This window comes from Peromyscus eremicus, chromosome 4, assembly GCF_949786415.1.
Source record: "Peromyscus eremicus chromosome 4, PerEre_H2_v1, whole genome shotgun sequence".
NCBI classification, from domain to species: Eukaryota; Metazoa; Chordata; class Mammalia; order Rodentia; family Cricetidae; genus Peromyscus; species Peromyscus eremicus.
This window is the reverse complement of record NC_081419.1, coordinates 82,556,684-82,628,772: the sequence shown is the minus strand read 5'-3', so window position 1 is coordinate 82,628,772 and position 72,089 is coordinate 82,556,684.

Sequence of the window (72,089 nt, the reverse complement as noted above, 5' to 3'; positions counted from 1 at the left end):
TCCAATCCCTCCCCACACCTCTCTCTGTTCCCACCCCCCAATCTACTCTTCCTCCATTCCTGTTGCAGTAAGACTAAGAACCTCCCGTGACCCAGCATGACGAGTAGGCTTCCAAAAGCCAGTAAAAGAGTCAGAGACAGCCTCTGTTACCACTATTAGGAGTCCTACAAGAGGTCCAGGCTACACAACTGTAACTTATACACAGAGTGCCTAGGTCAGTCCCACGCATGCTCTCTGATTGTCGGTTCAGTCTCTGTGAGCCCCCATCAGCCCAGGTTTGCTGATTCTGTGAGTTTTCTTGTGGTGGCCTTGATCCCTTTGGCTCCTGCAATCCTTTCTCCTCCTCTTCTGCAGGATCCCCTTAACTCTGCCTACCGTTTGGCTATGGGTCTGCATTTGTTTCCATCGGGTGCTGGATGAAGCCTCTCTGATGACAGTTTGGCTAGGCAACAATCTGATCACAAGAGATGGCCAGTTCAGGCTATGTATCTGCTATTGCTAGGAGTCTTAGCTGGGATCATCCTTATAGATTCTTGGGATATTCCCATGCACCAGGTTTTTACCTGATCCCCAAATGCTCCCCTCACCCCCACCAACTTTCTAGTAGTCTCTTTCAGTAGTCACTTTCACTTCTTAGTGTATTGCTACAAGCAAAGATTTTTGTGGTCTTGGCAAATTAAAAGCAGATGATAATACAATTATGTATTGATATAGCTTGTGCCTTTAAGTACATCTTTTCATTTCAGTTATTGATACTAGTAGCATAATTAAAAAGCAATCAAAGGTGTATTCTATAGCACATTTGAACTGGATATTGTGTTTTAAACCATTCACTTTCTCTGTCCTTGATTTTTCAATACTTATGCCACTGTAGCTCTGAAGTCACGAGTACATCATGCTGGAATCTAGATCCACTTTCAGCAGAAGGTGTTGCAGCAATGATCAGAAGTATAGCAATGAGTTCTCAACAAATGAGTGAGCAAAATGACTTGATTGAACAATGACTTGATGACCATGAAGAGAAGTACACAACTGACTGTGCCATCATTTGTCACAGGACTTTAATAAGTCCATAGAGGACTATTAACATGCTCTTGTGTTTAAGCGTTTCTTCCTATGGGGGTCAGTGTTTGATGAATAGTGTATTTCAGAACTGGCCTTGATTGTTGATATTATTGGACATTTCTTAAATGCATCTTAAAGTTTTTTTCTTTTCCCAGTAAATATTTATGCAGCCATCTACTTTTATTAAAACTCAGAAAACTTAAGAATTTTTAAATAGTCTTTAGTACAAACTTTATCATTTATTTTTGGTGCACTTGCTGTTTGTGTTGTTCTGCTAACTACACTACATCAGGACATGCTGAAACACACACAAACACACACACACACACACACACACACACACACACACACACACACAGTATTTCTTCTAGAAGTTTAAATTCAACAATTCTCACATTTTTTACCGAGTAGAAGTAAGAACTAAAAGGTGCTGAGAGATGTCTTTCTGTACACCGTGAATATATGTTGCTCCTATTGGTTAATAAATGAGCTGATTTGGCCTATGGCAAGGCAGCTTAGAGGCAAGAAGGAAATCCTAGGAGAGATACAGGAAAGAGAAAGGCAGAGTGAGGGAGATGCCAGACTGCCATCCTAGTTATGGGATGCAGGTAAAGCCATGGAATACTTGTTGATACATAGATTAATAGCTACAGGTTGAGTTAAAATATAAAAGTTAGCTAGCAAAAGGCCTGCCATAGGCCATCCAGTTCACAATCAATATAAGCCTCTGAGTGATTATTTTATAAGAGGCTGCAGGACTATGGGGCCAGGCAGGGCCAGGCAGGACCAGACAAAGCTTCCAGCTACAAAAAGAAACTATAAAGTAGAATTTGTTTGCTTTTAAGATGGCTACTTTGCATGACTTAAGCTACTTGAAGAGTAAATGAAAAAAAAATTATCTTTCTTATGGAAAATTACTCTAGCCAAGCCTATTATTATCTTATCTGACTTTATTTTTCAGCATCATTATCTAAATGAGAAAATTTACATATATAGATGGAGGTGAAATTAATAAGTATGAGTCAGATAACCAAAACCCAGACACACAAACATCACATGTTCTCTTTCATATGTGGATGCTAGCTTTGAATGTTTAAACATGTGTGCTTTAATTAGAGTACCAGTAGACAATCAAGAAACTAGTTAGGGGACAATGAGAATGAAATTTTAAAGGAAGAAGAATAAAATACAAGTGGTATGAAGGACAAAAGAGGAAGAATGAAACATGAAGTGTTAAATAGGGCATGGAATAGAAAGGCTGAGTAGAGAAGGGCATATGGGGATAGATAATATTAGAGACCTTTGAAAACAGTATATGAAAATCTATTGTGGAAGCTTCCTAAAATATATACATGTACATAGAAAAAGGTGTTGTATGATATTTTGTTTGTGTTCTGACAAATAAAGCTTGCCTGGAGATCAGAGGCCAAGTTAGCCACTAGTTAACCATAAAGGCCAGGCAGTGGTGACACACAACTTTAATCCCAGCACTTGGGAGGAGGAAGCAGGAAGATCAGTAATGAGTTCAAGGCCACCCTGGACTACTGATAGGAATTCCAGCCACACCCCCATGGTCATGCATGCCCTGGCAGGATGCTTAGTCATTTCCACCTAGTCATTTCCAGGTCATACTTCCTACATAACCCATGTGCTGCGTGGTCACATAATTGTGCGAGTTATGACCACGTGATCTATGCTCCCATATGGAGTAGCCACGTGGGTCTGTTGAGTATGTTCGAGGTGGCCCCTAAAATGGCAGGCCCCATTGCCCCCAAACCCCTCCCACCCGCTTCTCCCACATGTGTCCTTTCAGCAGGCCTGATCACATCTATCTCTTTCTCCTTGTCTTAATAAAACTCTTGTTAGTGGATTCTGTCATGTTTCATGACTTTCCCTCACAGAGTAAGAGTGCTGCTAAAAACCATCAACTACACTATATGATCCAGTCTAAAAGAAAAACAGAGCTGGGCAGTGGTGGTGCACAATTTTGATCCCAACACATAGGAGGCTCAAACCTTTAATCCCAACACATGAGAGGTGGAGACAGGAATATAAGGGGGGTGGACACAGACTCCTCCCCCCCCCATTTAGTCTGAGGATTCATAGAGACAGGATCCCCCCGTTAGGTCTGAAATTTTTTAGAGGTAAGAAGTCTCTGGTGGTTGGGTGCTCTGCTTCTCTAATCCTTCAGCTTTGACCCTGTTTCTGACTCCAGGTTTTTATTTGTTAAGACTAATTATGGTTGCTCTTCAAAAAGGAAATTAAATAATGCAGGTGTCAATGCCTTTCCCATACACCATATGGTATTAAATAAACAATACAGTGTCAGGTATAGGTCACTTCTTTCTGCATTGTTGATCAGTGGAGTTCCCCCAAACTCTGTCAACATTACAGGCTATTTTCATTTGTTTATTCTTCAGAACATGATAGTAAAAACCTATCCCTGAAGATACTACACACTTGAGTCATTGGATATAGAGAAGTCAAGCTGATACTCATCAGAAGTTTTATCTCTATTGGCTAGCTTTCATAGTACTAGAAACTTTCACACACGCACTAAGAGAGAAAAGTTATCAATGAGAGTCAGTTTTCTTCAGAGATGCCGTTGCTGAGAGGTTCATGCTCGTGTAGATAGCCCTTCGCTCATGCACACACAGGCAGCAGTAAATCACAGCACAGGACATTATGATGGGAAAGTGATGGGAGGACAGGAGGGGAAACAACGAAAGTTTGAGTAAATCACATTATACATGTGTACAAACTTCTCAAAACAATACAGGAAATTAAAATAAAAACCAGACCTCCCAACACTGACTGATTGGACAGGACGTCCTCAGTGGTGAAATAATGGCACTTTTATCTTGGAGGTCCCCAACAGCTGTCAGACTGGACCTAAAGCCCATACAATAGGAGGATTTCCATGCCTGATATCCCAATCTAGCCAGCTAGCCATGGCATGAGACATCTTAGATCTTAGATAATCTAATACTATTTTTCCCTGAGCCAATATAATTTCAAATTGTATTTTAAATAGTTACCTTTATACCTACAGATAAATGTAGTTCTTACCCCTCATCAAAGAAGCTTCTTTTTGCCACAGATGGAGACCATTACAGAAAAACATAACCCATGAAAATGCCTTTACCTGTTGAGCAATCTTGCTGGCCCTACAAATACTATCTCTTTAACACAGATTTTTGTGTGCTTGCAAAATTTGGTCCAAGATGTTAAAAAGTTTTAGAATCCCTAACATACATTCAAGTATCTTTTCTTATATGATCATGGTTTATAAATTACCTCATTCCTAAGTGTTACCAATGGAAAAGTTAGTGTTGAGTCATTCATTAAGAATATCTCAGCTCTTGCCGGGCAGTAGTGGCGCACGCCTTTAATCCCAGCACTCGGGAGGCAGAGCCAGGTGGATCTCTGTGAGTTCGAGGCCAGCCTGGGCTACCAAGTGAGTTCCAGGAAAAGGTGCAAAGCTACACAGAGAAACCCTGTCTCGTAAAACCAAAAAAAAAAAAAAAGAGGATATCTCAGCTCTTGCTGAAAATACAACTAATTTTAGTCATAACATGTCACACAAAACACCAAAACTTTTTATTTTTTTTTTAATAAAGAGCTCATTTCAGTCTTCCTGCTATATAAGTCTTTGGCTAGCAAAAATTTATAATAATATAAGCTTTAAAGTTAGAAGGTTTGGAGATAAGCTTTGAAATTTTGCGAACACAAATTTTGAGCATGTTTTAAACACAAATAAAGCAAGCATAATGTAAACCATCAATGGCCTTGATAGCATGGCATCTGTCTTATTACTCATTGTAAATTGAATGACTGTCAACCTTGAAGACTTTCCATGAGTCCATAGAAAACAAGGTTAATCACATTTATAATTAACTCTTGGCTTTGAGCAAACCAATTCCTACTCTCTGACTCATTGAATTACACATGCCAACATTGTGTTTGTCCTTACCTCCATCCATGCACTGGTATTCATATTCAAAATTAGTCTCTGGTGTATTTAACATTACTAAATGTGTTTTAGTCCTATCTTTTATCTTCTTTCTTTCTCCTGATTTTTACTAAAAATTCAAAATAATATGTACTTAAAAGATAAAGTGGCATGTATGTATAGATTTAAAACATCTCAGATAAAGTTGCCAGCAGAATTGGAAGGAACACGAATGGATGTTTTAAAAATACGTAATATGAGCCTGTCAAAACAGTCTAAAACAGATTTCCCATAGAACTGTGCATTTTGAATGAGTACTAAATCTGTTCATTTATAAAAGGGAATCTTTATAATCATCTTAATCACCACCTTCATTATCTTATATATGACTTTATTGAATCATACTACAACTATAACCCTGAAGCATTACCATGTACCAGGAAATGCTCTGAGTACTTCACTATTAGTTTCTTGGGGGATGAATAAAAGTTTAATCGTGAACCTTCTGATCAAAAGCATTAGGAATTGACTATCTGATCTTGGTTCTATAAAGTATCAGCAGTGTTACATTCCTTCCCAAGAACATGGAGAGGATTCCTTGTTTTGCCTTTTCTTGCTGGTAATCGGCAGCATCTTAAGGATTATTGTTAACCTTGTCATTTCTGTCTATGTTTCTTTGTGTCTCAGAATAATTGCCATTGAGTTCGAGACTCATCTGAATAGTTTAAGTTCATATCTCTACAAGATTCTTAATTACGTCTGCAAAAACGTATTTCTCTAAGAAAGAAGATATTGACAAGTAATTGAGATTAGGACATGAACACATGGTTTTGAAGGCCACCATATAACACTGACATTATCAACAATTGCCAAAAATATGGAGTTAAAGTGAGAATAAGAGAGATCAGGAATTTTCCTATGTCTACACAGATCATGAGCAGTAAGACTAGTGTCTTAAACACAAGAACTCTTCATTGATTTTACTTTTTTTTTTCTTAAGGGTAGTTTTGGAAATTAAACCTGGGACAGTGCTAGGCAAGAGTTTAAATCAAGATCTAGTTACCTAGATCATATCATTGAGTTTAAGTATTCATTTATCATCTGTATTGTACTTGTTATTGTCAACTTGGAAGCTTATTTTAATTCTATGACATGCTGTAGTGTCATATTTTAACATTTGACTCAGTCTAGACACACCAAATATTTACATGTTGAATAAAAAATTTATGAAGTTTTACCAACAAATCATATACTATACTTTGCCATGGCTAAAATATATGTCAACTTTTTATTGCTATTGTGCATATGTTTTGCATAAAGTCCATTAAAATTCAGTTGCAACTATTCATTATTCTAGAACAATTTTGAATAAAAATACAATACTTGTTCAATAAATAAGTTTAAAGCTATAACTAATGAAATAAGAATTTGCTATTTCCTAATTCCTTTCTCTCCAGTTAGAGGTGAGTCAGGAGAGAAAATATATATAAATTAGTATCCTATTTTGTCTTGAAGCAGAGCTATTGCCACATATTTGATAATGTGTGATTTGTACTGAGAACTGGGATGAGATTCATTGCCTAGTTATTGTTAGTGCTCTAAGGTAGTTTCCTCTATTCAGTTACAGAAAAATTGGTTGATAATTGAGGATGGCCAAACACTGCATAAGAACTTCTCATTCACCTCCACGTCAACTACATTGTAAATGAACAATTCAGCTCTTCTTTCTCTACTTGTGGAAACTTACATCACTGTGGTCAAAGTTAACTAAATGTGTGTTAATATGTTTAATTCTAAAACTGAGGATTATGTGGTAATCCAAGGGATTACTAATGAATAAAAAATTTCTTAATGAAAAACTGTGAATAAAAGAAATGCAGGGATACCAAGAAAGAGCAATCATACATCAGTAGAAAAAAGTAGGTAAAAAACTCCTGGATGTGAGGATGCTTTTGTTTGAACAAGCAGAATTCAAGGACATTGCAGTAGTTAAAATGTAATCAACTCAAAGTATAACGTTGATGAGACCATAAGAGATGTACATTAACCCACAAGATATAGGCCTTCTAGTCAGGCTGATGTTTCCTTCCTTGATTTACAAAGTGGGTATTTTTAAGATAATTTTTTGATATTTACATATATAGCAGTTATGTATATTGTAGAAAAGTTAAACAGTACAGAAAGAGATGAAGATTGGAACAAAATGAAGGCTGAGCATGGTAGCACACTCCTTTAATTCCAGCATTCAGGAGGCAGAGGCAGGCAAATCTCTTTGAGTTTGAGGCCAGCCTGGGCTAAACAATGAGTTCCAGGACATCCAGGGCTATACAAAGAAACCCTGTCTTTGGGTAAAATAAATTTAACTGTTTACTGATTCTTTGTCAGTTTTACATAATGCATCTGGATCCCATTCTTCTCCCCATTCCTTCTCATCTGCCCTCAGTCCCTGAAATCTTTCCCTCAAAACAAAATAAAATTTAAAAGAAAAGAATCTCCTGGTGGAAGTCACGGTATGGCACAGTGATTCACACAGTTTCCTTTAGTCCATACTTCTTTACTTGCAAGTGTTCACTGCAATGAGTCATTGGTCTGGTTCCAGGTCTCTGCCTTCTGTTGGGCCTCACTGGGATTCCTCTTGGGCATCCTGCTGTTACCCTGTGTTATGGAGATTCTGCAGCCTTGGATATGCAGGACCAGCCCCTTCACATGCTCCAGTAGATCTGTAGATGGGGTGGATGTTAGGGTGGGCCAAGTCATAGTCCTGGTTCTGGGCCTGGGTAGTAGTTCAGTTTGTCAGCCTGCCAGCTCTCTCTCATTCTCATCATCAAGGAGAGCTCCCCAGCACTGCCCAAGCTAGCTCACCTTATGCAACAATCAGCAGGGGGCTGAGCTTGTTGTGTTGTGCTCACTCCCTTGGGAGCTTGCACCTACACTACCAGAATCAGCTCTCCTGAGCTGCCCAGGCAAGGTGCATGGCCCACTCTGAGTGCTGCAGCCAGTGAGGTGCAGAACCAGTGCTCCAGTTGGTGAGGTGCAAGGCCTACTCTCCCAAGTGTTGCATGCAGCCAGTGACCTGCAGAACCAATTCTCACTACTGCTGCATGCAGCCAGCAAGGGGCAGGGCCAAATGTGTGGAGCTGTATTTTCTCAGCCTTCAGTGGTAGCAGGGGCCACAGATATCAACACAGATCCAGACATGTCCCTTGGTAGCAGCCCAGGTCCGGATATCACCATGGCCCTGGGTGGCAAGCAGGCAAATCAACTCAGTTCCCTCCCCACAACCTTCACCTCTTCAGATCTGTCTCTCTCCTCAGAACATGAGCAATTTTACCTCTCTCTCACACACACATACCTTATCATATATTTGCTCATCAGAATGGTTCCTATCCACTCAGTGGCAGGGAAGGCCTGTGGATGTCTTCAGCCAGCCTGGCCCAAGAGGACCCATGCTTTCTCCTCCCCACCAGGAGCAAGCCACCCCAGGTGGGCTTGTGGGTTTTCTTCTCCTTCTCAGTTCTTATGGCACTGAGAAGGCGCCTACAAAGTGGACATTAAGCACATTTCAGCCAAGACTCATATAAAGCTTAAATGAGTAATATCATTTGAACATCTGACATAAGGCCTATTATATGCTCAAATATTGTGTAAAAGAAATTGAGGTGAGGTACACAATTGGGGAAAGACTTTATTTTGATGGCAATCTTATGATATAATTATTAACTGAAGACATGTGAACTGTCCAATTCCCAGTGCTTACCCTCTAGCATACAAATTAGCAAACTAAACTCTAAGGATACGTTTCTTATGGAAAATTTGCATTAAACAAATGTATAACACTGAAGTAGAAAATTAGAGTTCCAACTCTCAATTTTTGTGCCCGAAACATAATTGTTAATCAGCTTTCAGATGTGAGACTTCGTCATTTTATCTCTTGAAAGACCACATCATCATTCAAATGCTGTATAGAGCTGAACAAGAAAAGGAAGAGAGTAGAATTTCAATTACCATTGTGTTCATTTAGCTTAACAATATGTATAGTGTTGTTGAGAATGTTGAGATATCTACATTCCACTGTCTGACTTGCTTTTCTCAGAATAGTGGTTAGAAAGATATCTCATTTGGTTTCTGTTATCACTAAAGATCTATAAGCACTCTCCCAGTGTATTTATCTCTTCTGCTTGATCTTCTTTCCCTTTACTTTGTTTTTTAAGAACAATTACCATGCCCATTTCCTTCAGCAAATTTGATACTGATATTGGAGCAGTCAGTTCTTGGTATGGGGAATTTAGCCCAGTGTAAGTCCCCATATTTTGTCCTAACAACTTGAAATAATATCCCATAAAACCAAAACAAAATAAAAAACCACAAGGGAACTGACATTTGAAAACTTACAAATTTTCAAAATAAGAAAACTTATAAGTTTTCTTACATGACATTCTCATCTCTTACAAGATATTCTGATCTCTTAGCTCTCAATCACTGTGTTAATTTTACTGTATACATGTCAAAAGATAAATTCATTTTACTATTTCCACAATCCCTGGAGTTACTTTGACATGTCTGTGACCAACAGGGACATTTAACAGGGGAAATACTTACTCGGGGTCATAGTTTCAGGAGATTTTAAGTCTTTGTGGCAAGGAAGTCCCAGAAGTGGGAACCAGTGGTGGAGTCTGCTCACATGTAGCACAGCAGACTATGTGGGTTGGGAGGTGGGCCTTGATACAAACTTTAACACCCATCTGTGGTGGCCTACTTCCTCCAGATAGGCCCCATTTCCCTAAGGTTTACCAGTCTCCTGAGTAGCACTGTCAGCTGAGCATTCTTAGAACAGGAACCTATGAGGTATACTTTGGATTTAACCATAGCCACCTCCCACAGAAAATGGTAGTTGACCTTGAACCTCAGATTCATCATTTAAAAATGGAAGTGTTAACAGTGTCTTTTTAATATGATATTTTAAAAACTTAATAATATTTTTCAGCACCTTTGCTGACTAACTGCATAAGACATATGCCCAGTTAACAATTTCAATAGCTGTAATTTCCCAACATTTAGTACTGTTTTGCTACAATGATTAAAAGAGAACTCTAGCCCAGAAGAATTTTATAATAAATGTAACCAATTCTTTATATCTAATAAGACACCAACTATCCAGTGTATGACAAAAATTATCTTTCATATGGCCAGCACTAGAGAATGAGTAGAAATGTCTGTCCTGTAGTTTGAAAGGGTACCTGAAATTGAAACATTAGATCTGTATTTTGAAGAGGAGTCTGGCTGATTGTGATAAAAATTGTGTGAGCTGTCAACTTGACAGCATCCAGAATAACCTTGGGCACAAATTCTGGGTCATGTCTCTGAGGAATTTTCTAGATCAGGTTAATTTATGTATGAAGACAAACTCTAAATGTGGGGAGTATCATTCCAGAGGTTGGGGCCGTGGACTGCATTAAAAGGAGAAAGCAAGCAGGTGAGCAAGGACGTTCATCACTCTTTGCTTCCTCACTGTGAGTATAACCAGCAGGTCTCCCACTCCTGCTGCTGTGCCATCATGTCTTCCCTGTTGTATGAACCATATCCCCGTCAACCATTAGCCAAAGTCAACCTTCCCTCCATTAACTCACCTCTTGTCAGTTATTGTGTTTCAATGAAAAAAAAAGATAAACATACCAAATATGACAATGTTTATAAATGATACTTTAAGATATAGAATCCACTGTTTAAAAATAAGACAATTGTCTTTTGTTTAGGGGGAATATAATAACTTTCTAGAAAACATTGGTTCTGAAAAAGTCACAGGGAGGTTTTTATTGCTTGTGAAGGGATAAATTCCACAGACTTGCATGTAGTTTTTCAGAGGAAAAAGTTCTGAGTGATTATTTGCTTCTCTAACAATGAAATTATCATAAGGCAATCTAACAACAACACAAGACAGAGTGCTCCAGTTGGTAATGCCTCAGGTGACATCTCTTGACAAAAGACCTCCCTACAGAGATGAGAAAATGGCACTGTTCTTGCCTCACTATTTTCATATGCAGCAATAAGAAACTGCAGATTAATGAATCAACAAGTCACTTGCATAGTTGCCTTTCAATAGGATTGCTTTAAATTATCTCTTACTTGAATTATTCAATAATTCCATTAGATTCAAAGCAAGAATTATTAGGCAATCATTCTTACATCAAGCATGGTTGGAAGCCTTAATATTTTGGAACTTGAAATTATTTCTTAGTTACATAAATGCTTATGATGTATGCTGTGCTCATGGCATGCTTCATGAAGTAAGGAGATGCTGAAAAAAGATTTGAGTTAAAAACAAGAAGCTATTGATTATGAGAAGTAAGTAGCTATGGCTTTGTCAAGTAAATAGCAACCATGGGGCAGTTAGTAATATACATACACAGCAGAATATGAAGCATGTGTGGGAAATCATAGAAAGCCATGTACCTCCACTCATGTCTCTGCAGAGTTTCAAGGCGTAATACTGACCAGTTGTTTCTGGCTGCTTCTCATCGTGTTGGTGACATCAGTGATGCTGCTACCTGGGATGAAGGGTTTACTGCTGCTTGTTCAGAGAACAATTGCCAGGACCATTGTGTTACAAGAAAGCATTGGCAAATGTCAGTTTGGAGAAGCTTGGCAAAGCAAATGGTGGGGAAAAGAGGTTACTGTGAAGATATATTCTCTTCTAGGAAGAACATTTGTGGTTCTGAGAGGCACACATTTATCAGACTGTGATTGCTCCAAACCTCAGAGGAGGAAAAAAAAAAGTCTGCAGGGAACCATGACCACGCCTAACAGCAGCTTTGAAATCTACAAAAGGATGATGGGACCCCACAACAATTGACAATTCCACATGGACTACGATAATACCATTAAGCTGATTAACACCACCCAAAGATCAGCTTTGAACTACAAACTACTCAGGACAATTTTGAGATGGTTAGCTGAGATGATCCAGCTTCACAGACTACTCGAGCAAGGATTTAGATAAACCCTGCATTTTCCCATTATGCATGGAGGGGTGGCCAGAGGTCCTGAGGTTGCTAGATGCATTGTTTGGAGAGGGTGTGTGTGTGTGTGTGTGTGTGTGTGTGTGTGTGTGTGTGTGTGTGTGTGTGTGTGTGTGTGCATACAAGTACTAGGCTGCCAAGTCCTTTCCTTCAAGAGAGGGTATGAACATAACTTAAAACCAAGTGGAAGAAACCCGAGTTCCCAAACTATGTCTTAGGTTTTCCTGCCTCAGTATCATTGACAAGATTGCCTTCATCTAGACCTCCATCTTAAATTATACTGATTACCAACTACTTAATGTTGCTGATAGTATCAGGTTGGGCCACAGCATGTGTTAGTTACTTCTTCAAAGAGTAAGGTCTTCATTTTTCTCTGCTTTACAGCTGTCTTTGTTTTCTCTGAATCATCTGGAGAACTGATCTTTTTTATAATGGAGTGACATTCCTCTACTCCATTCAGATGCAATATGTCATGGCCAGAGAGTACAAGCAGGCAATTTTCACCTGATTTGGGGTTAAAAAGGTGAAAGAACAGGCAAAACATAACAGTGCTTAGCAGACAATTGTGTCCAAGATAAAAAAAAAAAAGTGACTTTTTCTTAAGAATATACATTTTTTTAATGTAGAGAATATTTCTAAGAAAATATTTACTAACCATCATAAAGAGAAACACTAGCAGACATCTATGAAATAACCTCCAAAGCTGCTTAAGCATCCTACATTGCTGTCAGGGCTCAGTTAGCTCTCTAAGTATGGATACATTAAATGACACAGTTGTGGTGGTATTATGTTCCCCAAAATATTGTGCACCCTAATAAACTTATCTGGGGTCAGAGACAGAACAGCCACTAGATACAAAGGCTAGAAAATGGTGGCACTCACACCTTTAATCCTAGCACTCCAGAGGTAGAAATCCCTCTGGATTTCTGTGAGTTCAAGGCCACATTGGAAACGGCCAGGCATGGTGACACATTCCTTTAATTCCAGAAAGCGAACCTTTAAATCCAGGGAGTGGTGGTAGAAAGCAGAAAGGTATAAGGCATGAGGACCAGAAACTAGAAGCATTTGGTTGGTTAAGCTTTTAGCTGGTTAAGCTCCAGGCTTTTGAGCAGCAGTTCAGCTGAGAGCCATTGAGATGAGGACACAGAAGCTTCCAGTCTGAGGAAACAAGACCAGCTGAGGATCCGACGAGGTGAGCTGTGGCTTGTTCTGGTTCTCTGATTTTCCAGTTTACCCCAATACCTGGCTCAGGTTTGATTTTATTAATAAGAACTTTTAAGATTCCTGCTACACACAGTGACACATTATTTGGCTCCTTTCAACATGCATCACGTAGTCTGTGGGTTTTCAACCTTATTTATGATAAAAGCAAAATGAATTAGAAAGTGAATGTTCTTTCTAATTTGTCAGATTACAAACATTTCAAAATTATGTCTAAATGTTGGTGATAATGAAAAATGTTCTCCTCATGAGTGTTAATGACTAGGATACAGTAGCTTAAATATATATATGAGTATATAAATTATACAGACATATGATTATACTATATATATAACTTACTTGTATACATGAAATGTATATATATAATATACATATTATATATATAATGTCTATGCTTTTCTTTTTATTTTCATTGTTTTGAGGAACAAGGGTTTGAGATAGAATCTTACTATACAGTCATGATTGGTCCAGAACTTAGACCAGGCTGACCTCAAGCTCTGAGAAATGTCCCTGCTTCTGCCTGGGGAGTTCTTATAGGCACATGCCACCACATCTGGCTTGCATATTTTTTTGGTCAATAAATTACAATACTTAAAATTAATTTAATACATATCCATCCATCTCCTTGCTATATTTCCTACAATGTCAAAATAGAAATCTGTTTCCTCAAAATAAATTTATTCCTGCCATGTGTCTGTCTGTCTGTCTGTCTCCAAATTAAGTGAATCTTTTCAATAGAATCAGTGGAAAAATCTGACTGTCTCAGGAGGTACAGGTTCCCCATTTCCTAACTTGAAATATGAGTTAGCTTTGTGTAATTGGTTGTTGAACACATTTTCATCTTTTTTACTACTGTTCTGTTGTTTATAAATTGTAATAAAATTGTACTTACATAAAATGGCTGTTAAAGATTAAAATTATTTGAGATATAGAAATGATTTCCCAAGTTTGTTACTGTTCTATGCACCCATTAAAGCAATGAATCTCATGTTGTTATTTTGGTTTGGAAACATTGTTAAAATATATTAAGAAAAATAAGCTGCTTAGAAAAGGAAAATTAGCTTTTACCAGGGATGGGCCTCCTTATTGGTTGTCCAATAAGTAATTCAAATGTTCAGCCTAGAAATAATATACACAGCACCAACAAAAATGGAATCAGCTGGATACATATTTATATATCCTATCAACTTGAAAGAGGGGGGCATAGGATGAGTTTGAAGGAGGACAGCTGGGAGGGGTGAGAAGAAGGAAAGAGAGGGGGAAAGAGACTATTTAATGACTCATATAATGTATATATACAGATATATTAATCTCAATTAATTAAAAAGTATATAATTTTGGTTAGTAGTAATGATTTCTGAAAAATGTACCAGAAAGAGGGAAGCTGCCCTTAGTGGAATCATCTCTAAGAAATGCTAGTGGAAGTCTGATGAAAGAGAGAAAGAATTTAATGTATATGTAGTCACCAAACTTCAAGATCCAGCTCTCGACATTGAGCTCCTGTACTGGCACAGGCTTGTGAATTACCCTAGAACCTCTATTGCAAGTAACATCCTAAACTTTGAGGCAAAGCTCCAGTCCCTCAGCCCCTGAATTGGCCAGGCCTGGTGAGAACCCTACAAGACTTTGCCAGTCCACACCATCTCCACACTCCTACTACTAGCTCTATTCACATAATTGCTGCACTTGCTCAGCACAAGGCAAGCTAGAATCTTACAGCAGACATGAAACCAATGAAAGAAGTGTACATTCCAGATCACATGGCCAAAATAAAAATAATATAATGAGCCAAGACAATATGTTCCCCAAATCCCTGTTTTATGAAAGTGTTCTCTAAATGAGAGAATGTCCTAGATGTACCCCAAACATAGGATTAAAAATATTATCCATAAAGCTGATAAAATGACTCAAGAATTTTAAAGAAGGCATGTAGCCATAACTTTCTCCAGGGCTACCTGGCTAGCAGTCCCACGTTTCTCCATTCACCCAGCCTGTGGTCCCACAGCCACTTATAAAATAATCACTGAGAGGCTTAATATTAACTGCAAATTACATGGCCTATTGCTGTGGATGTCTTTCTGTATGCTGTGAATGTGTTTCTCTGATTGATTAATAAATAAAACGCATATTGGTCAGTAACCAGGCAGGAAGTATAGTATAGGCAGGATAAGCAGAGAGAAGAATTCTGGGAGGAGGAAGGCTGAGTCAGGAAACACTGCCAGCCGCTACCACCATGAGAAGCAAGATGTAAGGATACCAGTAAGCCATGAGCCACATGGCAAAGTACAGATTTATAGAAATGGGTTAATTTAAGATATAAGAACTAGATAGCAAGAAGCCTGCCATGGCCATACAGTTTAAAGTAATATAAGTCTCTGTGTGTTTATGTGGGTCTGAGCGGCTGCAGGAGCCGAGTGGACTCAGAAAAACTCCAGCTACAGCCTATGGTTCAAGCTTCTCACTAGCTAGTTCTTATAACTTAACTCAACCCATAGCTGTTAATCTATGTATCGTCACATGTTCCATGGCTTTACCTGTGGACCATTACATATTGCTCCTTGGACAGCAGTTTGGTGTACTCTTCACTCTCCTTTCTTTTCCCTTCTCTTGAATTCAAATGTCCTGCCTAATCTTATTCTGCCTCACCATTGGCCAAACAGCTTTATTTATCTACCAATTAGAGCAACACAATTAACTGTGTACAGAAAGACATCCCACAGCAAAGGCGCAAATGAAAACCTTAATGAAGTTAAAGGGTATAAGAATAAATTCTTGAATGAAGTCCAAGAAAATATAAGGCTTAATGGAATGATAGACAATTCAGGAATTGAAAAGCTTAATTTAGTAAAGAGATAAAAGTACCGAAGAAAACTCCAACTGAAAAGAAGATGTAACTGAAACACTCAATAATCCCATGAGAAAACTCAGTGGAAGCTTTACCAGTAGAATGAATCAGATAGAACATAGAACATCAAGACTTGAAGACAGCATAGAGGAACTGAACCATTCAGTCAATGAAAATGAAAGCATTCCAAAAAACCCCACACAAAATGGACATGCAAGAATTTTGGGATAACATAGAAAGACCAAATGCATAAACTATTAGCAACAAGGAGAAGAACCTCAGGCCAATGGAATAGACCAGTTCTTCAACAAGATTGTAGGAAAAAAACTTTCCTAAATTAAGCATAGACATATATCCATACAGCAGTACACAGAACTCAAATAGACAGGACCAGAAAAGAAACTTCCCAAGGCTTACTATTGTTACAATACTAAACATACAGAACAAAGAGTATTCAAAGATAAAAGAGGCAAACCACTACTCACATAAAAAGGAAAACCTATCACAATCACATCTGACTTCTCAATAGAAACATTAAAACCCTTGAGATCCAGGAGCAAATTAGTCAAAGTTCTACAAGACCATAGATAATTATCCAGACTGCTATACCCAATAAAACTATCTGTCATAGTTGAAAGAGAAAGAAAATCCTTCCATAATATGAACAGGCTAAAATAATGCATTTCCACCTAATAAGCCCTACATGGAATCCTGAAAGCAATACATTACATTTAAAAGAATGGTCATCACAAACATGAAGCTGTAGACAGAAAACATAGAAGCTGTAATTCCTGAAATATAAAGGACAAAGAAAACAAACAGCAAAAAAGAGAGAGACAACAATCAACACACATAATTCAATAATAACTTTAAATATTAATGTCCTCCATTCCCCTATCAAGAGACAGATTAGTTGAATGGAGTAAGAAATAAAATCCACCCTCTCGTTGCCTACAAGAAACTTACCTTACCTTTAAGGATAGGTATTGTCTTAAGGGGAAAGTTGGAAAATTATTCAATAAAATGGGAACAGGAAAGGAGCAGATGTTACATTATGAATATATATAATAAAAACAGACTTCAAACTAAAATTATTCAGGAGGCAAAGAGGACACTTCATTCTGATCAAGGAAATAATTAACCAAGAAGACATTGTGGTCATAAACATAAATGCACCAAACTCTGTTGCTCCCAATTTCTTAAAAGTGTGCTTCTGGGTTTCAAGATACAGATTAACTCCCCATTTATTTATCTAAATAAAGGTTACTACTTTAAAATGCTTATTTTTTGTTAGCTTACAAATAGTAGAGTTTTACAAGGCTTCTTTATGCATCTTTTGTCTTGATTAAACCTTCCTTGGCCCACATCTCCACCCTGCTTAAACATTTATCTCTCAGCATTCTCCCCTTTCTTTTTATTAATACATACATGTTAATTAATATATTTTATTTAATATGTATCTTAATTATACATACACATATATGTATATGTGTATGTATATGATATATACATATCATATAGTTGTTGTTTACTTTGGATAGAGGCCAGGGTCCTGGAGCAAGCTTCCTGGAATGTATAGGCAGGTGTAAGCCCTAGAAGCCAGAGTCCCTACTTGGTGCCAAGACCTTATGTGTTGGCCTTCTGAAACAACATTCCTGGAAGCCATAGGATGACTTGTGGAGTAGGTCATCACTGCCTGGTGCCTGGGGAAAGGTTCCCAGAGGGTGTGATTGGACTTAAGCAGAGGAAGCCAGAATCCTCTACTTGGTGTAGAAGCTACACATTTTAGTTCTATTTGTTTAACATGAAATACTTGTGGAAGCTAGGAATCAGAATCAAGGAGTCACGGGGTTGCCTTAAATAAGAGAAAATAGTAGAGTATGGGTAAAATTAAATGAAAGAGGACTATTGAATGGAAAAGTTTAAGCATGGAGGGAAGCAGGAGTATTAGGGAGATGAGGGTACAAGATTAACTGGGATGAAGGAAATAAAAAGAAGTCATATTGAAGCCTGCTGTCTTGTAACCCAAACACACATAAAGGATACATCTGGGGGTGGGGGTGGGGTTAAATGACATGACTAAATGCTGTTGTCCATAGAAACAGCAGAGCATTGAACATGGCTCCCAGGTATGAGAGTCTCCACAAGAGTGTGTCAAGGAGACCCCAGAAGGATCCGAAGAAACACGAGTTCTTTTCAGTCCTCTAGGTTATCCACTAGAACAACAGAATAAGATCATGTTATAGAAGATACGTTTGAAGCTATAGAGAAAAAACAGGCTGAACATAAGCCAGAATCCCTTACCTCCACCCCCCCCACACACACACCTCTTGAGGACTGTCATTCAAACCACTGGAGGGTACTGGGCAGGTTGCTGTGGAAGAAAAGGCATAAAAAAGATTGCCCTACTGTCAACCCCATGAACTAGAAGTTCAACCTACCAGGAAAGTTATGCCATTTATACGGTAATTGATTGATTGTTGGAGTGACCAATTGCTCTCTAATTGAATTTGGGGCAGGGATCTGTGCGTGGAATGGCAAGCCCAGCCAACAGCCTATGTCACAGGCTTGAGTAGGGAATTACTACTGTTGTTTAACTAAATTGGAACAGCAACAAATTGCCTTCTAAATAGCTATACTTAAACTCATAGACAAAAAACCCTCCCAGTCTTAATCATAAAAGCTTCTTTTCATCATGAATGGCAGTGATTTCAGAAACGTGTGGTTTCCTAAGAGGCAGAGAATAAACAACAGTGATAGGCCCATCTCTATACACTTAAGACCTGTTTTCTTTTATTGTTTGAGAATATAATTGCATCACTTCACCTTACTTTTTCTCCCTGCAAATCCTACAATATACTCCTCCCTTTTCTCTTTCAAATCATGGCCTCTTTTTGTTGTAGTCATTTCAAGAAGTCCCCAGAGATCACCAAGCAGCCAGTTTCCAATGCCAGCACATAAGGGTCTTTTTATTGTGAAGTTCAAAACCACCAGGCAGACAGAGGGAAATGTGGTGGTCGGTCCGGGGGTAGAGAGTTTTCATAGGGGAAAAACTACAAGCTGGGAATCATGCCCTGTAAACAAAGGATTGGGTAGAAGGGATATGGGACATGGTGATTTTTTGAAACCATTGGTCAAGTCTTTCAGCGCAAAACAATATTTGAAACTATTGGGTTGGACTGTTGGGCGGGGAACCATAGCTTGTTGAGCAGGACTATCTGGGCTGCTCAGCAGGATCATCAAGATATCTTCAAGGGCCATAGACTGCAGACAGAATGTCTGTAGGAGCATACTGCCCTGTATCTGTTTGAGTTGTCACAGCACATTCCTGAAGTCTCTCCTGGAACTGAGCACAGCAGGTGGCCCTTCTCTAAGATGGAGTCTTCATTGCCTTCACATTTTATCTTTAGCTGTTGTTACATACACACATGTATATGTATACATATTCCCTTTCATAGACAACAACTGATGCATCTACAAATAACTCCTGCACCTAAGGCTCAGGGTTCATTATAGAAAAAGAAAATGTGGAAAGACTGTTAAGAGCCAGATTAGGTAATTTCCTATGAGGTTGTGTCTCCAGGGAACATCAGAAGCTCCACCTATAAAGTCTCACTAACATGGCTGCCTAAACATAAGCTGAACAAAACAACATCAACATACATGCTAATGTAGAGTGGAGGAAGATCAGGAGGTCTCAACAATATGTAAAGAACTACAGGCAACTAAGGAATGTTGAGAGTGGGAAGAATAGTTTTCCCTAGGGAGGAGCACACCAAATTGCTTTCCAATATCAAATGGTTGGCTTAAAAACAGATACATTTACCACTCTCTCTAAGGCTCTGGAAACACTGCAGAAGAGAGATCAAAAAAGACACTAGTCCCCAATCCCCTCTCCAAAAAATTAGAGTAAAAGGCAGTGAAATGTCATCCTCCAGAGTCTATACAACTACTGCAAACATGAACTCACAATTGTGTTTACCTTTCTGGACCCACATGACACTGGCCCTTTCCACAGAAAGTCTAGGAAGGAGGAGGGTCTCCTGTTTGGATGTTTCAGTACCGTATGGGGTTGGCTTTAATATAATTCTTTCTCTCTTGGTGTAACATTCACTATTTGTCATCTGTGATTCTCAGAACTGAAACTTTTAATTCAACAGGAAATGAATCACTGGTTAGCTCCTATTTTCTGTGTAACTACAAGTATTACAATATATTTCCCAATGATAGCATTTTGTAGCTAGAGTTTTCCTGCCTGGCCCACAGTCAGGACAAATCTCTCTCACCCGCCAGTCCCACAGCCACTCAGACTCAACCAAGTAAACACAGAGACTTATATACCAAGCTGACTTTGGAGATGTGTAAAGGTTAAAACCTTCCTTTTTAAGAAAAGAAAAGGGGAAGTGCTGTGGGATGGTCTATATGTCAAATGTGTTGCTGATTGGTCAATAAATAAATCACTGATTGGCCAGTGGCCAGGCAGGAAGTATAGGCGGGACTAACAGAGAGGAGAATTGAGAGAACAGGAAGCTGGGTGAGGGAGACACTGCCAGCCGCCACCATGACAAGCCACATGTGAAGATCCTGGTAAGCCATGAGCCACGTGGCAAGGTATAGATTTATAGAAATGGATTAATTTAAGATATAAGAACAGTTAGCAAGAAGCCTGCCATGGCCATACAGTTTGTAACCAATATAAGTCTCTGTGTTTACTTGGTTGAGTCTGAGCGGCTGTGGGACTGGCAGGTGACAAAGATTTGTTCTGACTGTGGGCAAGGCAGAAAAACTCTAGTTACAGCATTTCTTTTTAGAAAAGTTATGATTTAGTAGATAGAATCAAAGCTTGAATTTGGGTACACTACAATGAGTTTCAGTGATAGCAATTATATTATGGCACTTTGGTAAAAATTAAATTTGGATAAAGGAAAATCGAAAAGCATTTATAGTTTGGAGCACAAGCTATCAGTAAGTTCTGTCTTGATGTCTTTGTGATGCTGAATTTTGCTTAATTTAGTTGTGTGTCTTAATCTCAAATTCATTTAATCCTCTCTTAAAAGTTATCTTCAGGTAATAGTCATGAGACAACAAACCACAGAATCTAAGCACACTGTTGCATTCTCATTCCCATCATCCACACTGGTGAATTTCATCGAGAGCTAAGAACATTGCAACGTCTTGGTCATCAAATTTTCAGTTACTAAAGGGTCTCAGAAAACATACATAAGCTATATATTGATGATTGCTCCTCTATCAACATACTAAATCATTTTAACATGGTCCTTTTCCCTCTTTCTTCCATCTTCATAGGTAGGATTTCAAATCAATCAGACACCAGTTCACTGTAAATTACTGGCCATAACTTGTTTTACACAGTGAATTTTCTAATTGAATAGGATGCAGTTCTGTGGTAATATGATTAAAGCTGACCTTTAGTGCAATGTAGCTATTATGAACTAGAAAATAAGAAACTGAGATTGCTGCTCTGTTTTATTATAAACTATGTATGCAGTAAGCACGCTTTATTAAATTCTGTAGAATGTTTGTCTGTCTGTCTTTCTATCAGAAAAGAGACTAAAAAGTTATTCTTAGTGACCCCTGTTAGCTTCCTGCTGCTCTCAGAACCAAAAGGAGCTTCCTGCATTTGATTTAACTTATTTTTCAGATATTAATTTTCCTTCAGTGTGTATACCTTTTCCAATGTGAGATAATGGGCTTCAGTAACCATCTAAAATTTATTCTTGCCACACGACAACCATTCTAAGAATAATAGCTCTCTGAGGAGCAGGGGCATAGCCAGGACTAACACAGTAAAGACATCTAGAAAAGGAATATGTAAATTATCTTAATACTGTGAATTTAAAATCTTGGTTACGTACTGAAGAAGACACAAATTTTCTCTGAGGAACTATTTACACATAAGCAATGCTTGAAAAAACCTAAAAAATTAATTTTATTTTTATCAGTACAATACTTTGTTTTAAAGTTCATATTTGTAATTTAATACTTGGGTCTATTTTAAATCTAAAATAAAGTATAACTTTTAAAATGTATTTCATTCATCCTATATGAAAATAAAAGGAGAAACATACTTATGAGTAAAGAGTTCAAGATGAAAGTAAAGAGATCCACAATCAGCAGGTGAAGAAAAACAGAAAATCCTGGTGTAGCTCAGCACAGAAACATAAGCTTCATAAGTATTAATTCACAGAGAATAGTGAAATTTAGACAAAAATTGAATTCCATTGACCTTTGAAGTGTCAATTTTCAACTATCTACAGTTCATCAGCCAAATTAATCCTTAAACTTTGGGGGAGGGGGGTCTTTGCTTAGAAAGTACAATCCAAGAAAAAAAAACTTTCTTCTGGATAGAATACAGCCAGAAAATTTCAATTGTGTTAACACATATTTCAAAGCATGAAATCTATTTTATGTTCATGCATATGAATATGTGCTATGCATAAATATGACAAACTTATGGTATCAGGAAAGATTAACAAATATCTTCCAAGGAAGGTCTCAAGTATGCAGGAGGCAACACTATAGAGGGTTGGGCTAACCTGTGTCCTTGAGTAAAGATGATTCCATCAGAATCTCTAGACGCTGGACAATTAACTGTAAGATTTATGTTTGCCCTCCTGAGTTTTAATCTTTAGTTGGATCTCTCCTTGTTATGCCCCTATTCTCTTTTGGAGTTGGGATGTTTGTTCTGTAATTTTAAACTGCAAATATGTAACTTTTAAATAACATGTTACAGTCAAGAGGTTGTATTTTCTCAGGTAATATTTGGACTATGGACTTTCAAACAGTATTGAAATTTCTAAAGACTATGCATACTTTTTAAGGAAAACTAATTGTACTATGAATTATGAGGTGTCTGTGAGCCTTTGGCAACAAGGGATGTTAGGCTATGGCTTGAAAGTGATGTATTTCAGTGTCAAATGATTATTAGGTAGACAGATGGATGAGATGATACAAAGATGGATGGATAGATGATAGATAGATTGATAGATGATAGATAGATAGTTTGATGGTATGTTGATGGTAGATGGTAGATAGTTGTTGGTAAATGAATATACATTCATATATATAGTGTATATATATATATATGAATAATTATATATATTTAATTGATTGATGCAGGAAGTATCATTCCTGTGGTTTAACATCTACATATGTGTGTATAAACAAATTGTTCACAAAACATAACTCTAACTGTTGACAAGTGTTTTAAATGAAATAAAGTGTTCCAAGGATAAAAGAGGTGAACACAGAAAAACTCTGTCAATAAAATGAAAAGAAGTTCTTACGTACCTTAACATTTAACAAGGTAGGTTTCAAACAAAAATGACATTGAACAGTATCAAATGTACACTTCCTAATAGCAAGGCTACATTTTACTGTGAAAGTATAAATAACAGAGTTTTTAATATTTATCTACCAAGTAAAACAGTAGTAACTTCAAAAAGAAAAATATATCGAGCAGAAAGGAATATTAGAAATACACCGACTTAAATAAATTTTAGCATATCCTTTTAGTTTAAATTAATCAACAAAAGAATAAGGATGTAAAAGACTTAACATCATATAGAAAAATTAAAATGGATACGTATTTAAGGGCTTGCCAAAAGACACAGATGTAAACAATGGTTTGCTCCTATGTTTGGAAGCTGAGGAAGAGATTGCTAGAATGTATAATAGTGATTAGGAGTCTGGGAAGACTAAGGAGAGAGGAGGGTAAAGGAAGGATGGATAAGAAGTTCTGAATCATAGATACCATATGAGTGGGATGATGTCAGTTAACAACCTATCACAAGTTACACAGTGTTCCAGAAGATGAACTTGGTGAGTTCCAGCATATAATGATAAGCAGAAGAAAATGCTAATGAACCCGATTTGATCTGTCAGGTTCTATGCATATATCAAAATATTAACACAGAAGCATTAGTATGCACAATTATTACATGCTACTCTGAAAATTAGACTTAATTTTAAAAGTGTACTCTCAATAAACAGAAAATATGTCACTTTCAAAGTCACAGCATCTCTACTTTTAAATTTTAGAGACAGAATCTTACTATGTATTGCTCCAGCTTCCTGAAATCTTTGAATCCTCCTGCCTCAGACTCCAGACTGATTGGAATTGAATTACAGGGGTGCTAAATCACCATGCTTGTTTTAATAAATACTTACAGTAGATAATCAGGGCCAGGCTTTGATCTCCATCTCTATAAAATATACCATGTAATATAACAAAGAAAATAGCATTAATTTCTACAAAGAAAAAAATATAGGTCTAGGAAGATTACACAGTGGTTAAATCACTTGCCTCACAAGAATAAGGATCTTTGTTCTAATATCCAGCACTCTGACAGTAGCCAGGTCAGCTTGCACTTGCAGCACTCCTACTGAGAGACAGGCGGTCCAGACAAGAGAATATGCTGAAGCCAGATAGTCTCTCATACACATTGACAGCAGCAAAGATACCCTGTCTCAAACAAGCTGGGAGCTGAGGCCTGTCAGCAGAGGTTGCCTCTGAGCTCCACACAGACAATGACTTGCAAACCACCCACAAACACTTGTGCAAAAGCAAACATTGTAAGGGCTAATTACAAAATAGCAATTGACAAGCTTACGAAAAACCTCAATGAAACACATGAATAACCGAAGAAAGGTCAGTTCTGGGGGAATAACCAACAATCAACAAAGAGAATAGCAATATTGATATACATATTTTTTTTTCCAGTCTAATAGGTAGTTGTCACACTAATTTCTTTCAGCCAAAAAACAAAGTAATGGCTTCCCCACCTTTCAGGAGAACATGCATTTCATGAAGACTGTAAAGCTTTCTTATCAGAAGTATAATAACTAATTAATTATGTATGGTAGATTTTTTTAACATCAATTTTATATTAAATACTGTGTCGGGCAAAAAAGCAATCAGTAGACCCTAAAAAAAAGGCAAAAATTTATATACACAGTATCATTGTATACTTCTAAATATCACTACTCAGTTTATTTGACAATGCTAAGAGGAATTTTTCATTTTTTGTAGTGGACAAATTTGGGCCTTAACCATAAACAAATAATCTAATGTAATATGAGTAATAGTAAAATTACTTCACAATCTGACTCACTTTACATGATGTGATCTAACACTTCTCTAAAGCATTACTTACAAATTTGATATTCTTTCTTATTTAAAGTATCAGAGCTTAGAAATTTTAATAATATTCTGGTATCTTTCTTATTAACTGAAGCCTTAAAATGTAACATTATATCTAATTTGTTCTTCTGATCAAACACTGCAGAAAAGAGGGGGCTCCTTTTGCCTGGAGAGACTTACTGTTTTTCATAAGTAAGAATATAAGCAAATATTACTGGAAAATTTATAAGTATTTCAAAAACTCTAAACGGAATTAGTACAAATTAAAATCCTTAATGGTCTCATCTGTTAAAGAGTCCAGGGTTCACTGAATAGTCACACCACTAATCCTGTAGCAATAAAAATTTTTAAATGAATCAATTTCCAGTCTCAGACAAAATTAAAATTTTGAAACCCTTTCCTTCAGTTGATAAAGGCTGTAATATTGATTCATTACTAATAAATGGAGAATAGATAAGAGAGGGGAAATGTTGATTTATATCTCTCCTTGATACCTGTTTGCTATGATTGATCCAGTGATCTCTGAATCTCACTGAAATTACTGAAACAGGTAAGATGGCAGAAAATATTTACTATTTGGTTGTTGAGTAGAGGGATTTTCCTGACCAATCTTTCGTGTTTTTGTTCGTTAGTTAGTTTGTTTCAGAGACTGGAATTGGATTATTTGCGATGATAGAAATGTTTGTCATCAGGAGTAATTACTATAATGTTTTAGTTATTTTTTATCAGTGTGTGTGTGTGATCTGAGTGTGGATACACAGGTATGTGGAGGTTCGAGAACCACTCTGTGAGATTAGTTCTCTTCTTCCACCTTTCTGTGGGATTCTGAGACTGAACTTGGGTGCCAGGTTTGTGCAGAAAGCACCTTTAACCAAGGAGCCATGTTGGCAACACAGGACTAATAACTGATTTTTATGTTTTATCTCTTGTGCATCCTTTGTAACCTCCTCATTTTTATTTCTCTTGGAGTTCTGTCACCCTGGTTTGTGGATGCTACACTGAGTGTGGGATGACTCTAGTGACTATGTAAAATGTTAACAGTAGAGACTCAAAATTACACATTCCTATCTTCTCTGGCCACAGAGATAACTTGACAGCTTCTAGAGTCACTTAGGAGACAGGCTGCCAAGCTTGTCTGTGGAGGGTTATCTAGATCAGCTGGATGTGTACAGAGTCACATTGAATGTAGGCAGCACTGTTCTTGGGTTGGATTCCTGGACTTTATAAAAAAGGAAGAAAATGAGCTGAGCATGAACACTGATTATTGTCAATCCCAGGTGCAGACACAATGTGGCCAGCTACCTCTTAAAGCTCCTGCCAACAGCATGAACTATACATTGGGAGCTAAAATAAACCCTTCTTTCTTTAAGTTGCTTCCAGTCAGGTACTTTGCTGTAGCAACATGGAAATTAGCTAATGGGGGCATTATATATAATCCAAGACAGTGAGCAGTGACATGTGAGTTACATATCTTTGAATGTCATTGGGATCTCTAGCCTCTCACCCTCCCATTAGGTCAAAGCAGAACAATAGTTCATACTCTAGGTGCTGAGATGCAGAAGTGATTTTATTTTTAACCAGCATAATGCAATATATCCTGACTGACATACAGCAGTAATCTTGAAGACATGGTGCTTGCCCGGTTGTGGCAGTGCCTAGGACTCTGGTCATATGGATATGTTAGGCCTATGGCATAAGCACTGGGGCATCTTGCTATTGACTTCAGGTAGTCACAGATTCTAGAACCGAAACTCCATGTTTTCCTCAAATCTGCATTTTTCATCACTTATCGGGAAATAATCCATCAGAAGTTTGACTCTGGAGATATCTCCCTGCTTGTCTCAGCCTACCAGATTATAATCTGCAAGCAGCATCAGCCTTGCTTTATGCTTTTGACAATGGTGGCATCTATTAGGTTCCTTTCAGGGAAGTCGGACATCAGTTTTGGTGGTTTAATCTGCTTGCTCAGTTGGTTCCATTCCTCTCAAACATAACTCAAACTCGCTCACAGTTTGCTCAGTGCCCTGTTATATTTTTTGCTTTCCCTTGGGTTTCTGGAGCAGATGTTCATCAAAGGAATGCTTGAAGGTTTTGAAATATGTGGTCTCCCACAGTAAGATCTATGAAACCAATAGAAAAAACATGTTTCCCTTTATCTCCCTGGTTTGGATATCCCTGTGTGTTACTTACATTTTACTTTGCTGTGGCTAAACGCCTAACACAGGGACCTTGAGGTTGGAAGGGTTTAAGTTTGCTCATAATTTGAAAGCTGTGGTCAGATCCTACACATTGAGTAACTGGGAGAAAAGACTGAGCATTCCTAGGAAGGGACTCATTTCTTTTAGATTTTCTTTTTTACAACTATTTTGTTCAATCTAACTTTGCCCTATTAAATTATTTTTAGAGCACTGACCATTTATAAGTTTAATGTTTAACAACATAGGAATTACAGCGTTTAACAAGTTCTACAATTTGACAATTTCCACATTTTATTGGAGATCAAATACTTTGATAAACTTTCATATTATAACAACCCCCAGATTCATAAACTTTACATAGTTGTAAACATGCACAGTTTTTCTTATTGCTTTTCTCCTAGCTGTGGTTTAATTGACACCTGACAAATGTTCATAATTATGCATTTAGTATAATGATCTTATACATACATGAACATGGAGTACGTTCACTGGGAATCCAGGTGTGTAGCTCAGCAGTTAAGAGCCAGTGGTAGACCCTGGGTTCAATTTCCAATGCTCCCAAAGGAGACATCCAATGCATTTCCATCACCTCATATTTTTTATTATATTTCTATTAAGAAAATATTTTAAATTCCTTCTTCTGTTATTCATACTCACCCAGTTGTGCAACAGAATACCAGAGTATATTCTTCCCATCGGTCACTTTTTACCTCGGCCAGTTTCTCACTGATTCTCTCTTCTACCATCCTTCTTTACTGACTCCTTCTGTGAGATCATCTTTAGATGACACATGAGTGAGACAGCATAGTTCCTGCCTTTATGTCTGGTTTGTTTACCTTTACATACAGCCCCGTTTCTTCCACGTTTGCTGTAAAGGACAAGATATAACAGCTCTCCATCAAGCATCCGCCATTTTTCATTATCCATCACCCATCAGGGAGACAGTTTTCATTTCTTAGCTACTATGAACACTTCTACAAAAATGGAAGTGACATTGATTTAGTTTTCATTTAGATACACAGCTGGGAGTGGGATGGCGGGATTGTATGGTAGTCCTGTTTTATTTTTTGACATCTTCATATCTTCCAATAATGGCTATAACAAATTTCCTTCCCATCAAGACAGAATCAAAGTTCCACTTTTTTCTACATTCCTAATTTTTCTGAGCCTCCAGCATACAGGTAATGTTTATCAATGTTTACAAATTTCATTGATTTTTTTTTTTTTACTGTACATTTACCTGGTTTATTGTTTTGCAGATAGAGAAGTGTGCTAATGTATTATCTTCCTATTAAGAAATGAATTTTAGTATTTCATTAAGCTCTTCTCTATTTACGCATTCTCTCCTCTGTGTGTGTGTGTGTGTGTGTGTGTGTGTGTGTGTGTACAAATATAGGCACATATGCATTTCATGTGGTTTTTTTGGGGGGGATATTTTATTATCCTTTAAAACATACTTTTTGAACTTTTAATGGAGAACTTACAGTAGGATTTTGCTAATCCAAGCAAATTGCTTGTTGTATTTGTTTACAGGTCATCTGACAGCCTCTTTCCTAGGAAGGGGGTTCACTTCAGCCTTATGTAGAAACACTCATCAGCTCATTTCCTCCGTAAATCCTGACTGTTCACCCTGTGAGGTAGTATATGCCTGCGATCCAAGCTAATTGAGAGGCTGAGGGTAGGGGATGGTTAGTTGTAGGCAGACAGGCAGGGTGCCATGAGATGATACTGTTTCAAATAAACAAACAGTTCTGTATACATTGTGTGTTTCATATTGGCAAATCTGATTCCTTTTTCTGATATTTTCTTTTCTGACAAGAACATGTTACTTTTTCGTTTTCCTCAAGATCTTCATAAAATAGAATCCTCTACACTATTCATTCTCCCCTTGCTCAGCTACTTTTCTCTATTTTTTGTTTATAATATATGTTTTAATTTCTATTTTACTTATTTTTATTTTATTTTTTATTTTTTCTTATTTTAGCAGGCAAAACACCAGAGAGGTTTTTTTATGGCATTTTCACACACACTTGATTTTGGTTGACCCTCCTCCTCAAATTTCACAATCATACATGTAGTTATATTTTGTGTAAAGGAGTATCTCAATTATTTCTTTTACTAAATAATATATATTTCAGGCAAAGTGTGTCAATGGGTGAATGGTCTTGCATGCAGAGCTGAAGATCTGAGTTAAATCTTCATTATCTCACAATGTGGCCAGAGAAGACTAATTCCTAAGAGCTGTCTTTTGACCTCTACATGTGCACCTTAGTACATGTGTGCCTGCAGACACACACACACACACACACACACACACACACACACACACACACACACACTAAATAAAAACATACATACATAAATAATTTTAAAATCTGTATTTTTATATTGCGTTTGAAAAATAAAATCTAGAATGAGCTAATCATTGATTCAACTTCAACAAAGTGATATTGGAGTTTTTATTTTCATATCTGATCTTCCCCATCTCAATCTCAAATTCCTAAAAACATCCCAGCAATGTTTGATTCGTTTGTGCTATTAGAGTTTCTCCAGTGCAAGCCTTCCTGTTATTTGATTTTTTTTTAGCAACCATTTCATATTACTCCTCATGATTGCACACACTTATAGACTAGGTTGCTTCTTTAATAGGTTTATAAATTTATTTATTTATTTTGGGTGTATGTATGTGTGCCTCTGTGAGTTTGTGTGAACCATGTGTGTAGAAGCCTTGGTGTCTATAAGCCATCATGTGAATGCTGGGAGCTGGGTACGGCTCCCCTTCAAGAGCAGCGATCCCCTTAAGCAAGGGGCTTTCTAGACCAGTGTTGTGGTTTGAATGAAAATGGACCCCACAGGCTCATGTTGAGTGCATATTAGGAGGTATGGCCTTTTGGAGTAGGGAGTTGCCTTTTTGGAGGAAGTGTGTCACTAGGGGTGGGCTTTGATTTCTCAGATATTCAAGCCAGCCCCAGAGTGGCTCTTTCTTCCTCCTGCCTGCCAATCCAGATGTAGAACTCTCAGATATCTCTCCAGCACCAAGTCTGCTTGTGTGTCCCATGCATCCCTCTCTGACAATAATGGACTAAATCTCTGAACAACAAGCCAGTCACAATTTAATGTTTTCCTTTATAAGAGTTGCCATGATCATGGTGTGTCTTCCCAGCAATGGAAACCTCAACTAAGATATTCAGTAAGATTTCTTTTCATCACTGCTTTGTCTGCTCTTCATTTTCTAGAGATCACTGCTTTCCTTTTCTTATTTATTACTTTTCCTATAGGGCTCTCATATTGGAAATATAAATAGCACATTCTTCCTTTCTTAAAGGTCTTCATGTGTGTTTCAATCACCCTGAAGTATAAGTAACATTTTGGCCGTGATGTCCTGTCCTTGCTGTGTAGCAGACCAAAGTGCAGTTCTGTGATATTTACCTCCCAAGATGACAAGAGATGTGTCTGTCTCTGGTCATGTCTTTTGTAACTGGGAAATCCGTTCTTTCAGTATTAAAATCTGTATATTTTTAAAAATTTCCCCTTAGAATTTAGAAAATAAGATATGGCCAAGAACAACTTTAGCCCTATTTACATCATTTTTCATACAACAGAAAAGTTGAAATGTATTTTTTCTACTGTCTACTTATTTGTGAAATGCAATTCTGTCTTTTCCTCCATAATTTCCATCACTCAGGAGTTTTACTTGGAAGTTGGTTACGATTATATTTTAACTCCATAGTTTGAGTTTGATCTCTTACGAGGCTCTTTATTCCCACTACTATTCTTCTCATTTTTGAGATAGTTTCTTAGTTCTTTGAAAATTCCATACAATATGTTTTAACCATATTTACCCCCAAACTCATTCCATACTCATCCCATCCTCCCTACCCACCAAACTTTTTATCTTTTTATCCCCATCATACCCAATTAGCGCCTCCCTATATTCTTGGATGAATGGACTTCCACTGGAACATGGCTGACTTATCAGGGGCTACATTCTTAGAGAAAACTGCCTCTCCCTCCCCCAGAAAATAACAATTGCGAGTAATTTCTTGGCTAGGGTGGAACTTCCTGTCTTCCTTCCTTCTCCGTGCTGGGATTGGTCCTGGTTTTAGATTACGAAGGTCTTGTACATGCTGTCATAACTACTGTGAGTTCATATGTGTAGCTGCTCTGTTTTGCCCAAAAGGCACTGTTTCCCTGTAGTTATCTAACTCCTCTGGGTCTTAGAGTTTCTGCATTCTCTTCTACAATGATCCATGAACTTTGGCAGGAGTGTGAGTGATATAGATGTCACATTTAGGGTTCAACATTTTTCAGTCTCTTATTCTCTGCACCTTGGCCAGCTGTCAATCTCTGAGTTAATCACCATCTACTGAAGATAGAAACTTCTCTGATGACAGCTGAGAGATGCAATAATCTATAGGTATAGCTCACTAGGCCATCTAGTGCTATACTTCTCGTTATTTTATTTGCTGAATTTTTAAAAGCTACTTTAATTTAAAAAATTATTTTGAATCAAATCTTATTCCCAAAGAATGTTATTGAGTTGCCTATATTTTGCTTAACGACTTAATGTGCAGTCTATGTTAAATGTCATGTCTGGTAAAGTGAGAGCACCCTATTCTCTGTATTATGTACCTTCTTCTTATAAATGTTACTTCTTTTAGACTACTCTGTAAGACTTAGTGACTCTGTAGCTTCAAGGATAAAGCAAAGAGTGGAAATGAATTTGGTTGTGGAAGAATTAGCACTGGATATATGCCTTGTACAGGGTCCAAGTAAGGAGGTGGTAGACACTATTTAGGTGCTAGGAGGAAGTAATACTTTTCTTCAGCTTTCTCCTTCCTCTGTAGGTCACCAACCACTTTCATGCAATAAAAATCATTTAAAACACTCTTATTACTTGCTGGAACAAAGGAAGTGACATACAAGAACTGTTGGATAGCTCATCAGAGAGAGAAAAGGCTAGACTGATTATGAGATTACATGGAGTACTGGAGTCTGAATGACATGTTGAGGGAGGCTCAAAGCAAAGAAACGATCTATGTAGGGAGGAGAAAACAATGATTGTGGGGACCAATAAAGCACCCCCATTGAGACCAATTTTATCATTTTCATGTTGCTACATCTTAGGTTTTGCAGTTTTAATTTTTTTCAGACTTTTAATATTTCATGTAATTCTCAGGCTTCTCTGTATGAGAGAAAGGGGCAGCAGAGACGGGAAGAAAAGGAATAATAATAATAACAATAATAATAACAAAAAGAAGAGGAGGAGGAAGAACAGAAGAGATGAATGAGTTGTTTTATATCTTTTGGTTTTTTTTTTTTAAACTGCACCATAACAGAATCCAAGGACATTACACCTTACTCTGTTGACCTTCCTGTCAGACCCAGGAGTTTTTCAGTTAAAAAAAAAAAGACAGAAATTAGATCAATTGGTATTTCTCTTCTTTAAAAAGAATGTTTTGATGTGTATTTTGCCTGCACACATATCTGTACACCACATCCATAGCTGATAGAGTACAGAAGGTCATTTGTACCACAGAGAACTGTAGTTACAGATATTTGTAGGCAGCTGAGATCTGAACCTGGGTCATCCATAGAAGCAAATTTTTACCTGATAAGATACCTCTCCATCTCTGTCATTTGGCATTTTCAAGAGAGGACATTCTAAAAACATTGAATCCACCATATTTCCAGAATGCTCTAGCTGCCTTTGTGTAAATTCTTACATGTGTTTTATATCCTTTCAATTATTACTCACAATAACCAATGAGAATACCAATAATTTTCTTGTTTTGGAGATAATGAAACAAAAATTTTAAGGAATTCAGCAGTTTCCCAAAGTTATGTAGCTAAATCTGCTAGGCTTCAGCCTGGAAGTTAGGGTTTCTTCGTTCTCTTTTAATTATATAACATGGACTTATGTTGTAGAGTGAAGTTAAATCTAGCACAGATGGCATCTTAGTCTGGGATGGGGCCCAGGGAAGCTCTTAGCTTGGGATTTGTTTCCATGTTTGCTAATCATGTCCTCTTCCTTACAATCACCTCAAGGAGGCCTTGGCTTTAACTAGAAGGATTTTATCTTTCCCTCCCCTTAACACCTGTAAGAGTCACTTGTCACAGGCGTTGTATCAGTAATGCTGAACTCATGGAGAAATATCTAACTCATCTTCATAAAGGAGTAGGTAAGAAAGTCAGATCTTCTAGAGTTCAGAATTATCTGTATATACCATAGAAACCCTGGCAATAGACACTCAGAGAATAAATAGGAAAGTTTTGTCCAAAAGATTTCAAAAGATTCACAAAATATTTCCTGGCCAGTTTCCACTGTGAAGAACTTACAGTTCATGTTAGTTTTAATCTTATGAGCACCCTTCAGCATGCTCAGCCTTTGATGTTTTATTAAGGAAGGCAAGGCTTTGATGACCCACTCATGGGCCCAGGGATGGTTCCTCTGCCAATCAACCTCCCCCATCACTTGCCAACTATCCTCACTAAAAGCTGAAACTTTGGTAATATTTTGGACAGACAATAGCCTTTTTTGAAGCAGCTCATCACATAACCACAATTTGAAAAGTAGTCCTTAGGAAAGTGTAGAAAAACTGTTGTTAATAATCAAGAAAGTAGAAACATCATTTTGAAAACTACTTTTAGGAGATGCTCATGAGTCTGTGTAAAAACATGTTTTCTTAAAATCTTTAATAGTGTTTTGTTATTGGTTAATTGGTGTGTACTCAGTATTTCCCATTTACTCTGGATCTGTGCCCATCTTCTTTAGCCTGCCCTCCCCTCGATCCTGATACCTCTGGACTGTGTGAAGACCCCTTAGCTCACTTGTTTCTGTTGGGTAAATAGAGGGTACAATACAGGGCACAGGGCAGGAGGGTGGAGAAAAGAGAAAGTAGGGTGTTTATTCTCTCATTTTCTTTCTAAAGGAGAAGGAAAGGGTTAGTGATACCTTTTAGTAAATCTTCCTGTTGCACATTGGAAGTCTTCTCCATTCATCTACCCCTTCTGGGTAGAAAAAAAAAAGTACTTTCTTTCCTCTGACTTCAGATTTGGATGACTTCCTGCTGATGCCAGCATTAGAAATTGTACTCCCCCTTTACTGATTTCCCTGATCACTGTAAGTCTAACTAAATAGTCCCTGGTTAAACTCTCTTAACCCAGGATGAATCTGATATGTGAGCATTTTTCTTGAACCGTGGCTGATGTATTGTGTAAAAATACTTATTTGTGGATTGTTTAACATTAACACAGGAAAAATATATAAGAAAATCATAACTGAAAGCCAAAATAATTGGTCTTAATGTGAATCTATTTTCTGCTACTTTCAGAATTTTAGTGAAATTGAGTTCTCTAACTCAGTTTTCTCAAATCTGAACTTCTTTCTCAGAGGACAGTTTTGCTATCAAGTTTCAATGGGATAGAAATTGTTAGTATCTGGGAAACATGATACTGAATGAAGAGACTTTCTAACTATCCCCAGGATGGTTAAGCTAGAATTGACTCCTGAAATGTGTTTAACTGTAAGTGCTTAGGGTTGGTACCAAGAAAGAAAGAAAAAAAAAAACTTGTCATGACATTTGAAGGCAGAAGGGAAGCAACAGCTAATTGAATCAGCATAGATACAGAGCTGATGTCTGCTTCAGAGCACAGCTATTCAGATCCTGGTCAGTCTGGGGCATCACCTCCCCATATACAGCTCCCCTAGGCCTCTCCTGCAGCTTGCCTGAGTTGTTGCCTATGTGCAAAAATTCTGTCTTCTTCCTTAGCTGACCCACATTTCATACCTGGGAGCACTGAGAGACAGGTGTTGATATCTGGTGTTTGGCATCCAGATCTTCATGGTCCGGTCCAGGTGTTCTTCACATGTACTATTTATGCAGGGGTATGTCATTTCATGCCCCTATCTCATAGAGGAAGAATTTCTACCAAGTTTTTCTTTGGCTTCTAGAATTGTGGATGCTCTGATCTTTATTTTATTACTTCATCTGGATCATTGATGGTTGTTCTGCTTCACTGAGTTCTGACATATATGAGTCTTTTTCTTTTTCTCCTCGGTGAGATGTCTACTCTCAGTATGAATGAAAAGATAACAAACTATAAGGAATATGTTCCATGAATAGAGTCTCTAATGATCTAATATATGTTTTGCCTTGCTGGATCATGAAGTGAAAGAAAGAAAAGAAAAACATCATAAAAACCTAAAAGTCTCCATTTTAACAATCAAGCTAACCCTACTTCATCAGTTTGAGATTCTTCAGAAAGAGCCCGAAGAGCAAATCTTTATGGTTTTTTTTTTTTCCTCCATGAGCATAATACCAAAGCTTTGTTCATGATGAGGAAAGGAGATGGGGTGACAATTATTATTAATATTTATTGTTAATTTTCACCAGGTTATGAACAAGCCCTGTTTTGCTTTTTTCTAAGATGCCTATGATTGTCTGTTAAACTTTTACTCTCAGAGCTTTGCTCCTCTATAGAATTTCATGCTTATTTAGCATGTGATACCTTTGAAGCTGCCAGGAGCGATCCACTTGGAAGAGTCCAGCAACCTTATGCTTGGACCTAGAAAGTTACAGAAATAGTCTTCTTTGTCTCTTTGATTCTCTCTGGGTCATTTAATAGGAACGATTCCTCTTTATTCTTTTCCCTTTTTCAATTTTGCTTTGTAAGTTGGCGTTTCAATGTGTCTGTCAAGAACCTTCCACTTCAGAGGTTAAACTACAAGATCTAATGAGGCAAAATTATTTTTAGCTTAGCCTCTGGCACTATCAATTCCAGGAAAATTTTGAATTAAGCTTTGTGACTTTGTAGGGGAGGAAATCAGACTGCTAAACAGTCTTTTAAGTCTCTCTCTCTCTCTCTCTCTCTCTCTCTCTCTCTCTCTCTCTCTCCTCCCTCCCTCCCTTCCCCTTTCTCCTTTAAAAAAATTAAAATAAACAATGTCTTTGTGTCATAGAGTATCAATTGATCAATTGAGTTGTGGTTTAATTAAGATATTTTATACTTCTCTCTCCCACTCTCTCTCCCTCCCCCACTTTGTGTGTGTGTGTGTGTGTGTGTGTGTGTGTGTGTGTGTGTGTGTGTGTGTGTTATTGGACTTCCTTATCTGGTTAGTGCTATTGGATTAGAAATGCATACTTTCCACAACCAGTGATTTATGAACATAAAACATATTATATGTTCTTCAGAGTAGAAAATAGCACTTTCGTGATAAGTATAATGTTGGGACTGAAGGAAAAAAGAGGCTATCATTTTATTCTTATGGGCAGACGTATTTCTCCTATAGTAAGTGTCCACTCCAATTCAGAGTTCAAGAACACACAGTAGTATGTAGAAGAACACAGACTCAATTCTTAAAGTTACTTGTGACTTTATTACTGAAGAGAATGAAAATGACACAAACGATGAAACCAGAACAGCTCTGTGATCTTAGGTAGATGACATTTTATAAGAAAGACAGAATATGAAGTTTGAGTGACATCTTGAAGGTGAGTTAAACTGGATGAAGCACAGACAGTATAAAGTTGTATCTGCACTTGTAGGACTCTTCAAGATCAGTAAGTCACCGGTCTGGATCTTCTCAAAGGTCACATGTATTTGGTGCTGGAGAGATGGTTCAGCAAATAAGAGCACTTGCTGCTCATGCAGGAAAACCAAGTTTAGTTACTAGTATCCATGTCAAATGGTTCACAATTGCCTACAACTCCAGTTACAGTGATTTGAAGGTCTCTTCTGGCCTCTTGGGAGACATATTTGCACTCATTTGAACAAATCCATCACATAATTAATAATAAAAATAAATATTTTTGGAAAGACTTTGGATTAACAATATTATTCATAGATGCAATTTATCCACAGAAATAATCTATTGAAATGTGATCTAAATATGTAGGTGTTTGCAAAAGAATTCTGTTTCCTTGAGTCTATTATATTGAAAACATGGGTGTCAATAGAAATCAATGGGGGAATGGTTCAAGAAACACCACAACCACCAAACAGGAGGATTTCCAACCTGTGCACAGCTGGTAAGCATGCCTCATGGGCTCTTGATTACTAAAACGTCTGCTACAATGACAAAGTTGATACAGGGTGCTTTTAAAGAACAATTATAATTGAACAATATGCCTTATAGATAAAATTTGTTTCTGTAAATTACTTTGATTTTCAGTTGGCTGTATTCTTCCCTACAGAATCCACAAATATGGTGATTCATGCATATATGAAAGATGGAAAAATATTTCACAATTTGTTAAAAATGTCTAAGTGTGTCAAGGAGCAAATATAAATCTTAAAAATACATGAAATGTTATCATAAGGATTTAAAAAGGAACTAAACAAACAAAACCCCAAACAGGACAATATTCATTTGTAAATGTACAGAGTCCATTGAAAATGGACTCTGAATCAAATGTGGTTTAGTTTCTGGCATATCTTGGCCCTTCCTTTCTTGTCCTTCACTTCTTTTCTTCTTTCTTTTCATTTCCCCTCCTTCTCCTCTCCTCTCCCCTCCCCTCTCCTCTCCTCTCCTCCCCTCCCCTCTTCTCCTCCTTTCTCATCTCTTCTCTTCTCTTTCCCTCCTCTGTTCTCTCCTTTTTAAATTTCCATGTCTCTCTTAAGCAGAAAATCATTTGTTTTTTCTATATAAGGATAGGCAGCAGACACAGAAATTTTCCATGGGAAAATGAAAAGATATAGAGATTTTTGATAGTAGCTCTACTGTGAGGTAGATCTAATGCCAGAAAACAAAACAAAGAAAAATTTAAGAAACCTTCAATAAATTATTCAGTAGCATGTATTGAAAAATGTATGCTAGAGTACTTGTTAGCAACTCTAGCATAGGACCAAGAGATGAAATTGAATTAGAGGGAATTTTATCATTAACAGTTCAGTAAACTCCTTTGTTTCCACATATCTTCAGTCTTAACGCACCATTATTGAGACTATGATATAGTTAACAGCATTTTTCCATTTCCTTTCTCCCTCCAAGCCCTTCTTGCTAACTTTCTGTTAGTTTTTCCTGTGCACTCAGTATCAATGTCATTTTCTGGTTTGGTTGGAATTCCAATAAGGAATCATTCTAAAAGATATCTAGACATGAGTATATGTCTACACTGTTCTTGGCAACGAGAAAGGCAGCTTTTGAAAAGTAAGCCTTAAATTTTTTCCCCATTTTCCCCATTAACATCCACATGTATAAACAGATGACTTCACTGTTCCATTGTACAGTTAAGAGGAAGGTGTTTATTGCAGATATGAGAGAGAGAGAATAGCCATAGGCATCTGGAAGAGTCAAGAGCAGAAAGAGAAAAGAAGTAGACTAAACAAGGCCAGCAGACTGGACATGATCAGGGCTATCTGTGAGAAAAGGCAGAATAGCTGGGGATAGAGAATAGAAAAAGTGTAGTGAGACTGGCAGGAACAGGAGAATAGCTGGGTTATAAGAAGGATGAGCAGCTGTGGGGAGAGATATCCATAAGCTGGAGGAAGTTTTGGGTATAGGAGGGCTAGGGTGCTAGCATGGACTTTGAAATGCTGATAGGCCCAGGTATAAGTTAACTGGAGAGCCAAATGTTCCTTATGGTGGGAGATAAGGGAAATGACTCCTTTTGGTAGAACAGAACCAGCTTAACAAGTTCTTGAGAAATGTTAGCTTTTGTCTAACAACCGAAAAGAAAATCTTCCTGTAGTCCAGGTTGAGCTGAGCCTAGATTCAATTTTGGATGAGTCTGTGGTTATGCCCTTTGGTGGAGGTACTCTCTGAACCTGGGTTACATAACTTGCATGTGAGTGTCAGGGTCTCAGAAAGGTATGAGTGGCTTGATACAGCTTTCCAAATGATTGAGATATGTGCTAGGAACATACATACCATGGCTTCCTTTTCCAAATCCTGTGGGAAGCACCTTATTCTTGTACTGATAGAACACTATATCATGGACAGGCAAACTAGCCTTACATTTACTGGCATGCATAGGCAAAATATGAGGAAAAGAAGTTAGATATGTAATGTTTGATAATTTACAAAACATTCCAAAGCTTTGGCAAAGTAGTCATTGTAAAATAAGGACCCTGCTTCTTCTTCCTCCTACTGTTTTTTAGTGCAAGAGGGGGAAGGGGGGAGGGAAAGAGAGTAAGTGTGAAAGGCTGTGTTGGAGTGAGGACATGAGAGAGGCAGACAGACAGATTAGGGAAGAGACAAGAGGAAGAAGAGAGACAGTAAGCAAGAGGCAAGAAAGGAAAGAGAGAGAACTGTGCCTGGAGGACACCTTTAAGGGGTCCACATGACAACAGGTGATGCTGTAACTGTCTCAGAACCATGCTTTCTTTACGGCATAGACTCTGTCCTGAGGAAGACCCCAATGGGGTCTTTTTATTGGTTTCTGAACATTATGACTATGAGGATTCTAGTGCTCTACAAAGCAAACAGGACTTCAGACATACAGTCTTCTAAACATACAGCATGCTGAGAGTTCAGTTAGAAAGTCGTGACTCAACCTTCCCTAAACTGCACTGTGTAATTATCAAAGGGTGTCTCCCAAAGACAGCATACAAACACTACACACAGTAAACTATCATGTGAGGTATTTGGGAAACCTGTGTTCTCTGACCGGTAGTAGATATTCCAACTTTGTCATAACCAGTTCACTACCATGATGCAGAATGCTGAATAAAAATTAATTTTTAGATTCCTTCTGCTTTTAATAGGCCCTTGTCTAAGAGCAGGTCCCTGCTTTTGCTGTCCTATATAAATAGTATCCCAAGAAAGGCAGTTATTAAGGGGGTTGGTTAGTGATCTCACCGTTCTCATCACACCCGACCTTGGTGTTTCTCTTTCACTTCTGGATACCATATTTCAGTACTCACAGATGTTCAGTGAGCACAAAGCTCAAGTTTCAGAAACCCAATGTATAAGAGGAATGCTCCTCTCTGAAAGATTTCAATACCTTCTTAATTTATTCTTGTTGGTTGTACAACTCACTTTCAAATAAACTTAGTTTATTTGATTCTTCAGTTCTCATCATTGTGTGATATTTGCTTTATCACTCTTTTTGTGTATGTTTTTATGCCATGTTATTTTTCCTGAGTAAAATGTCACATTCTTAATAACCTTCTACTATTAAACACTTTGCTGTGTATTTTCTAACAAGGATATTGTCTTATATAACCATGGTATAGTTATTTAACTGAAAGTGGCAGAATCCACTGTCTAACCTAGATTTTATCCAGATTTCCCCAGAATTCATAATCAGATACTCTTTCTTTCTTTTTTTTTCTTTTTTTTTTTTGGTGGTTATTCATTTTTTAATTTTTTTTGTCTTTTTTTATTCTTTTTTTATTTTGCAATACAATTCAGTTCTACATATCAGCCATGAATTCCCTTGTTCTCCCCCCTCCTGACCCCGTCACCTTCCCCCCAGCCCACCCCCCATTCCCACCTCCTCCAGGGCAAAGCCTCCCCTGAGGACTGAGATCAACCTGGTAGACTCAGTCCAGGCAGGTCCAGTCCCCTCCTCCCAGGCCGAGCCAAGTGACCCTGCATAGGCAGGTCTGGGACCCTGCATAGGCCCCAGGTTTCAAACAGCCAACTCATGCAATGAGCACAGGATCGGCTCCCACTGCCTGGATGCCTCCCAAACAGATCAAGCCAATCAACTGTCTCACCCATTCAGAGGGCCTGATCCAGTTGGGGATCCCTCAGCCATATTGGTTCATAGGTCCATAGTTTCCATTCATTTGGCTATTTGTCCCTGTGCTTTATCCAACCTTGGTCTCAACAATTCTCGCTCATATAAACCCTCCTCTTTCTCGCTAATTAGACTCCCAGAGCTCCACCCGGGGCCTAGCCATGGATCTCTGCATCCAGATCCCTCAGTCGATGGATGTGGTTTCTAGCACGACAGTTAGGGTGTTTGGCCATCCCATCACCAGAGTAGGTCAGTTCGGGCTGTCTCTCGACCATTGCCAGCAGTCTATTGTGGGGGCATCTTTGTGGATTTCTGTGGGCCTCTCTAGCACTTTGCTTCTTCCTATTCTCATGTGGTCTTCATTTACCATGGTCTCCTATTCCTTGTTCTCCCTCTCTGTTGTTGATCCAGCTGGGATCTCCCGCTCCCCCAAGCTCTCTTTCCCTCGACCCTCGCCCTTCATTACTCCCACTCATGTCCAGGCTGTTCATGTAGATCTCTTCCATTTCTCCATCATTGGGCAATCCCTGTGTCTTTCTTGGGGTCTTGTTTTCCAGTTAGCCTCCCTGGTGATGTGAGTAGCAGTCCAGTCAGTTATCCTTGTTCCACATCTAGTATCCTCCTATGAGTGAGTACATACCATGTTTGTCTTTCTGAGTCTGGGTTACCTCACTCAGGATGGTTTTTTCTAGATCCATCCATTTGTCTGCAAACCTCATGATGTCATTGTTTTTCTCTGCTGAGTAGTATTCCATTGTGTATATGTACAACATTATATTTTATTATGAGTGTGTCTAGTGGGCAGGGCTCTCAGTGTTATAAGAAGATGAAAGCTTGCCTGACAGTTGAGTTTTATATATTGCCAAGGACAAAGGCACGAAAGGCCATTGTAAGCAAAAGTAGCAGATGCAGAAAGTAGTACAACAAAATCTCTGGGGATGGCTAGCAGAAGCAGGAAGGGGAAGGGAGTGCCAGATTCACAGGTGTTGACAGGGGAAAGTTCAACAGGAACGGGAGCAAGGGGAAACTGTCCAGGTGGGTAGAATGTAAAGTCTTAGAAAAACAATGACATGTTTACAAAAACAGCAGTACATATGGCTGTGCATCTAGTTGCTGCATAAGTCCCAAGATTTCCCAGACTGATCCCACAAAATGCTGATGTTCTCCTATGAATACATAACAAAATGCCAAACCCTTTAACACACAGGTGAGGAGCCTGAGGTTTGGAGATGACACAGAGCAAGTAAATATGAAGCAGCCAGAGTGCAAATCCAATGATTTTGAACTCCAAAATCAATGTTTTCAACCATGTTATTTTGTCTATAAATACTCTTATTCATAATGAACTATGAGTCAACAAGTAGAAAAGAAGGCTGTGGAACTTTGAAAAGAAAAGGCAACTTTATTTGGATCTTTGTACTTTTAATTTCAAGGGAATTAATAACAATACAAGACCATCATAACATTCAGTAATGAAGGCCACAATAGTTTTTCCACTCTTAGTTTTATGTAAATAGTAATGGTGGATTTTATTTCTAGTGCCTGGATATGCTGTAGGAATCCAATAAACTTTACTAATTTCAATCAAGTGTCTCCAAGGGCTTGTGCTCAGACAGGATAGGCACCAGGAACACTTGGAAACTAAAATCTCAGAACTCTGTATAGGGGAGGGTGGATTGAGTGGGGAGTACGTATTGCTGTAGCACATTGTGTTCCGTGTTATGCACTTCTGTGTAATGTCCAAGAAAGGAAACTGAAACTTAAGCATGTTTTAATGTCTTCAGACCTCCTCCTAACGTAAGTAGTTACTTATACAAAATAGGCATGAACAGACTTTAATTTTCCTTTGTGCAGATTAAAGTTTTTGTTAACACAACATAGTATTATGTTGTGGAGAGAGGGAATCACAATTGAGAAAATGTCTCTAAAACATAAATTTCTAGGCAAGTCTGTGGGAGCGTTTTCTTGACTAACAGTTGATGTGGTCCACCGTGGTATAAGAAAGCAGGCTAAGCAAGCTATAGGGAGTGAGCCAGTAAGCAGCTCTCCTCTCGGTATCTGTTTCAGTGCCTGCCTCCAGGTTTCTGCTCCTCTTGAGCTCCTGCCTTGGCCTTCCTCAAAAATATATAAGCCAAATAAGTCCTTTCCTCTACTATTTGCACGTGTGTATGGTGTTCATCACAGCAATAGAAAGCAGACAAAGGAGCCACGAAGTGGTAGCACATGGCTTTAATCCCAGCACTCAGAAGACAGAGGTAGGTGAATTTCTGTGAGTTCAAGGCTAGCCTGGTCTATAGACTGAGTTCCAGGATGGCCAAGGATACATAGAGAAACCCTGTCTCAAAAAAGCAAAAATAAACAAACAAACCAAAAAGAAAAGAAAAAGGAAAAAAGAAAAGATTCAGTACAAAAATGACAATGTCATTTTCATACCTTCAACTGAACTTTGTATTTCTTTCTAGAAAATATGCCTGAAAGCAAGAATCAACAAGACAAATGTGATTTTTGTTCTAATTTAGGTTGCCTTTTTATGGAAGATATTTAAAAAAAAATAACTTTATTGTTTCAGGATGAATGGGCAGTCAGGCCTCTGTACTGTCGGGCTTGCACACATCCATTTGCTCCACTAAGCATTGAAAATACTGAGGAAAACTTGTGCATACTAAGTGTGTACACATTTTAATATTTGTCATATTCTTTGACACAACATAACATTTATACCAAATTTACATGTACTGAGTGTTATTAGAAACCTAGAAATGATCTAATATGTACTGGAGTTAGGCACAGATAATATGCACATACTCTGCAGTGTATATAAAAGGCCTGGATGCCAAGGGGCATCCCGGAGCCATTTGGTCCCCTATAGTAGTGAAAGACAACTGTATTTCAAATGCAAAGCTTGAAGGCATTCTTTTTAAATTTTTTTATTCTCTCGCATATCACAGCCTGAGTGCAATTTCCTCTGCCTGCCCCCAGTCTCTCCTCCCACCTCCCATCTCCTCCAGATCCACCTTTCCCTTTACCTCCCCTCAGAAAAGAACAGGACTCCTAGGCACATCAACCAAACACAGCACAAGAAGCTTCAATAAGACCTTGAACATACAATCATATCAAGGCTGGACAAGGAAGAAGAAACCCCATAGGAGGAAAAGGTACCACAAGTAAGAAAATGATTCAGAGGCTGTCCATGCTCCTACCATTAGGAATCCCACAAGAACACCAAACTACTCAGTCACAACATATATGAGTAGGATCTTGGTCAGACCCCTACAGGCTCTCTGATCTCTACGAGGCCCCATGAGTCAGGGTCAGTTGATTCATTGGGCTGTGTTCAAATGATATCCCTGACTCCTCTGGTTCCTCCGATCCTTTCTCCCCCTTATCTGCAGGACTCCTAGAGTTTTACCTAATGATTGGCTGTGCAACTCTACATCTGCTCCCATCAGTTGTTTGATGAAGTATTTCTAGTATCTTTGATATTAAAAAAAAATTATATTTTGTAGTTTGGGAGAAAGAAAAATATTAGAAAGTGACACATGATAACTTAAAAATAAAACTGTTCAAAACCAAATTTCTTTTTTACTATTTAGGATTGTGTTTATGCTATAGAATAAGAGAGAATTAAGGTTTGCATTTCTTATCTTAAATACTATGTTTGGAGTCTGATTTCCGGGTATCAGACTCAATGGCTGTATATTAAGGGGATAAATTCTTCTCAGCTGTATTTAGAGTATTACAAGAGGCAATCTGACAGCCTTGCCTTCTACTGAGAAGGTTCAACTTTTGAGCTTAAAATAATAGGAAGGCTCTATTTTCCCAAGAGTCAGTTATTTTGAGCACCAAAGAGTTCAATGGCAGTTCAAAATGCCAACCAGATACACTTTGAAAAACACGGCAAAGGGTAATTTCTAAAAGTTAATTCTATCTTCTGTGATACAAAACAGCTGGTTTCACTGGTATAAAATCACATTTGATAGAGTCCATACAACTTTGGAGTAAAGAAACCAGATTATTTTGAACAAGTACATATATATTTAATGCAATGAGAAGGAACTTTGGGTTCAGTAGAACAGGCAAAGAACTTGGAGATAGTAAAAAGAAATATCTTAAACAAATAGCTTTGTCCCTTTTAAAGTCATAGTTTTTACTTTAACTTTATCTAGCGTGTGTGCACATGTGCGTGTGTATCTGCATGCAAAAGTTCATGTGGTAGTCAGAGGACAACCTTCAGGAGTTGGTTCTCTCCTTTCAGTTTTATGTGGGTTCTCAGGATTAAACTCGGGTTATCAGGCTTATGTAGCAAGCACTTCAATCCTTGAGCCATGTTGCAGCCCCCAAATCATATTTCTTCTTTGAAGACACTGTAGGTGATTTATATCAGGAGCAAATACTTCTTATCCACTTTGGATTATTTCTTGTAAAGAAAATAGAAGGAGCGGTCTTGGCTTCTTGCTACTTCCATTCCTTCTTTGTCTCTAGATAAATTATAATTTCATGTGAATCATAAATTGATAGACAATAGCATGGATATGACCTGTTCAACTCTTTTCTTTGTTCTTTAGAAAAGATGATGCAAAAAAAAAAAAATCTCAGTTCTCTGTGGAGAGGCCCCACTGAAGAGCTAATTGGGTAGTGGTTAAGTCTGTCAGGAATAAGAAGCTTGAGGGCGTTCTTCAATTAGGGGATGAAATCAGAACGTGCTGATCTGCTTAGAATTTTATTTTAATTTTCAATTATTATAGACTATAGTGAGTCTTATTTAAATCTTCAAGAATAGTATTCTGTGATTTACAGTTCAATTATGAAACTCAAATGTCATGATGAATATAAAACATGCATAAATTCAAATCTCCATAGAATCATGTGCATCTTTGATTCTAGCCATACACTTTATTGCTAAAACTCAATTACCAAAAGAACTATTGGCAGGCGGATCAGACTGAGGCTCAGAAATTCTGAAGTATCCATGATGCATTTCCAAATTGTCTCAGCTTCTGAGGAAATATGCTATTGTCTATGGATCCCTGAAAGGCTCATTTACATTTCTCAGAAAATGTTTGTTCACATTTGGATTGCAGCCACTAAAAAGTTTTGTTGGCATCTTATCTACTAGCACTTGCAAATATTATATTTGGGGGGATTTTTATTAACATGTTTAAGATGAACTCTTTATAGTACAGCTTGGATACTTAAGCATGTAGAATGGTGTCCTTGCAAGAGAAAAGAGACACAAATAGTGGGACACAGAAGAAAAAGACAAGAGAGGCACAGGTTGGTGGGATGCATCTACAAACCCAAAGAATAATACTGACAAATATTAAACAGTGGCAAAAGGTAGGAAAGGACTCCCCTGTCAGTTTTTGTGGTGATATAGTGTGTCCCCCAATATATTGTGCATCCTAATAAACTTATCTTGGTTAGAGAACAGAACAGTCACTAGATATAGAGGACAGAAAATGGTGGCACACACGCCTTTAATCCTAGCATTCCAAAGGCAGAGATCCTTCTGGATCTCTGTGATCCACACTGGAAACAGCCAGGTGTGGTGACACATACCTTTAATCCCAGGAAGTGACAGCAGGAAGCAGAAAGGTATTTACAGCATGAGGGCCAGGGACTATGGTCCTGTTAAGCTCTTAGGCTTTTAGCAGCAATTCAGCTGAGATCCATTCGGATGAGGACCCAGAGGCTTCCAGTTTGAGGAAACGAGATCAGCTGAGGAATTGGCGAGGTGAGGTTAGCTGTGGTCTGTTCTGTCTCTTTGATCTTTCAGTGTTCACCCCAATACCTGGCCCCAGGTTTGTTTTATTTATAAGACCTTTTAAGATTCTTGTTACCGGTTTTCACAGGGAGTTGAGTGTGAACCTAACTTCACTAACATTTGACCTGAAGGTTGTTGCCTTCCAAACTGCAAGAAAATTAATTGTTTTTGTTTGAAGCCATCCAGTTTGAAATACTTTAGGATCAAAATTCTAGAGAATAAGGCTTACACATTAAGTAGCTGGAAAGTTCAGGCAATGCTTTCCATGGTCCAACAACAACAACAACAAAAAACAATTGATTAGTTTTAGCATAGTCAGTTGCTTAACTTGGTACTACATGTGAACTTTGAGAACACAACCAACATTGTGTCCCCTTTTCTTCACTTCCTTAGATACTGCTAAAATCAGTATTCCAAAACTTGAACTGGGTTCAAACGTTGGCAGTGTTATTCCCTGGGCTTTGGAGAAGAAAGGATCATGGTATATGAGTGGATAACAAAGTGGAGTACATGCAGGCTAACTCTAAAACTCAGAAGTGAATCAAAAAGAGTTTAATTAATCTAGATCATTATTCAGTATGACATCATCCAGCTTTTGTGGATTATTAAATTCATCATGTCATTTTGAGACCACATTTGAAGTCTGAGTGCTTAAAAACCTATAGGAATATAGAGACTGAAGGAGTCACAATTTCTCTGAGTAGATGTGTTCTTAACCTTTTAACTTAACTTTCAGCGTTTAATCTCACCAAATTCACTGACCATATGTATCTTAGGCATATCAGTCTTGGTCACCTTTATTCTATTCAGTGTCTTTACGTCTACCATTGATGGATTTTGCCCATGCCTGTAGCTGATTATATTTCTCAACCTGGAGAGCTCCCAGTCCTTTATACCTAAATACAAACTTGAGTATCATAACTATCAACCCTGTCCTTCATGAAAAATGTGCTAATACTGTAAACAATACCAAGCCCTTGACATGATCTGATTGTGTAGCTCTTATTTCTAAGCCAGCTTCTATTTCTATCTGATGCTGCTATATTTGATACAAGGGGAGGGAGTAGAGGGCAAACAGTAGCCCTATATTTCAACAAGATTCTTAACTCCTTGAGATTAGTTGTCTATTACACGAATTTACAGTGCTGTTATTTTCTTCAGCACATAGGAGGGTGAATAGTACAGTAGGTGACCAATAAAACTGTAACTTGACTTGGTGACAAGAAATTCATTAAATGGCTTCAGCCAGGTTGCAGGTCCATAATCCATATAAAACATGAAATTGAATCATTCCAGAAAATATGTGCAAATCCTAGTCAGTCCTAGAAGACAGAAAAAGATGAGGGGAGCTAACAGGACTAAACCATTTACTCGTGTTTCAAATAAATATGGAGAAATTTACATATCTAAACTTTTTTAATTCTTAGAATAACTTCCAATCTCAGATCATCATTCTGGATTTCAAAATCAGAAAACTGAGAGAACACAGAACATCCTGAAGTGACAGGACTGGGCAAAGGCCATTATGTGATACTCTGCTTCATTTTCCAGAAAACGTATGTGATGGAGAACAGAAGAACATCTTGAGAAACAGATCTAGAGAACACTTTTTGAATTCTCCATGGAGATTAAAGTTCATATTAAAAAAATAAATTATCAGCAGCCAGCCACTACATTCCTATGACGGGGCAAATACAGTCTTCTCATATTGAACAGTGTTCTCCCAGAACATGAATGCAAGCAGTAAGGTTTCTTCATGAGAAGTATTAAGGAATAAAAGTGGTGAAGGGATGCAAAAAGAGTTTCTATAAAAGGGAAGCAACGTCCCCTGAAATGAGCTTTATTTACTATGATAGTTATACTCTGTAGAATAAAACTGTTTAGTGGTTAGCCTACAAATTAACCTTTGAAAATTGATCTTGGAAAAGCTGGGCTGATCATTCATTAACATTTACTTCACATTTTTTACATTCCATGGTATTTTATGAGAAAACTTCAGAGAAGATCTCATTTTGATTACAAGTGCTTTTAGGAATGCAGGATATGAAACTCTTCATTAATGCTTTCTGAAAGATAATTTAAAATGTTTAGGAATGTTAAGGACCATAAAGACATATGGTATAAAATGTATTACCCCATGCACTGGTTTAAGAAACCTAGGCAAATTATGATTATTGAGAATTTTATACATGCATATAATGTGGTTAAACAAATTCAACCTCCCGTTTTTTCCCTTCTAACTTTTCCCCTAGACACCTTAACACTTTGCCCTACCGACTTCATAAGTTCATGTTCTCTCTCTCTCTCTCTCCCAATCAGTGCTATCTACATGTGCATAGATGTAGAGTCATCTACTGGGGAGCCTCTCAGGGCTTTATTTTTGAAGAACACTGACTGACTCCCTCTCCCAGAAGCCATGAGTTGTCAATGGCTGATTATTTTTAAATATTACACTCAATGAACTTTTTGGAAAAGAAGAGGAGTGAATCCCAGCCATGGAAGAATGGTAACAGCTGAAGAACAAGGATGTTCCTTTCAGAAGTACTGACTGCCTAGGTTTGCAGTGTTCCCTGCACCTGCATAGAAGGTAATGGGAAGAATTGATTAACAATGTTTCTTTGTTCAGTGTAAGAATAGCTCCCTTCTGAATACAGATCTATCAGTTAGAAATGGTCATACAATACAAAGACTTTGATGGAAGCCAACATCAGTGGTTAAAAAGAGATGTGGGGATAATGGCACTAGACTATTTTTATATCTTAGCCATACTTCTCTGGACCTCAGTTACTCAAAATATGAAAATATATAAATTCTAACTTTATTATACTGCTATGAAAAATAAATACATTCATATTGTTAGTTTATTTCTAGTTCTGAAAGTTGAACCCAGTGCCTTGTCAGACAGCTACTTTATCACTTAGCTTCACCCCAGGTCCTGAGTTTGTATTTATAAATTCCGCATATAAAATAGCCAATAATAGGTATTTAGGAAATCATAAAAATATATAAATGGATGGTATAGGATTCTTTGAGTGCTAATGTACATGCTCTCCCCTTCATTATAAAAGGCATGTTGAAGTCATACAGTGAAATATGGTCAGAGGAAGACCTGGCTTTTCCAAGTCAAAAGTTTCCCTACCTCTTTTCTTAATACATGTTGTATTCCTCAACATTCCTCAGCCATGGAATTCACTACTATCTTTCCTGTGAGAAAAAATTGCCTGTCTGGAAACCAGACATAAAACTGATAAGCAGGTTGCTTTGGTTTTAAAACCCTCCAGGCTCCAGAAGCTAAAGGCAGAAAGATAAGGGGTGATTTCTGGAACTTTCAAGTTAGGCATTATTGGTAATCAAAATGTGAATTACCCACTAGATAGAGGTCTTAAATGATATGCTCCACATAAACCTTTGATTACAAAATAAATCATCTGAAAAAAAGATCTCAGTGAAAGACATGAAAGAATAGTAGATAATCATGAGATGAGGTTTCAGGAAGAGCCAGCAATAGTAAATGATGGAAGTTGTGAGGTTGTAGAGTATATGCTGAGCTCATCCAGAGAGACTTAGAAGCCATTCCAAAGTGGGAAGCAAAGGTGCCTTGATGCTATTGAAATGATTTCTTTATTTCAGATCCAAATGAAATAGAGAGCAGGGAGGGAAGGGGGAGATTGATTTTAGAGGAAAAGAAGAATAAAGACAAGACAGAACCCAATAATTACTAACACACTGTGTGATTACGACATACCTTAGCATTTCTTTATAATAATCTAACAAAATTTGTGCCTCGCTTGGTGATGGGGAATTGAAATATAACATGTTTTTATGTGCTTATTTACCTAGTAATTGATGGAGCTGTAACTAAAATATGAGGCATTTTGTGGCATCAAACTCTAATGGAACACCTACTACTTCTGTTTTGTAATAACCTCTTTTATTTTCTCCCACTTGCTGACCCTGAAGAAAATGGATTCTCACTATGAGACACTTTTTTCTTAACCATTCTCACTGCCAAAAACCCATCACCTTGTATTAGAAGGTACTTCACTGCATGTCAGAAAGAGAAATTGCTCTTCTTTAGTTAACTATTTTTAGCACAAACTGACTACTGGGTTTATCTTAAAAGATTCTGGCACTGTTCATGGGGCCTGGACTGCTTCAGCAAATATAAATGCTAATTGTGCTGACAGCACTCAGCAAAGCTTTGGCTTTCAGTGTGGTCTAATTGGAAGGCTGACTGGAAGTTCTTGTTTCATGTAAATGTGCAAAGGAAGATTCTTAATCTCAGTCCTAACATCATCCTACTTGCTATTTTTAGCATGTTTGCTTCCCTAAATAGTTCAGTTGCCTGAAAATTCATTTCCACCATGTTTACTGAAAGCACAGAAAGAGGTTATTAAACATGAAATTCAAAAGGGCTTTGGATGCTCAGCTATACTGAAATAACTTCTACAGAACTGAGTTGAGAATTGCATGGAATTATTCATGAAAGAGTGACCTCTCATTTTAAAATTTTTGTAGGACCCAAATAACTCCAAACAAAAGAGGAATGTTAATATTGGTGTTTGTGGCCTGATGTGAAGACATCCCATCTGTAATCCCAGCTCATGATGGTAGAGACAGGGGATATAAATAAAGGAAGGGATGCCTCCACTACCACACACATACCTTGCAAGTTCACAAACTGGCTAAAAAGACTAACTAAATCTCAGTGCTTTTGATTCAGTGAGAGAACCTGCTTCAGTAAATGAAGTGGAGATTGATGTCAACCTATAGCCTCCAGATGTACATACATGCACATACATCTGCATACATGTACACAGACAAAGGTGAACACAAATAAACACATGCACCACCTAGCATACATCCAAAATTAATAATAAAATTAGCATTACCTATTAACATTTTTTTTATTTTTGAGAAGTTCATACATGTATGAGATAAAATATCATATCTGATCCCCAAGGCCCCAATTTTCCCCACCCAGCTTCCTCATATCCTCCCAGAAGCCTTCCCCTCCCAATTTCATGTTGTTGTTGTTTTTTTTAACTGTCCACTAAGCCTTACTAATGCTACCCATGTATGTAAGGATATGTAAGGATATGAAGCTAGTAGTCACATACTTTGTAGCATGAATCTTAAAAGTTCTTATTAATAAAACCAAACCCAAGACCAGTTATTGGGGTCAATGCTGGTAGATCAGAGAAACAGAACAAGCCACAGCTATCTCACCTTGCCAATTCCTCAGTTGGTCCTGTTTCCTCAGACTGGAAGCTTCTGTGTCCTCATCCCAATGGCTCTTGGCTGAACTGCTGCTCCAAAGCCTGAACGCTTAACTAGGCAAATGCTTAACCAGCCAAATGCTTCTAGTTTCTGGTCCTCACGCCTTATAAACCTTTCTGCTTTCTACCACCACTCCCTGGGATTAAAGGCTGCTTTCTGGGCTTAAAGGCGTGAGTCAGCATGCCTGGTTGTTTCCAATGCGGACTTGAACTCACAGAGATCCAGAGGGATTTCTGTCTCTGGAATGCTAGGATTAAAGGCGTGTGTGCTGTGGGATGGTCTGTATGTCAAATGTGTTGCTGATTGGTCAATAAATAAATCACTGATTGGCCAGTGGCTAGGCAGGAAGTATAGGCGGGACTAACAGAGAGGAGAATTGAGAACAGGAAGCTGGGTGAGGGAGACACTGCCAGCCGCCACCTTGACAAGCTGCATGTGAAGATCCTGGTAAGCCACGAGCCATGTGGCAAGGTATAGATTTATGGAAATGAATTAATTTAAGCTGTAAGAACAGTTAGCAAGAAGCCTGCCACGGCCATACAGTTTGTAACCAATATAAATCTCTGTGTTTACTTGGTTGGGTCTGAGCGGTTGTGGGACTGGCAGGTGAGAGAGATTTGTTCTGACTGTGGGCCAGGCAGGAAAACTCCAGCTATACGTGTGCTAACATTTTCTAGCCTAATTATCTTGTGGCTTTTCTGTTCTCTGACCCCAGATAAGTTTATTAAGGTATACAATATTTTGGGGAACACAATACCACCACAATACTTAAAGAAAAATTTTTCTCCCTTCTCCTAGCAACTATTCACTTCCAAGAGTTCTCAGTAAGGTGTAGGTCCTGGAAATCATCTACCCCAGCTCTGCTGGAATTTTGGCTAAATTGGTCTCGCTCAGGTCTTGTTCAAGTAACCACATCCACTGTAAAGTTGTGAGTATGATAGCCATCTATGCCCAGAAGACAGCATTTATCAGTTCTCCTCTCTATCCTCTAGATCTTAAATTCTTTCTGCCTCCTCCTCTGTGTTGCTCTCTGAGCCTTGGTGGTGGAGGGTTGAATATTGCAGTCAATTTTAGGGCTGAGTCTTATTTTTTCAACACATTGAGCAGTTATACTTCTCTTCATTAACCTCTGACTGCTGCATAAAGAGGCTTTTTCTGAACTGGGTTGTGAGCAGCTCAAATATATGGATATAAACATAAATATTTAGAATGAAATTTGACAGCATGACCATTTAGCAAAGTAACAATAATAGATTTTATCCTAGGGCTTAGGACTTCCCCAGCCATAGGCTTTTGAACATGGCTGGTCCCATAACTCTCTTGTAGGGTAGACCTCAAATCCAACCAAGTAATTAGTTATACCATAAGAGCATTATATTTTATTCAAATTTAATTTAACTAGTATGTTAAAACATAGATATTAGGCATATTCAGGGGTACAATACATTATTTCAAGGCACAAATGCCTATACTTTATAAGTATGAATCAGGCTAAAAATATCAGTCTTCTCAGACATTTATCATTTCTTTATAGTTAAAGCATTCAAAATCCTTTCTTCTGGCTTTTCAAAATGTACAGTGTACTGTCATAGTCATATTCACCCTACTCCTAACTAACTATAACTTAGCATCCATTTCTCAATTTTTCCTCTTTTTTCTGAGCTCTAGTTAATTTCCACTGTATCCTCAATTTTTACCAGGTCCCTTTTGTTAAGTTAGGGTCTTTTCAGTTGTTTATTTTCTGTTGTTATTTTGTTTCTGTAGTCCAAAATAGAGCCCAGGGCCTTGTACATGCTAAGTGCTCTACCATGGGCTATAGGCTCAGTCCTGAGATACAGTTTACATATTCAGTACATGCTCAAAAATCATGTGATATTTGTATTTCTGTGTTTGGCTTGTTCATTGAGCATCATGAGCTCAAACCATGTTGCTACAAATGACGGGATTTCACTTACAATTCAGTAGCGTTTTGTTGTATTTGTGCAACACAGTTTTTAATTCACTCAGCAACAGATGGGCACTTACATTGTTTTCATGGTTGGTTATTGTGAGCACTGCTTCAATAAACATGGAGTATAAGTATCTCTTTGGTATACTGATTTTAAAGTGAGCATGTTTTTCAGTTGCAGACACCATTAGAAGGCAAAAAACAACTTAGTTCAAGTTTTTAACATACAGCTATGGAAGTTCGCTTGAGCAGTCAGTGACTATCAGTTGCTTTTGTTAATATTAGCTATGGGTCCTTGAAATTACAGGGTCTTGAAAATAATGTCTTGCTTGTTTTGAATAATTTTTATATTTTCATATAATTCTTTTATCCTTACTGAGGCAGAAAAAAAGATGTTATTTATGAATTGACAGCTACTAATGATGAATATATTCAGCTTATCATAAAGAATGCAAGACAAAAAAACTCACAAAAATAAAGGAAAAAACATTCAAGAAAGTTATTCAATATGTTAGCCTGCACATTACTTCTTGTTCTGTCATTTGCTAGCAAATAAATGGTTTTCAGCAGTTGAGCAAGTGCTTTATCTCTGTAAGGAACAACTTCCTTAACTCATAAGAAAATAAATATAAAGAAGAATATGTTTGCAGTTCATTTATATAGAAGTTATGTAAGAAAAAGTGATATGGCATTGGCATTTTTTTAACACGGTGTCAGTGATAGGTTTTGATATATTTGTTTTCTATACAATATTTCTATATACTTAAATGGTTATTTTATTTACGATACTTAGTATCTTGATTTTAACTTTTATTATTTTGTTATTATCACTTTATATATCAAAATTTGCTTTGATCTACATTGGCATCTAATAAAGAGAACATTTGACTTTTCATTTCAGTCAGCAGATATGATGAACAAATTATGAAATTTAAAACTCTTAGTACTTCATCCCTTGCCGCAAACTAGTCCTATTATCACTAAGAGTTTCTTCTTATCTTTCTTCATGTTCATGTACCTCATGGAAAAATTCATTTATCTCCTTTAGATTTATTCTGAAGCAGCAGCAGCAGCTTTAGCAAGCTTCCTACATCAGGTATTGTCCTCTCTATTACAATCATACTTCACCTTGAAACAAAACCAATGTCTTTGAATTGGGCACACTTGCTTTCTCTGTTTCTTAATGCATTTTCATTTTAGACCCTCAATAAATGCACAAAAAGTCACCGATCTCAAGAAAAACAATGCCAATGTCCTACAGTACTTATCTGATTCAGTTTTAAATAATTAAATTAAATTCATGTTTTCATAGAAAAGTAAACAGCCTTCAATTCAGGAACATTATAAAAGCAAAAATAATTACTAAAGATCAGCATACCTTTTGGCACTAATAAACTAATGGTATATTTAAATTTAAACTCATGTGACAATTGTTCATGAATCATTTTATATATCCAAAATGTTTAGAATTTATAAACAGAATAAAAAGGTAAATGTAAAATGTTGGTATATAATAACTATAGGCAACAAGTCATAGAAAGACTCACTGGTAAATTTTGTTAGAAAAGTGAACTGTACAAAAATAAACTTGATTTTCTTCACATAAGAAATGTAAAAACACATTAATTATTCAATGCTAAAATAAATGTTCAAACCATCTGAAGCCAAATAGAACTTTGTTGTCTATAAGAAACAAATGTTTTGTAAAATTATATGTAGAAAGTGATGTGGCTTTAACAGTACAGTTAGAACCCAGCCATAAGAAGGAGGTTTCAAAATATACTGTTAGTGTTTTAAAGGTAGATCATGAAATTAAAAGGAAACACTTTTACAGTGAGGTTTATGTCAGATAACATTTGTTTAAAGGTCTTTGTGAGAAACTCTCTCTAGTAATTCAGAAACAAAAGGTAACTTCCTTTAATCTCCTTTGGATGACAATAAGTAATTCAGAGGGGAGAAACTCAGCAGAGTGGCGAGGCAATCGGCATCCTCCAAACTAATAGACCACAGCAGGTCAGGACAGAAATATAAATGAGTGCATGAGACCCCTATCAAGAGGGAAGGTGGAGATGGGGCTTCAAAACTTTCTGAAGAAAAAAAGGGAGGATAGATTACTATTCTTTAGTTGTGAAAAAATCAAATTATACCACTGCTCAGAGTCAGTGGATAAAGAAAATATTTTCTGTAAGACAGCTGGAGATGGTATCTTGAGTCCAGCAAAGAAAAAGGGAGGAAAACAATAAAAATAATACTAATACAGTTGAGAAACAGCACAAGGATGAAGGAATATAGTTGGATCTACTAAAGAAAGAAAGATGGGTGACTGAGAGATAAGCTAGAGCAGCTAATAGCTGACATTTCTGCAACTGACTGGTCACAATAAAATTATAAAATAAATGTATTTCAATAGAGCCCAAATAATAATAATAATCTGAGATATCTCTCAATGAAATTTCGAATGCCCAAAATAAATAAGCTACTTTTGAAAGTCCAAAAGATTATCAGCAATTCAAACTCAGAGTGACTCCTAGACTTATCAAAATGGAAAAGAAAACAGACAATTTGTTTTTAGAATAAATAATTCCCCATCCAGAATTAGATATTCAACAAAAACATACTTTTAAAAGTGGGGAATAAATAAGCACATTTTAAAATTAAATCTAATGGCTTGAGAGTAAACACAACAAAAGGCAATATGAAAGAGAGAAGACAATTTGGGAAGGAATTAGGGTGAGGGAAATAACCTTGGATTAAAATATAATAGGCTTCTTTGAAAATCTAAATAAATATTGGCCACATAGAATCACCAGTTTCATAATAACAATTGTATTAATATGTGGTTTAGCTGAATATGGTGTAGCAAATAAACTGTATCTCCTGCACTAGAGGCAATGATGCAGGGGAATCATACGTTAGAGGCTAGACTGAGCTACTTAGCAGCTTTGATACCAGTCTCTGCTCCATTGTAAAACACTTTCTCAAAGAAACAAGAATTAATTTATTAATATATTAATTGATTCACTATTTCTGAGTAAAGATAAAAGAAAACATGGCTAAAGTCCTTGGTTTCCTTTTCCTGTTTAGGGATGGATAATGATATTTATTTATGTTTTATTAAGCTATAGGTGCACATAATACCCTTAGATCCACCACTTGTGTGTATTTGTTAGTATATGCATTACTTCTGTCCTACTTTGTTTCTCTGCTTCTACAATAAAATACTTACCAAACACAACTTGGGAAAGATAAGGTTGATTTGGCCTACAGGTTACCATTCATCATGGAGGATAGCTAAGTTGGAAACCAAGAGGCAGGAAACGAAGCAGAGACCATGAAGGACCATTGCAAAGAGACTTAATTCACATGGCTAGCTCACCCTGTCATCCCGTATAACCCAGCACCACCTGCCAGGAGGAGTAGTATCCACAATGGGCTGGGTCCTCCCACGTCAATCATAAATAAAGAAAATGCTTTGCAGACATGCCAACAGACCAATCTGATGGAAGAATTTAATCAATTGAGGTTTTCTCTTCCTAGATGAATCCTTCTTTCATCAAGGTGGCAAAAACTAACCAGCATAACTTCTGGCCTACTGGAGGAAAGTAAAAGAAAACTCATCAACCACAAATAAATCGTAAACAGAATAAACACAAACCACAGGGTAATTTGGCAATAAAATAAATTCAAGTTTGCTTATAGATGGAACAGTATAAAATGAACGATTTTGTTCAATACAAAGACATATGTAGTTCAATTGTATTCAAAACAATAATTCTATGCTATTTTAAAAGTCTTTCTCAAAATAAATGAAAGACTAGAAAAATGTTTCCAATAATTATATTCTGAAAAAAATATATAATAGTATTATTTTGCATGGATTTAGATTTGCTAGCCAGTGAGTTTCCATAGGCTCCTCAACAAATATTTTAAGCCATTTTCAATGTTGCTGTTTATACATCCCCAAACTTGACTTTGAGACCCTATTGCTAAAGTTATCACATAACCAAGTCATATAGCATTGTAGCACAAATCTTGAAAGGTCTTATTAATAAAAACAAACCTGGAGCCAGGTATTGGGGTAAAGGCTGGAAGGTCAGAGAAGCAGAACAAGCCACAGCCACCTCACCTTGCCAGTTTTTTAGCTGATCCTGTTTCCTCAGACTGGAAGCCTCTGAGTCCTCATGCAGAATGAATCTAACTGAACTGTTTGTTGCTCAAAAGTCTAAAAGCTTAACTAGCTCCTAGTTCCTCATCCTCATGCCTTTAATACCTTTCTACTTCCTGCCTTCACTTTCTGGGATTAAAGGCTCTTGTTACCACGCCTGGCTGTTTCCAGTGTGGCCTTGAACTCACAGAGATCCAGGCGGATCTCTGCCTCTGGAATGCTAAGATTAAGATGTGTGTGCCATCATTTTCTGGCATCTATATCTAGTGGCTGTTCTGTTCTCTGACCCCAGATAAATTTATTAGGGTGCACGATATATTGGGGAATACAATATCACCATATAACATGAAGAAATCAACCTGGCAAATCACCTGTAAATTTAACCAAGCTCTGTTTGTTGAATTTAAAGCCTGCTTCACAGAATTTCTGGCTAGACAAGCCCTAGGGGAGAAACCACCACTGTAATTTGGCTAAATGAACATGATATTAAACCAACTATTAATAACATTGTTATAACAATAGATTAGATCATCTCCCAACTATCATTAGAAATGTTTCCTTTTTCAGTAGATGGCAATTAATCCAGAGAGCTACAACTGGTCAAAGTGCAGAGAATTATGAACTGTGGAATGCTCAGCTCTAAATGGACATCTGTAGCATATCTCCTCCTCCCGATGCTCACGCATCATTCCAAAATAGGAATAGAACTAGTAAGAGCCAGAGGCAGTGGGTGACTATAGAGAAACTGTATTTTTTTAATGTAACACATCTGTTGAACATATAAACTCAAAGCAGTTGTGACTCCAGGCACAAAACCTGTGCAAGTTCAAGCCAGACAGAATCCCAGTGTAAGAGGAAGGTGGGTAGGAATCAACTATCTGAATGCCCTTCTTAAGTAACTGATAATAAGCCAAAGTGAATTCAGAAAAATTATATGAAACAATAAATACCTAAATTATATTAGAAAGGCAAAAATTGAATCATAAGAAAAGAGTATACTACTTTAGGATACTTACATATGTGACTAAATATAATATTTTAAAAGTTAAAGGTCTTGTTTGTACACATTTTAGGATAACAGCTGTTTTGGGAAGTGGGTCATAGGTGTGCTTTACACATTGCTAGTATTCCTTTGCATAGGAGATGCGGAAGTGAGTGGAAGCTTCTTTCATAGTTGCTCCTCAAAGAATGTGACAAAGTTGATATGTGCTCTGTTGTATGTCATATGCATTTAAATTACAAACTGAAATACATGATAATATGAAAATACTCCATACTTGGGTTTATACATTTAGAGAAGATGGTCCTCAATTGCTAATGTCTGCCCCCCTCACAGAGGTTGAAAGGATGGGAGAAAGTGAGGGCATAAGGTGATAACTATGCTCCTATGTTTATTTACAATATTTTTTAGCTAACAAATGTGTGTTTACATTTAAAATACAATGAAGGTATGTTACTTTTGTCATCAAATTTTAATATAGAAAAATAAACTATGTTGGTTAGGTGACAAAGTAGTTTATTGCTTTTAGTATGTTAAGTTTTACAAAAATGAGGCTGTGCTTTTTGCTCCCTTTTGGGATTTAAAGTTTTGAATAATATTATGTTTTTTGAAATTCAGCCATTCTGTAGAATTCACCATTACATTTTTACACAGTTGTGTAGCTGTTAATGTTATCAATATATGATAAAATATAGTATCTATCCCAGTCTTTGATTTGTAACTCTGTGAAAATTAAATTTTCATATCATATGGAATAAATTTTGTTGTATTAATGCCAATGAAGGACTCTTTCTCTTCCCAATATAGGTGACTTTTATTGCCTCACTTCACAGAGAAGCTTCCTATTTCCCCAGTGTGCATTACTACAGTGGATGAAATTATTATATCATAGATCAAAAGTGATTAGATATAACTAACTGAACATAATTCAACCTAAAATGTCTGGAATTTATCTAACTTTTAATTGGAATTTTAATAGGCTTCAACTGGGTACGAATCATTCTCCTGAAATCTGTAGGGCCTATGCAAGCATTTTATATACAATAATTCAACAAATACCCTGAATTAATTAGACTTCAATTAAATAAACAATAACTTACCTGAATTTTCTAAATATTCATTTTTTAAGATATGTTCACTATCTCCTTGTATTACATACTACCTTGCAAAGAAAAGCTACAAACTCAAATTGATATGCAGTCATCATTACCAATAAATGTTAGTTACATCATCTCTGCAAGTCTATTAACAGTACAAAGAAACTGCATGAGAATACAGGTTATCAGTAAAAATTATCGTACAGCTGTATTTCACTCCAGATAACCTGTCTGTCCTCTGGGTAAATGGAATTGTGTCCTGAGAGGTCTCATCCTCCAAACTCAGCCTGCCCTCATCCTCAGTGACACCCCGCAGCCACCTATCTACCAACAAATTCTGCAGGTTGAATTTCACATTAATAATTTTCTTATTTTATAATTGTTGCATGTGTGGTATTGAATGAATATATGTCTAGTTACCTCTTTCAACTTTTTACAAATGGGCTAAGTTTTATGTCTTCAGTAAGGTTTTATCGGCATCAGTGCTGTATGGTCTCCATTATCAGGTTAAAGTGTGTGTTGATGTGTAAAGACTGCACTTACATGAGATAGTTAAACAGTCGCCCATTGACTTACCCGTTCATCAGAAAGTTATCAAGTATACACTCTTGAGAAATGTGGAGAATTTTATATAAAGAATATTAAAAACTTAGAAGAAATGGATAGATTCCCCATTATAAATTTCATCATAAAAATTGCATCAAGGACAAATAAGAAAATTGAATCATTAAAAAACTATTAGTAAAGATGTTTACACATAAAAATACCAAGTTTTCACAGTGTCGTTTTCCACAAATGCTTAAGAAATTCTTATTTTTGATAAATATATCCGACAAAAAAACCATAAAATTTTTATAAAACATAATATCTCACTTCATACATGATGACTCTAGCTGCTAGAGAGAAATCATATACTTTATTTTATAATAAATTTTAATGCAACAAATCATTTAATATATTCCTTTCTACAGAAAAGCTAGACCTCATTATAAATAATATAAATTAATTTAAAAATTTTGAAAATGTATCATCAATTTCAAGGAATTACTTTTCTACAATCTGGATGAAGTTTATATTAAACACTGTGCTTGGAAGTTATTAGTAACAGAATAAAATTTTTAATAAAATCATTCACAGATAAAATACTACAACTTCATACAGACACAGCTTAAGGAGGGAGAAAAAAGTAGGATTTTTGTTTTTGTTCAATTCTCAAGATGTTTTAATGTTATTTATAAAAACCAAGCCACTGCACCAAGGCTGAGCAATTTTTTTTCATTTTACATACCAACCACAGTTCCCCCTCCTATCCTTCCTCCCTCCCCTCCACCTTCCCCGACCCACCCCCATCCACTCCTCCAAGAGGATAAGGCCTCCAGCAGGGTGTCAACAAGGCCTGGTACATTTAGTTGAGGCAGGACCAAGCCCCTCCCTCCTGCATCAAGGCTGATCAAGACATCCCTCTTTAGGGAATGGGCTCCAAAAAGCCCCCTCATGCACCAGGGATAGATCCTGATTCTACTTTCAGGGGCCCCTCAAAGAGACCAAGCTATAAAACTGCCTTCCACATGCAGAGGGCCTAGTTCAGTACCATGTAGGCTCCTCAGCTGTCAGTCTAAAGTTTATGAATTCCCAAGAGCTTGGTTCAGTTGTCCCTGTAGATTTCCCCATCATGATCTTGACCCCTTCTTGCTCATATAATCCCTCCTCCATCTCTGTAACTGGACTTCCAGAGCTCGGCCTGCTGCTTAGCTGTGCATCTCTGCATTTGCTTTTATCAGTTACCAGATCAAGGCTCTATGATGACAGTTAGGATATTCACCAATCTGATTAGACAAGAAGGCCAATTAAAGCACCCTCTCCACTATTGCTACAAGTCTTAGCTGGGGTCATCCTTGTGTATTCTGGGAATTTCTCTAGCTCCAGGTTTCTCCCTAACCCTATATTGTCTCCCTCTATCAAAATATCTCTTCCATTGCTCTCCCATTCTGTCCCTCCCCCAGTTTGACCATCCTGTTCTCATTCTCTCATGTTCTTATCCTCCATCCCCTCCCATCTATCATCCCCCCCACCCCTATTTTACCCAGGAGATGTCATCTATTTCCCCTTCCTAGGACGATTCATATATCCCTTGTAGGGTCCTCCTTGTTACCTATCTTTTCCAGAGCTGTGGGTTGTAGGCTAGTTATCCTTTGCTTTATGTCTAGTATCCACCTATGAGTGAGTAGATACCATGTTTGTCTTTCTGAGTCTGGGTTACTCATTCAGGATATTTTCTAGTTCCATCCATTTGCCTGAAAAATTCAAGATGTCATTGTTTTTTTACAGCTGATTAATACTCCATTATGTAAATGTACCACATTTTCTTTATTCATTCTTCAGTTAAGGTGCATCTAGGTTGTTTTCAGGTTCTGGCTATTACAAATAATGCTGCTATGAACATAGTTGAGCAAGTGCCCTTCTGGTATGATTGAGCATCCCCTGGGTATATGCCCAACAATGGTCATTGGATCTTGAGGTAGATTGATTCCCAATTTTCTGAGAAGTCATCATACTGATTTCCAAAATGGCTGTACAAGTTTGCACTCCCAACAGCACTGGAGGAGTATTCCCCTTGCTCCACATTCTCTCCAACATAAGCTATTCACAGTGTTCTTGATCTCAGCCATCCTGACAGGTGTAAGACGTTATGTCAGAGGTGGGGAAGGAGAACAGGAGGAGGCATGGGAGGGGGAACTGTGGTTGGTATGTAAAATGAAAAAAAAATTAAAGAAATTAAAAAAAGAAATAAAAAGAAAAACAAAACTTAAACAACCTGAAAGTGGGCCAATAAAAGTATGTGTTTTCAATACTAAGGGACAAATTTACATGAAACTTCAAGTTTGTTCAATGAGACAGAAACATTCAGTCTTCCAATAAAACTGCACATTTGTGAGGAAACAAAAAACCCCAAGCCACTAAAATTGCAGAAAACTACTTCACAATGAGTGATATAGCTTATAGGGGCTGCTGGTGGTAAGGTTTCATACTAAGAAAAGTTTCTGTGGGATAACTACATGGGAAGCTTTTGTCTGTATGGAAGAGAAAGGACTTGATGGCTAGACATATTCCACATAGATAATGTGGAAGCTGAACTAAAACACCAGGGTAGTTAGTCACTCCAGGTTTCTTGCTCTTCATATCCCATCCATTTCTACATATTTTTACCCCCTTTATATGAAATTTTCCTTCAGCAACAATTTTTTACTATATGACCAACATGCAAAATTCAATACAGCAGACTCCCTAGGACTTATTCATCTTGCAAAATTTAGACTTTGTTCTAGTTTAATTTTAACTCTTGTTTTCAGCCCTTCACCTAGTCAGCTATCATTCTACTCTATGCTTTCATGAGTTTTATTATTTTAATATAGTCCAAAGTATGCTATATTTGTCTCTTTGTGACAGGTATATTTCACTTAGTATAATATCCTCAAGATTTCTACATGTTCTTGCATATGACTGTATTTTCTTCCTTCTTAAAGGCTGAATTTGGTTGGAAATATATTATAATGTAGCCTTTCATTAATTGATGACTTGCAGATCATTTTGACTACTATAGTTAACACATCTGTGTGGATATCTTACTATATATTGATTTCAATCCTCTGTATAAGTAACTATAAAGCTAATTACTAGATCATAAGAAATACTGAGATCCACACTGTTAGAAATATTGAATGGAAAAAACTTTGGCACAATTTTGCATTTCTACAAACAGTATAAAAGAGTCCTGACTTTCCAAAAGTGTGTCAACACTTACAGTCCTTTGGTTTTCTTACTGAGAGGTACTAGGTGGCATCTTACTGTAGACTGGATTTTCATTTCCATAATGCACACTGATGTTAGACTATTTTCCTATGCCTGTTGAGTATCTGTTTATCATTTTAAGAAAATTTCCATTTAATCACTTTGCCTACCTTCATTTTTTGCCATTGAATTATAAGAATTCCTTTATATATTTCAGATATTAATCTTTATCGGATATATTTTGTCTTTCATTCCATCAGGTACCTTTTCACCCATCCATTTCCACTGCTAGGCAGAAGCCTTCTAGATTAACATAGTCACACTTATCTATTTTTAATTTTATTGCCTGTGGTTTTATTTCCATATTTAAAGAATTGCAGCCAAGACTTATGGCATGAAATTTTTCTTTTTCCTTCTAGACGTTTCATAGTTTATATGATTTTTTGTCCATTCCTGCCACTAGAAGAATATTGCTTTAGTTTGATTGATTTACAAATAACAAAAATGTGTTGATTATCATTGATGAGAGTGTGAAGTCAAAAATTAAAGTAGGGAGAGAATCTGTGTTAGTGAATACTTATGCTACATTTAAGGGATGGAACCCTACGCTGCATTTCCATGTAGCAGTGGGAGAAGCTCCTTCACTACTCCATTATAAAGCAACTTATTCATTTTATAACACCTCATAGTCATGAGGTCAAATCTCTTTCAACTATTTCATCTCTTCACTCTATCAACTTAGTGGTAAGTTGCTACCTTGGAATTTTAGGGATATATAAGTCATATACATCATTCATATCTAAACAACTCAAAATTCAGAGATTTCAGACTAGAAAGTGCTTTGAACACAATATAACTCTTAGTGATTTAGTATTCACTTTGAAGACTTCAAAGATTTTAGAGAAAGTTTTAAAAAAAATATCTTAGTGCCTCCAGAAACCTAAATAAAAGTAAATCTTACAAAAGAGGTTAAGCTATAGATAAAATGTTAAATTTAAAGGCAAGTTTTAATTTTATCCAAGGAGCTTAGATTTGAGAAATGAAGGTGCCTTAGCTATCAAATATATAACTATAAAAAAAAATCAGATTTTTTAAACTACAACTTGTTGATAGTCATAACTGTGTACACATTCTGTGTTGTTTCTTGTCTAATCTGAATCTGAACCTACCTGTCTCATTTTGTGTTTTTTTTTTTTTGAGAAGTTTTCCCTAAGACCTATTATTAGAGAACACCTCTCTTTCCAAGATTTTCCGAGGGATTTGCTTTACAGGCAATGTTTACAGATGAACCTACAGTCTCCAGGAAGCCATTTTTATTTCTGAGATGCTGAGGTATATGTGGACTGTGGGGGGCCCTCCCTGACCTTTTCTCCCCAGAGTACTCTTGAGGAGTGATGGATAAGAGATTTAGATTGAAATATAGAGGGAAGAGAGAGACAGAAACACAGGATAGCCTTGGGAGGGCCTGGATCCTTGTCCACTGACCCCTTCTGTCTCTTCTAAAGGGCTTTTTAAAGGAATGCCAAGGGGTGGAGCAAAAGACCTCCCCCGGCACAGCCTAGTGCAGACTCTTCCAAACACCTGATAACCATGCACGTGGTCAATCCGTCCCCTTATGCAGCCCTGCTGTGTAAAGCAAGCTCAGATCTCACTAGGAAACCTCTGTGGGCTCCCACAGTGGACCACTCAAACACATAATACCCAGGTACACTCCTGAGAGGTTTAGGAAGCAAGAAATGTTAGTATAGCCCCCAACTTCAAGCATCAATTGTTATCCTCATCTATCAGATCAAGTGACTTATTTCTCTCTCATATACATAGGCCTGCTTGAGCTTTAACTATATAATACTGTCTTTTATAAAAGATGCCTATTTAAAAAAGAAAGTTTATTTTTTCCATGGAAACATAACATCACAAGGAAAAGAAGAAACACAGGTGATATTTATCTTAAGACTCTCAGCTTCTGACATATTTTTAACAATATGTTTCTAATTATCTGAGCATAATTTTATAAAAATGGAGATGTGAAATTCGAAATGAGTCATTTAAAAGAAGTCTTACAGAGCTCCTTTGGCCCCATAATTTGGCCCTCATTTTTTTGTTTATTTGTTTTTGTTTTGTTTTGCTTATTAAATTGCATTTGTCAAAGAAATGTCAAAAGTTCTCCAAAGATTGTCAAGGTCTAGATCTCTTTTCTGGACAAACTTGGGTATCAAGAATATGAAGATCTGCGGATTAAGGCTAAGATGAAAAACTCTGTAAAGCATCATGATGGAGCTTTGAATGAAGTGAAATATCCCAGTAAGACACCCAGGTAAGTCAACGGGGCCTTGGGAGCTTTATACTGGACATTCTTTATAAGTGAGGAGATTGATAAAAAGGATCTCCAAGAGGACAGAGGACAGTGTCAACTTTGTCCTGTTAACAGATACTTAAGGAAAAAGTGTTGTTCTTACACTGAGTAACATAGGCACTGCAACACTGTCTTGTACATAAATAAGTTATTTTCCTTATATCAAGAATGATGGTGAGAAAGGGGACTAGTGTAAAGTCATTCATGCCTTCTCATAAACAAATGCAGAGCAGATGATTCTTTGGGACCAAAATCCTTGTCATGGACAGCTACAAGAGAGAAGGTGCCAAATTCCAGGCAGCATAATACTGAATTTGAATGTTGAGTCCCGCATGGTTACTAGGATAGAATTCCTTTTTTTTTTTCCTCTCTCTCTCTCTTTCAATTACCTCTTAGCAGGACTGCCCTGTATTTTACTTGATTGGTAGAATAGAATCTAGTACAGATCTTAGTAGGAAAAGTAAATATTTCTTTTCTACAATCCAACCTAATTTTCTTTTAATTTCATAATTAATCAAAGTAACATAAAATAATGTCAGTGAAATTGGAATCCTTCTCATTTCTGTGATTGAACCTAAAAGACATTTCCAGTTATAAGACCAAGTGTATAATTGGAGAAAAATAGAAGAGACCATTCTTCAACATCCCTCAAGATATCCATCTTGTGAGGGATTAGCTGTCAGAGCTCTCAGGATATACTTGCCCTTCAGACCTGCAAGGATCTGAAAGATCTTATTTGCTATTCTTACACCTGGTACTGGGGATAGCTACAGCCTAAGAACTCATTTGCCAAATGGACAGCATAGCTAGTCTCTATGTGGGGCAAATCCTCTCCATGGGGCTCAGCATAGAGTAGAAACAGAGCCTCAGTGTCTGGGTCAAGCCTACCCTCATTTTTCCTTCTTTGTATGGGATATTCTCTGTTTTCAGTTGGCACAGAAACCCGCCCTGCCCCCCCAAGACTACTTCCCAGAACAAGCCCAGCCTAGCATCAGTTTTTATAATGACTCAAGATGTATGTTTCCCCATGACCATGGACTTATCAAAGAAGCAGTTGGTAAATGTAGAGTAGCTTAATTTTCTCTCCTGATTATATGTCTTTGCACCGTTTATCATTTGTCTGTGTGTTTACATAAGCAATACTTTAGCCATGATTTTTTTCAACTATCTTTTCCTAGGCTAATAAACACTGTTTCTGCCCAAGGATTTGCAATTCATTTGATTTGGTGACCTGCCACACTCAGTGAGCCTTTGTTCCTTTACTGTCGAATATGCAAATTCTATCTTCATCAGACCAAGACTACAGCAGGCTGATTCCAGTCCCTGGCTATTAATACCTGTGATTTTCTCTTTCTTTTCTCATCTATGGAACAATTTTCTTTTTTGCTTTATCTTAGCTTTTTACTCATTCTAAAATACTCTTTCATTTCTTGTTTGCAGTGGATGGGAAAGCTCACATTAAAAACTTGATACCATTCTAACCCTTGATCTCAACTGGTGGGCTTCTGATTATCCAGATTTCAAACTGTACTTGGATATTTTATATATGAACAACCAAGTAGATAAACAAGTTAGTGCTGTATTCTTTCTACAGCCCTTCTGACCTAAGTAGAAAAAATTAAATTGAACTTTGTTCCAGGATGTAATTCACCTGAGATGCAAAGAGAAATAAACATGAAAAGCTGTTTTTCATTGTGAAGCCTTTGCTGAGAAGCAAAGCAGAACAAAAAATTTCAAGACGGATTTGGAGTTAATTACCTTAAAGAATCTTTCCAGGCATGAACTCGCCTCTGTAGTTTCATGTTGTACCTAATTGTATTTTCAAGCAAGAGAGCAGAAGTAAGGCTGCTTGGGGAGGAGGAGGGGGATGAGCAAGAAAGGGAAGAGGAAGAGCGGGGATGGGGGTAGGCAAATAAGAACAACACATAATAACATCTATGTGTGGAAGTCACCTCGTGAAGCCCATTGTTCTGTGTGCCAACTAAAATCCAACATAAAAGAACACAGCAAAAATGGGTATAGTTATAGAAATATCCACAATGACAAAATCCTTTAAGATGTCAATGGAAAAATTTATAAAATTATACAATATCAGTGAAAGATACAAATTGAAGTCAAACTACATTGTGAAAAAAAATCTCATTATGTATATGAAAGATTACCATGGTAAGGATGTGCTGGCATGCACTTTTTCAGAAATGTTAAAGTATGCAAAAACATAATTTGAAAATTTATTTTAATTTAATAGCCCATCCCACAGAACACTCAGACTATCCCAAGGTAATGTCTCGACATTAGCAAACTTTAAAAAGGTTAAGTAACAGTAATTAAAACATTATAGTATTGGTATAGCCACACATAAAAATCCTCAGGAAATTGAGGCACAGTATCACAGGTAGGGGCTCAAATTGTATATATAATGTTCTTTTGTTAAATCAACAAAAACTACAACTCTATGAAGATATATTTTGTATCTTGTATACAAAATTTGCACAAATTTACAAGACGAATTTCATGTGTTTGTCATATGTGTGTGTTGCTAAAGTTTTCCTGCCTGGCCCACAGTCAGGGCAAATCTCTCCCACCTGCCAGTCCCACAGCCTCTCAGACCCGACCAAGTAAACACAGAGACTTATATTGATTACAAACTGTGTGGCCATGGCAGGCTTATTGCTAACTGTTCTTACAGCTTAAGTTAATCCATTTCTATAAATCTATACCTTGCCACGTAGCTTGTGGCTTACCGGCATCTTCACATGCTGTTTCTCATCATGGCGGCTGGCAGTGTCTCTCTGACTCAGCCTTCCACTTGCCAGCTTTATTCTCCTCCTTGTCCCGCCTACACTTCCTGCCTAGCCAATGGCCAATCAGTGTTTTATTTATTGACTAATTAGCAACACATTGGCCATACAGAACATCCCACAGCATGTGTGTCCTTGTAGAGACCACAATCATAAAATCAATCACCTATCAATACTTCCCCAGTTCCTTTGTAATCCTTTCTCAAGCCCTCCTACATTGAGCCACAGATCTTCTTTCTAGCAAACAGAGCTGCATTTGCATCTTCAAACATTCTGAACAGTTAGAGTGGATGCATCTTCAGTCTACCTTATTTCTCTCAGCATAAGAAATTCATTAGAAGTGTTGTTGGAATCACTGGCTTTTTGTTGCTGGGGAATATCCAGTTGTTTGAACACACTGCAATTTGTCTACACATGGGTAGACATTTGAATTGTTTTCTGGCTTTTCAACATTAAAGAAATGAGTTTTACCGAAGAACTGTGAAAGTCTTGTATGGATATATGCTTTTGGTTCTTAAAAATGGAGGTGTAGCTTCCTGTACCACAGGGAATTAAGACGAGCAACTGACAGATAGGATTTCATGAATCTAAAAAGCTTCTACACAGCAAAGGAAACTGTCAATCAAGTGAGAAGGCAGCCCACATAAGGGAAGAAAATCTTTGCCAACACACAAGTCACAGAAGAGGATACAATGCTAGCCTCTGGTCGTGACATGACTGTAACACAGAAAAAACTCCCAGAAGTTTTGGTTACCATTGCAAGATCTCCATAAGAAGAAAAGACTGAAACATTCTAGCATGGATGGGGGAGTGGTTCCCATTACTTCACCACTAACTGAGGAGCTAATAAAGATGATGGTTGTGAAAGGACCGAAAGTCATGTCAGTTTGTGGGCAGCATTGGTAGGTGTTGATGCCCCAGTGAATAACCTCATGACCTCAATGCATATGGGCAGCACTAATTAGACTCAGTGGGTCTTATAAAGAAAGAAAGGCAGCCGGGCGGTGGTGGTGCATGCCTTTAATCCCAGCACTTGGGAGGCAAGAGCCAGGCGGATCTCTGTGAGTTCGAGGCCAGCCTGGGCTACCAAGTGAGTTCCAGAAAAGGTGCAAAGCTACACAGGAAAACCCTGTCTCAAAAAACCAAAAAAAAAAAAAAAAAAAAAAAAAAAAAAAGAAAGAAAGAAAGGCATGAAATCAGTAGGGAAATGTATTAGAAGGAGTGAGGGTAGTTAGATACAGGCTTAGGAGTTGATACGACCAAGATATATAATATATATGTATATATACACACACACACACACATCACAAATGAATACAGAAATGCAAAGACAGCAATAAAAAGATAGGGAAATAATGAACCCAAGAATGTAGAATAGAAACTCTAGAAAGAGAGAATATACGAGATATTAGAGAATAAAAAATGTAAGGCTGTTTCCCAACTGCATCAAGTATCAGACCAATTGGGGTACATAAAGGCATAATGACCTATCTATGAAATTTAAAAAAATGTAAGTGCTATAAATTTCTGAGAAAAAGAGAGACTTCTAAATTAATTTTAATTTCAAATCCACAGTTAGGCAATAACAGGATATAGAATAAAAACATTTTCAGAAATGCACCAAAAAAGAATACCTTCTTTATATCTTTCTCAAAAAATTATTGAAGGTTTGATTTACTTTGGCATAATGACAAAGGAAATCTAGGAAGAAATGGTAACTAGAGAGCCAATACAGGAGAGCCTGATGTGATATCTCAGAATGACAAGGGCATCAGAATAACAGCCCTCAGAGTAACACTGAAGCAGAGTGACAGGAGAAACACACACACACACACACACACACACACACACACACACACACACACACACCTGTTACTTCTCGTGCAACTTTGCTTCCTATGCAGACCCATCTCTGCAGCAGGCTGCCTGTACAATGTGTGATAAGAGTGCCTGCCTTTGCCCTTGGGTCAGCCTCAAACACTCCATGACACAGGGCTGTTTCACTCTTGTCCTTCTGTTCATGGTAGAAGGCAAATCAAGGAAAGTTAGAAGTGGAAATTACTAAGCACTTCAGCACAATCCTCCTATTCTTTTGTATGTTTCCGTCCCTAACCACTGACCTAATAGCAAGAAGCTCTCTTCTTCCAGATCACTACCGCACTAAAAGATATCCCAGAAAACTGACGCCAGGATTTGACTTTGAGGTTATGTTCTGCTGGAATTCATGGAATAACTAACCTGTCAGACTGTGATTCCCATTCAGTGTTAATATCATATACATTCATTTATTACTACATGGCCTTTGTAAGAATATTCAGTGTTGAGTTCGGAAAAGAAATACAAATACTAATAAAAAAAATTGAGTCCTCTCTATGTTACTTTGTTTCTAAAATTGATCTTTAAATTTTCTTTGTATATTCTCAAAAGAAAAATTAAAATGAAACAAAAATACATGTTCCTTGCTTTATGATCTGTGCTGTGATATGACTTAGAAGTGTACAGTGTATACTATTTACTCAAATCTACAATTTAAAGTTAAGTCCAACCTTCAAAATCTATTTACTCATGTGCCATTCATTGAAATGTTTATAAACAATTTCTTTACATCTAATCAGTTGCAGTAATAGATGTTTGCCTATCTTGGTATTATTGAATATTAAAAAGTGTTCCAGAAAAGATATATTTCTTTTCTTAAAGTCACTGAAATTTTGGAGCTGGAGAGATAGGGCAGTGGTTAAAAGCCC